The sequence below is a fragment of the Gossypium raimondii genome, chromosome 1 (assembly GCF_025698545.1).
Source record: "Gossypium raimondii isolate GPD5lz chromosome 1, ASM2569854v1, whole genome shotgun sequence".
In the NCBI taxonomy this organism is placed as follows: Eukaryota; Viridiplantae; Streptophyta; class Magnoliopsida; order Malvales; family Malvaceae; genus Gossypium; species Gossypium raimondii.
Window position 1 is genome coordinate 11,101,031 of NC_068565.1, and position 69,131 is coordinate 11,170,161.

General features: G+C 34.0%; 10 protein-coding genes and 2 long non-coding RNA genes across 20 annotated transcripts in view; 8 read left to right on the top strand and 4 right to left on the bottom strand.

Annotated features, from left to right (window-relative positions):
* Positions 1–7,455: 7,455 nt before the first annotated feature.
* On the top strand, positions 7,456–10,032 carry LOC105782193 (uncharacterized). The gene is made up of 2 exons (XM_012606756.2): positions 7,456–9,521; positions 9,608–10,032. Exons 1-2 carry the CDS (start codon positions 7,656–7,658, stop codon positions 9,701–9,703), a joined length of 1,962 nt encoding a protein of 653 aa, XP_012462210.1. The 5' UTR covers positions 7,456–7,655; the 3' UTR covers positions 9,704–10,032.
* Positions 10,033–10,124: 92 nt separating this feature from the next.
* Positions 10,125–12,402, bottom strand: LOC105782199 (uncharacterized). Its single transcript, XR_008196366.1, has 3 exons — positions 12,073–12,402; positions 10,985–11,731; positions 10,125–10,687 (listed from the first exon to the last, which is right to left on the bottom strand). It is a non-coding gene; the product is annotated as an uncharacterized LOC105782199 (long non-coding RNA).
* A 10,832-nt stretch (positions 12,403–23,234) lies between these two features.
* LOC105782213 (E3 ubiquitin-protein ligase At4g11680) lies at positions 23,235–25,498 on the top strand. 5 transcript variants are annotated; one of them, XM_012606841.2, is made up of 5 exons: positions 23,235–23,606; positions 23,677–23,757; positions 23,939–24,460; positions 24,637–25,006; positions 25,095–25,498. In XM_012606841.2, the coding sequence occupies exons 3-5, from the start codon at positions 23,958–23,960 to the stop codon at positions 25,239–25,241; spliced, it is 1,020 nt and encodes a 339-aa protein (XP_012462295.1). In that variant the 5' UTR covers positions 23,235–23,606; positions 23,677–23,757; positions 23,939–23,957; the 3' UTR covers positions 25,242–25,498. The 5 variants fall into 5 exon arrangements, with proteins under 5 accessions (XP_012462295.1, XP_012462304.1, XP_012462286.1 ...); XM_012606850.2 differs by having other exon boundaries at positions 23,235–23,542; XM_012606832.2 differs by having other exon boundaries at positions 23,236–23,409; positions 23,543–23,606; positions 23,677–24,460.
* Positions 25,499–25,775: 277 nt separating this feature from the next.
* On the top strand, positions 25,776–29,439 carry LOC105782206 (farnesyl pyrophosphate synthase). The gene is made up of 12 exons (XM_012606777.2): positions 25,776–26,245; positions 26,915–26,939; positions 27,026–27,141; positions 27,259–27,345; positions 27,511–27,627; positions 27,723–27,811; positions 27,909–27,960; positions 28,249–28,344; positions 28,570–28,614; positions 28,696–28,785; positions 28,879–28,950; positions 29,034–29,439. The coding sequence occupies exons 1-12, from the start codon at positions 26,135–26,137 to the stop codon at positions 29,160–29,162; spliced, it is 1,029 nt and encodes a 342-aa protein (XP_012462231.1). The 5' UTR covers positions 25,776–26,134; the 3' UTR covers positions 29,163–29,439.
* A 1,703-nt stretch (positions 29,440–31,142) lies between these two features.
* On the top strand, positions 31,143–34,022 carry LOC105782245 (calcineurin B-like protein 3). Its single transcript, XM_012606863.2, has 10 exons — positions 31,143–31,291; positions 31,931–31,993; positions 32,082–32,236; positions 32,400–32,482; positions 32,640–32,699; positions 32,805–32,913; positions 33,112–33,164; positions 33,256–33,336; positions 33,435–33,547; positions 33,666–34,022. The coding sequence occupies exons 3-10, from the start codon at positions 32,113–32,115 to the stop codon at positions 33,721–33,723; spliced, it is 681 nt and encodes a 226-aa protein (XP_012462317.1). The 5' UTR covers positions 31,143–31,291; positions 31,931–31,993; positions 32,082–32,112; the 3' UTR covers positions 33,724–34,022.
* A 1,178-nt stretch (positions 34,023–35,200) lies between these two features.
* LOC105782256 (heat shock cognate protein 80) lies at positions 35,201–38,473 on the bottom strand. The gene is made up of 3 exons (XM_012606883.2): positions 38,216–38,473; positions 37,309–37,450; positions 35,201–37,205 (listed from the first exon to the last, which is right to left on the bottom strand). The coding sequence occupies exons 1-3, from the start codon at positions 38,336–38,338 to the stop codon at positions 35,371–35,373; spliced, it is 2,100 nt and encodes a 699-aa protein (XP_012462337.1). The 5' UTR covers positions 38,339–38,473; the 3' UTR covers positions 35,201–35,370.
* A 1,594-nt stretch (positions 38,474–40,067) lies between these two features.
* Positions 40,068–42,241, top strand: LOC105782263 (peptidyl-prolyl cis-trans isomerase FKBP16-1, chloroplastic). 4 transcript variants are annotated; one of them, XM_012606895.2, is made up of 8 exons: positions 40,068–40,207; positions 40,677–40,850; positions 40,977–41,011; positions 41,136–41,229; positions 41,366–41,426; positions 41,598–41,643; positions 41,876–41,946; positions 42,032–42,241. In XM_012606895.2, the coding sequence occupies exons 1-8, from the start codon at positions 40,134–40,136 to the stop codon at positions 42,107–42,109; spliced, it is 633 nt and encodes a 210-aa protein (XP_012462349.1). In that variant the 5' UTR covers positions 40,068–40,133; the 3' UTR covers positions 42,110–42,241. The 4 variants fall into 4 exon arrangements, 3 of the variants coding, with proteins under 3 accessions (XP_012462349.1, XP_052487714.1, XP_012462356.1); XM_052631754.1 differs by having other exon boundaries at positions 40,071–40,207; positions 40,329–40,850; XM_012606902.2 differs by having other exon boundaries at positions 40,081–40,207; positions 40,641–40,850.
* A 712-nt stretch (positions 42,242–42,953) lies between these two features.
* LOC105782288 (protein transport protein SFT2) lies at positions 42,954–45,707 on the top strand. Its single transcript, XM_012606965.2, has 4 exons — positions 42,954–43,319; positions 44,693–44,960; positions 45,048–45,152; positions 45,364–45,707. The coding sequence occupies exons 1-4, from the start codon at positions 43,126–43,128 to the stop codon at positions 45,472–45,474; spliced, it is 678 nt and encodes a 225-aa protein (XP_012462419.1). The 5' UTR covers positions 42,954–43,125; the 3' UTR covers positions 45,475–45,707.
* A 4,310-nt stretch (positions 45,708–50,017) lies between these two features.
* LOC128041379 (uncharacterized) lies at positions 50,018–51,282 on the bottom strand. Its single transcript, XR_008196386.1, has 2 exons — positions 51,134–51,282; positions 50,018–51,037 (listed from the first exon to the last, which is right to left on the bottom strand). It is a non-coding gene; the product is annotated as an uncharacterized LOC128041379 (long non-coding RNA).
* Positions 50,306–53,982, top strand: LOC105782281 (leucine-rich repeat receptor-like serine/threonine-protein kinase RGI4). Of its 2 annotated transcripts, XM_052631767.1 has the most exons (3): positions 50,306–51,371; positions 51,732–53,126; positions 53,227–53,982. In XM_052631767.1, the coding sequence occupies exons 1-3, from the start codon at positions 50,306–50,308 to the stop codon at positions 53,706–53,708; spliced, it is 2,943 nt and encodes a 980-aa protein (XP_052487727.1). In that variant the 3' UTR covers positions 53,709–53,982. The 2 variants fall into 2 exon arrangements, with proteins under 2 accessions (XP_052487727.1, XP_012462380.1); XM_012606926.2 differs by having other exon boundaries at positions 50,306–53,126.
* A 3,836-nt stretch (positions 53,983–57,818) lies between these two features.
* On the top strand, positions 57,819–58,232 carry LOC105786781 (uncharacterized). The gene has a single exon (XM_012613260.1). It carries the CDS (start codon positions 57,819–57,821, stop codon positions 58,230–58,232), a length of 414 nt encoding a protein of 137 aa, XP_012468714.1.
* Positions 58,233–67,950: 9,718 nt separating this feature from the next.
* Positions 67,951–69,131, bottom strand: part of LOC128041382 (kinesin-like protein KIN-14F) — a 6,355-nt gene continuing 5,174 nt past the window's right edge. The window contains exons 14-16 of the mRNA XM_052631776.1: positions 69,046–69,131; positions 68,772–68,948; positions 67,951–68,688 (exon numbers count right to left, since the gene is read on the bottom strand). The exon at positions 69,046–69,131 is cut by the window's right edge and continues 78 nt beyond it. Of these exons, the coding sequence (XP_052487736.1) occupies positions 68,278–68,688; positions 68,772–68,948; positions 69,046–69,131 (674 nt within the window). The 3' untranslated portion in view covers positions 67,951–68,277. The remainder of the gene's footprint in view (positions 68,689–68,771; positions 68,949–69,045) is intronic.

Consider the following 69,131-nt stretch of genomic DNA (forward strand, 5'->3'; position numbering starts at 1 on the left):
TTTTCTAAATTTTGCATTTCAATATGCAAGCCAAGAGAACATGATTCTTTGCCCGTGTAAGATGTGTGTCAACATAAACTGGCATTATCGTGAGGTTGTATACGAGCATCTAATTGTTGATGGGTTTGTTAAGGGTTATAAGCAATGGTTTTTTCATGGAGAATGCCCTAGAAGTACTTCCTCTTCAACGATGGATGTATCTTATCCTGGGACCGCTACCATCACCGATATGGGGATGACATGGAAGGTATGTTGCGGGATGCATTTAATATGCACAATCATGGTGTGCAATCGTTCCCAGGGGATTTTATGGCATATGATGATTGTAACGTCGGTGGAACTGCTTTTACCGAACCGGGAAGTAGTCTACCTCATGAAGAGCCAAATGGAGAAGCGGCAAAGTTCTACGCTCTACTTAATGACATGAACGAAGAACTGTATGAGGGATCAAAATTTTCAAAAATGGCCTTCTGTGTTCGTCTTTTTCAGTTAAAATGTTTGGGAGGGTGGACCGGAAACTCGTTGACAATGCTACTAGAGTTTTTGAGAGAAATGTTTCCGTTTGAAAAAATCCCTCAGTCATGCAAAGATATGAAGAAAATGATAAAAGATTTAGGCCTTGGGTACAACAAAATCCATAGTTGCCCAAATGACTGCATGTTGTATTGGGGCGATCGGAAAAACCAATAGTGCTGTCATGTATGCGGCCAATCCCGTTGGATAAATAGAAACACAGAAGATGGGAACGACGGTGAAAATGATGCACAGTCGAGGAAGAAGCCAGTTAAGATTTTGCGGTATTTTCCGTTGATACCAAGGCTTCAAAGGCTTTTCATGTCGTCGAAGACAGCGGAGTCAATGACGTGGCACCATGATGGACAAACCGATGATGGATTACTAAGGCATCCGACAGATTCTTTAGCTTGGAAAGCATTTGACAATAAATTTCCAAGCTTTGCAAGCGATCCTAGGAGTGTGAGGCTTGGGCTAGCATCTGATGGATTTAATCCTTTCAAGATCATGAGCACTGCCTACAGTACTTGGCCAGTAGTTCTTGTTCCTTACAATCTGCCTCCGTGGATTTGCATGAAGCAATCTTCCCTTATCTTATCTATGATTATCCCTGGAGAGAAAGGGTCCGGGAATGATATCGACATTTATTTACAGCCACTTATTGAAGAGTTAAAACAATTATGGGCTGGTGTCGAGACATACGATGTGCTGAGAAAGGAGAACTTTAATTTACGTTCAGCTTTGATGTGGACCATTAATGACTTTCCCTAGTACTAGTGCACAATTTCAATGGGTTCGTCAGGATACGGATGAAGATTTTTACGAATAATGATGTAGTAAGATTTTACGATTGTTTAATTATATGTAACTTACATTAGTATTAAATCTTGGTCTTATTATATAACTCAACTATTTTATATGTGCTGTTATTGTTGTAATTAGTTATTAAGTTTAATTACATTTTATGTGTATTGCAGATAAAATGCCTAGAAGAAAAATTATAAGGGAAAGCATTGTTCAAAATGATCCAAACTCGATAGAAACAAATAGTACTGAACAACAGACAGCAATTGGATCTTCGAATGTTCCGATTACACACGAGGATCCTACGGAAGTTCAAAGTAACTTACATTAATTCCATGCGTGTTTACTTATAATTGATTTATTTTTCAAATTCTTATATTATAATATACCATTTGTAGCTGAAAATGGTGGGACGCGTAGAGGTCGAGGACGTACGATACTTAGAGAGTTATACGAGTTAGATCCAAATGAAGCGTGTCAAGGTATGCGTAAACAGCTTTTGGTCACTGTTGGATCGAAGCTCGACTTTTAGCGGGATACATGGGCATTTTAGCACGAAATCCGAATATGTTGCCTATCAACTACGAGTCATGGCGTCAAATGCCCGATAGCAACAAAAACCAAGCCCTCGATAATATTAAGGTAACAAAATGTTAATGTCATCTGTAATGCTTGGGAAATAGTTTCATTTATATTTACTTTATTAACTTGTGTTTTTTGTAGGCGAGGTTTGCTTTAGAGGTCTCCAATGCTTATGTAAAGAAGGCATTGGGAAAAAGATGGAGAGACAATAAAAGTACTTTGAAGAAAAATTATTATAAGACAAAAACCACCCTCGATGAGAAATTGCAAAATGTCCCGCCGGGTATGTTGAGGTACCAATGGGAAGATGCGGTTAGATTTTGGCATTCTCAGAAAGGCGAGGTACGACGTACTTCCAAACTATTGTAATTATTTTGGTTTATAGTATTTACTATTTAGGTACTAAAAATTTTATAACGTAGGATCGTGAACGAGTTGGAAAAAGCAACCGGCAGCAACAAAAATTCACTCACACAGCCGGGTCGAGAAGTTTTGCATGTGTAGCTGAGGCGGAGGTATTTTTAATTTTTTAATATTCTCAAATATGTATAACTTTCTATTAAATAATATTTTTACTACTATATTGTAGGAACGGTCGTCCGGTCAAAAAGTTGGACGCCTACAACTTTTTGAAATTACACATAAGAAGAAAGATGAATCTGCTATGACTCCTGAAGCTGGTGAAATTATGGTACGTTTACTTAATACGATTTCACTTGTTTTAGTTATTTATAGTGTTTATTTTCTAATGGTTTAATTCATTGCTTGTAATGCGACTATTGTTATATTGCATTTGTTTTTTTTACTATATATATATATTGCGTTCCTAACTATGTGATTTATTTATTAGGAAAAACTAAAGGAAAAAAAGACGGAGTACGAAGCGATTGCCTCTAGTGATAGTTCTGTTCATCTTGAAGACATTGACAACCGGATTATTACTGAAGTATTTGGTCCTGAAAAGTATGGCCGGGTTTGATTTCAAGGATCTTTATCATTAACCCAATATTTTGGATCCAAATCGCACCAATACATGGCTTGGGAGTCAATCTCAAGCTGAAGTTCAGAGGTTAAAAGACCAGATGGCTCAGATGCAAGCGACCACATTTGAGGTTCAAAGGAAATATGAAGAACTTCAGCAACAACTTAAAGCAGAGGCAGCAATGAGAGAAGCAGAGGCCGCAGCGAGAGAAGCAGAGGCTGCAGCGAGAGAAGCAGCGAGAGAAGCAGCGAGAGAAGCAGCGATAGAAGCAGAGGTTCCAAAGAAATATGAAGAACTACATTACGACTTCAAAAGATGCAAGATCGAGGAAGCGAGCAGAGCAAAAAGTACGACGAACTTCAACAGCAGCTTCAGATTATGATGAAGATGTTTCAGCAGTCGCAACTCCGCCGCCATAGTGTATGTTGCATAAATACTTTTAACGCTTTTGTAAAGAAAAGTATGAATTCAATTTTATTTATATCAATTAATATTATTTTAGTCATTTAATTTGAAATATTATATAAATTTATTGTTTTTTGTTAGTTTAGATTTGGTTGCTTTTGATTTTTTGTTGCAGGAGGGCAGAAAAAAACAGAAAGTTTTATTTTAAAAAAATCCTAAAATTAGTGGCGTTTTTTAAAAAAGCGCCGCTAAAAGTCATATCAAACAGTGGCATTTCTGAAATAAGCGTTGCTAAAAGAATACTACTTTTAGCGGCGTTTTTAAACAAGCGCTATAGAACATTACTTTTAGAGGCGTTTTCTTTCAAAGTGCCGCTAAAGAACATGATCTTTAGCGGCGTTTTTGTCCTAAGCGCCGCTAAAGAACATGATCTTTAGTGGCGTTTATTTCTAAGCGCCGCTAAAGAACATGCTCTTTAGTGGCGTTTATTTCTAAGCGCCGCTAAAGAACATGGTCTTTAGTGGCGTTTATTTTTTAGCGCCGCTAAAGAACATGATCTTTAGTGGCGTTTATTTTTTAGCGCCGTTAAAGAACATGATCTTTAGCGGCGATTCTTTCTAAGCGCCGCTAAAGAACATGATCTTTAGTGGCGTTTTTTTCTGTAAGCGCCGCAAAAGTTTACGACGTTCTCATTAGCGGCATTTTTTGCGGCGCTTCTTCAAGCGCCGGAAATGGATTTAGTGGCGTTTAAAAGCGCCGCTAAAGGCAAAAAAAAAAACGCCGCTAAAAACCTGTTCTGCTGTAGTGCTAGTTAATTAATTAGTGTCTTAATGTCGAAAATTTAAAAATATGATCCTTAAGAAAAACTAAAAAACGTTACTTATTAAGACTCTTATCATTTCAGAGAAAGAAAATGTCACACCCAATGCGTTAGGGCACGACATTCTATTTCCTCAAAAATGATTTAGTCCAAAATACTCTTATAATAAAAATTTAAAAGAAGATCCATTTATTTAAGATTTAAGAAATCGCGGCCCAATACGTTAGGGCACAATTTCTAAAAAACTTGGAATATTTCCTTTGTTATCATTTTTTTAAAAAAATATTTGTCTCGAGAAATCAATACGTCACATCCAATACGTTAGGATACAACATATTAAATTCCCGACAACAAGCTTTTCATTTTATTTTTTGATTAATGAGCAACTCTCGATCGTTAGATTTAACGAAGAAAATCGGAACCTAATACGTTAGGGCTCAATTTCCTTGAAAATCCTAAATACGAGTATTATCTCAATTTTAAAAATTTTTGAATAAAATGATTTTGATGCTTGAATGATATCGAACATAGCCTTTTAAGCGAATAGAATGCGATAAATGATAATATACAACATGGAGCGATAATTAGTAAATAAAACATACACTAATGAATGATAAATAATAAATGAATTGAAAGAAAATACATAAACCTATTTAAGAGAGAATTTAAAGGTAATAGATAAAATAATATGAAATCAATAATATATAGAATAAAAATAATTTATTACAAATTATATATGTATATATAAAATAGTATTGTATAAAAACATTTTCATATAAATCTTTAAGACATATAACTATGTAAAGTGAATTTCAAAATATATTACAAAATGGGGATATCAAAGAATATATACAAATCATGTTGAATTTACCTAAAATATAAAAAAAAGTGTGATAAATCGAAATAATAGTAATATATATTGAATTTCAAAATAATGATACATTATAATTTTTTAAAAGGGTAATATATACATATAATTCAATAAACTTATAGCCATAATACATATAAAACGTAAAATAAAATGGAAAATACTAAGCTTAATCATTAAAATAGTATTAGATTCAAAATTAAATATATTAAAAAAAAGTGGTGTAAAAAATCAAGCACATTGAATTAACAAGGATTTAAATTGAACTCCAAACAGAATTAAAGGAAAAAAAAATGAAGGGCCCAATTAAAAGGCGCGGATAACTCATAGGGCTCGAATGAGAAAATATCTCTATCCTTTGAAATGCGTCACTTTATTAGGGCTAAAAAAAATAAATAAAATTCGCAATGGTATCACCTTCTCTCTTTTTTAAAATCGTAAATAAGTAAGTAAAAAAAACAGTAAGCCACCTTTAAAAAACTGTCAATCGTTCTCCCCATTTTTTATTGATTTTTTCCTCTCCCCACAATGAAGGGAGAGGCCTCTATTTATAGTTGAGCCTCCCCAAATCCAACGGTACAGATCAATTACATCAACGGCTAAGATTAAAGGGTATCTACAAATTAAATCTCTAAGATTACAAAATCATATCTTCTAAGATTGCACATTCTTGAAGATTATGTTTCCATAAGCTTGTAGATGGACCTTCAACCTTTTTAAGTAATGGACCATTCCGATCGGGCCAAATTATATAATTTTGTACTGGACTTAGACTTTATTTTATTATTTTGGGTTTATTATTTTTTTGTGAGCCCGGGCTAAAATTGGGTATTACAATATTTATATTAATATTATACATATTAAAATAATATTTATCTTAAATAGTAATTAAAATTTAGTAGATTATATTTATATTTGATAGAATAAAAGGAAATGATTAAAAATAAAACATAGATAACATAAAAAAGGCATAATGATAAATTTAGCTCTTAACGTTTACATTTTTTGTCAATTTGACCTTTATTATTATTTTAGTTAAATTTGACTCTTAACCTTTTAAAAAGAGTTAAATTGCATTAAAAAAATAGAAATACTAACTAAAACAATAATTTTAACATTGTTAGCTTGGTAATCCAATTACAATCCATGTGCATCGTATGAAGTTAGAAATTTTTTGGGGTTGAATTTTAATTTTATATTTTTACGATGGTAAAAATATAATTTTACTAATTTAATAGCCTATATCTTTATAAATTTTAAATGATTAAATAAATCTTTTTATTATTTTGAGGGTCAAAGTGTAATATTACCATTACTAATTTAAAATTTTATAAATTATAAAGAGGCATAAATAAAAAAATTTTCATTTTAGGAGGGCCAAAGCCCCTACTAGCCCTTCTGGCTTCGCCACTAATGTGCACATTATACTAACATAACACCATATGTCTTATATGTTACTTCAACAAATAATTTAAAATTATAAAAATAAAAATATTTTTGAAAATATTTATGTACTTTTATATATTTCTTTGAAGTTTTAAAATTAGGATCAAATTGAGATTATTTGTAAATTTTGAGGGTTAATTTTTAAAATTATGACTAAATTAATATAATATGTAAATGATGAGAGCTAAAATTTTTATTATACTAATTTTTTAACTGCCGCATCATCTTAACTTTTATGATTTTAATGGGAATAATTAAAATGATTGAACTACGCAACCCCGACGGTTAAATTGCAACCTTTTTATTTTAGATTCCTAAAATGATTTTTTTTTTGTATGGGACGATTATAATATTTATTAATATATTATATAAAAACAATAGTTTATCATATTAAATAAAGGTAGGAGGTAAAATGATGTTGGGTTGAACACCAAATACCACCATGGCTGCATGGCATGGAATCTCAACAACTTGCTGCTTCATGCCTTCAATCTTTTATAATCCAGACGCTCAATTTACAAAAATCCGTGTTGAATTCAAATAAAATTTAAAAAAAAAACGTGTTGAATGTTGATCTACAAAATTAATTTTTATTCTCAAATAATGATTGGTCTAATTCTATAAAAGGTTGTTGTACTATCCATTTTTTATGAATTTAGTCCTTCTACTATAATTTGATAATTTGTTAATTCCATCAAATAATTTGACTTGATTTATTTATTAAGTGGCATATAAAATATTACCATAATGTTATTTATTTACAAGTTATTAAGGAAATAAAAGCCCACTTTTCTGGTTTTAATTATACTTATCTTGCACAAATTATGCAACTTCTGAAATAGGAAATATGACCATTTTTGTTTTAAAGTTCTTCTAACAAAAGGCCATAGAAAAGGAAAGTAAGACTTAAGTTAGAACTTGACACATGCAAATTTGCAAATACAGGTCATGAGAATGGTATACAAAATCCTCTGTGAATTGTAGTTGTGGTACATTAACATGATACATGCAACCCCACAAAGCCCTTTCCCCTGGAAGTCAAGAAGTTACTGACACCATAAAAGGATGCCAGCCAATCTCTCTCTCATGTTCACTATCTATCTGTTGCTTCTGTGTCAGTCCTTCATTGGCTCTCTCTCTCTCTCTCTCTCTCTCTATTTATTTTCTCAAAGGAACTTTCTCTCTCTTCTTCTGCAAAGACTTGATCTTTCTTTGTTCGAAAAACTGTCCTGGACATGGAGTTGGTTCCATATTCAAGTGAACCAAAACCCAAACCAAGCTCCTCAACCCTTCCATGGCAAGACATGTTCCGATCTGCATCAGTAAGGAAGCCTTCTCCAGCACCAGGCAACAGCGACGCGCCTCCCAACCAACATCACGCGCCACCCCAGACTCCAAACTCAACCGACCCAGATCACAAAAACAGCCTCTCGGGTGATCCCCAGGTACGGTTGGCTCTTTACATAGCCATGGCTCATGCTGGCCTTGCCTTCACCATATTCATTTTATATGCGATTTGCAAGCTTTTGCAAGAGTATTTTAGGCCAATTCAGTGGGCTATCTTGTGTTCGATTCCTTTAAGAGGTATACAAGAAACCCTTGTGGGATTTTGGAGCGAACCTTTGAGACTAGGCCTCACTGAAACTGTTCTTGCTGTTCCTGTTGCTGTCTTCAAGGCTTTTATAGGTACCCTTGTTGATATTAAGGATGTCTGTTTGAGGGTGTTCCTTAAAAGACCAAAATCTAATCTTTCAAGGCGCAAGAGAAGTGGGTTTCCAATGCTAGTTAGGTGGTTAGTAGCTTTCGCTGTGTTTGTGATTGCCTATGAGAGAATTGGTGGTGTTGGGTCATTAGGCATAATTGTGTTGGGGTTTGTGATTAGTACTAAAAACATAGATGATTCATTGACTGCTGTTTCATCATTTAGGAGTAACAGTTTCAGGAGAAGTAGGATGAGTGCGTATTTCACTACTAGGATACTTAAAAGATTGGATACTATTGTGGCTATTGGGCTGATAATTGGTTTATTTGTGGGGTTCTTTGCTGGAGCTACATTTTTCTCGTATAAGATCGGTGTTGAGGGAAAAGATGCCGTGGTTTCGGTGAAATCTCATGTGGAAGAGAGTAACTATGCTGAGAGGATGGGTGTTAAAAGATGGATGGAAGAGAATGATGTCCCTGGAATGGTGGATAAGTACACTACTCAGTTCTATGAAACAGTTTCCGAGCAGATCGATAACTTGGCAATGCAGTATAATATGACGGAGTTTGTGACCGGAATTAAGCATTTCGTCATAACTTCAACCACCAGTTCATCAGTACGATCGACAGCTTTGATGACCCCCTCTCCTTATACGGAAAAGTTTTTGAGTTTGAGGAAGAGGGTTAGCAATCGCGAGTGGGGGCAAATTTACACCGAAGTCGATGCGATTTTCAGAGAATTGATAATCACTCGGGAGGATTTGGTGCAAAAGGCTAAAGGGTTTGCTGTTAAAGGGGCAGATGTTTCGCAACGGGTGCTAGCAAGCAGTGCTTCTGTTTTAGGTGGAGGCGCGAAGATCATGTTCACCATCGGCAATTCCATCCTCTACGGAGCTGCTGAGGTGTTCAATTTTGTATCTCAGTTGATGGTGTTCTTTTGGGTTCTATATTACCTTATCACATCAGAATCTGGTGGAGTAACAGAACAAGTAATGTCTATGATTCCAATATCAAAACCGGCTAGGATTAGATGCGTGGAAGTTCTTGATGAAGCTATTTCTGGCGTGCTTTTGGCAACAGCTGAGATTGCATTCTTTCAAGGATGTCTTACATGGCTTATGTTTAGACTGTTTGAAATACACTTTGTGTATATGTCAACAGTGCTTGCTTTCATCAGCCCCTTGTTGCCCATCTTTCCACCTTGGTTTGCAACAATTCCTGCAGCTATAGAGCTAGTGCTTGAAAGTAGATACATAGTAGCTGTGGTCTTCTCCATTAGTCACATTGTACTTATGGATTATGGTGCTACTGAAATCCAGGAGAGCATACCTGGTTACAGTGCCTACCTTACAGGGCTTAGCATCATTGGTGGAATGACATTGTTCCCTTCTGCAGTTGAGGTAACTTTTAACAACTGATTCCTTTAAATCTTTAAAAATCTTCATCAAACAGTACTCAAATGGGTGGCTCCTTTCTTCTTCCACAGGGAGCAATTATGGGACCATTGATTACGACGGTTGTGATCGCTTTGAAAGATCTCTATGTGGAATTTGTTCTGGAAGAACCTAAGAAAAAAGACTAGAAGAACACACCATACCCTTCAACGGGTTTGCTTCCATGGTGGAGAGAGCTAATGTATATTAGTACCACTGGTTTCCAACAACTTCAAACCACAATTCTTTGCTACTTGAACAGTGCTTCAATCTACAAGCTATGTTTATTACATTTTTTTATATCCCTTTGAAATCAGTGGCAATGGTTATGTATCCTCGTGTTTGCTCAGAAAGAAAGCAATATCGTATATTCTTTGATTCAGTATTTAAACATGTAATAACTGGTGAAGCCAATGTTTGAGTTCTGTATTTAAACAAGTAAGAACTGGTGAAAGGCAATATTTGAGTTGAGAGAAAATGTGTAGAGGTGGTGGACTTGTTTCTTTATTTTTATCTGTTACAGGCAGCACCAAATAATACATCCCAAGGAGAAAGATTACAAGGGAAAAGTCAATGAAAAAACTCTGCTTGTATTTCATTAAGTCTCAACCAAATCAAGAATGCATACATCATTGCCATTTGAATGACCATTTAGTATTTTTACAACAGCAGCCATAGCCGTAGGAGATAAATACATCATGTTTTCTAGAAAAAAAATACAGCATCTTCAAATCCACTTCATTCCCTAATTGCTATGGCATTAAAGTGATGAATTACTTAATGTATTTGAGCAGGAATATCCTGTGAAAGTCATTCCTTATGGTATCATTAATGAAGCACTTTTGAGGCTTGGTTTCAACTCGAACCTGGTTCTTGAAGACGACATCATCATCCCACCTAAACCATGTATAGATATATAACAAAATTAGGAAAGTAATTTCTCGCTCATTTCGAATACCAGGCTTTACTTGGATGACACTAGCGGGATGTGCTGATTTTCAAGCCTACAGCGTAATATAGCAACAACACAACATTTATCATTGGGTCATATTTTGTTTAACTGACGGAGTTTCTCCTCTGCTTTCTCTTTCTTTATTCGTTCAAGCTCAGCCAATAGAGCTTCTTCATCATCACTACGACAAATAATTCAAGAAAAATTATGAAATGGTAATAAAAAATAACAAGTAGAACACAGCAGAATCCTATAGTTACCAACAATAGCAGGAATTATGCTTTAATAGATTCCAGAAATTATGCAATCATAACTCATTAAAATTTTGCATTTTAGTCTTGTATTGACTTCACCAAACAATTATATGCCATATTTTAGACCGCGTCATCTAAACCATCCAAAAGCTTAAAAGAATCCAGTCATCAAAGTAATCAATTGTGGTAGCAGAAAAAACAGATATACAGGAAAGGAGTAGAACCTTGCTTCATCACTGTTGACCTCCACATCAGAATCATCGGCATCAATACTGCGTGGAACAATTCGATCTTCAGTCTCCCTCTTTGCCCCTACGAGTGACTTATCCAGTTAGTAAAATGCTTTTGTAGCCCAATAATTTGATAATATGAGTAGGTTGAGAGTTCAGCTTCCAAAAGAAGATGGTTTCCTTATGATAATCTCTATCGTCTGCTATATACTTGTGTAAGCTAAACGCACAAGTGTTTCAATAAATGCTCTTAAAGTATTCTATTACTGTGAAGAATTAGAACTGGATGATTATAAATGAAGGAAAGACTTCTATTTATACTTGAGCTCACCATGATCCAACGGTCTAGTTTAAAATAGATCACCGGTTAAGATTAAAGACAATGTACAACTTGAGATTCTTACGGGGTTTATAAGATCCTCTAAATACAAATTACTGAAGTTTTACATATTTACTAGGCTAAATAGATGGAGCTTCAGTCTCTCTAAATAATGTGTCAGTTCTGTTGGGCTAAATGACCAAAGTTGAACAAGATGAATCATCAAATCATGGGCTCCTTTGCGCAACCCGTCACCTTTGGAAACCATTGTAATAGAAAAAAATTCATGCAATATACAAAGAACAGTTAGTAGCATGCTTGGATTTGTCCTTTGATGAGAAATGTCTCCGTTCACGCTCCTCAAGCTCAGCACGGAGGTTTCTCTTCTGCAACGATCATCTTGTCTGTCCTGCCCCTCTTTTCTGCATTTTACACATGCAAAAACAAATAGATAAACAATGAACTTGGGTGCAATACAAGTATACCATAGGACCTTAACGCATCTCTAAATGCCAAGAAGCATGGATTTTAAATATGGAAATTCTCTAAAGCCAAGGCTTTGTAAACACGGGAGAAGAACACAAGAACAACAATACATATTCACAGCATCATTATCCGCTTCAATCATTACCTTTCTATCTACAGAAATTAGATACTCTAATTAAACAAAAAACCACCAACATGATGTTTGAAGTTAGAACAGCCCATGAAACACGCACATATAGATATGATGAAGTATAAAGAAGTCTTAAAAGAGACTGACCTATGCTTTAGAGTATTAGAGTAGTATGAGCAGCAAGGTCCATGGACGAGTACTTCTGAGATGGGCCAAAAATCAGAGTATCACCTTATTCGTTTCCACCTTTGGCAGGTTGCCATGTGGGTCTAGCAGCGGTTGTCATATGTCTTCTTCAGATATATATGAAAGCAAAAACTTAGGGTTTTAAATACAGCAGAGTGACGCATAGATTCAGAGCAGATAACTCAAGTATAAATCAATCATAAACTTAATCTTAGGGTTTAAAAAATTAGCTTAATTGAATTGCTAGTCCGTCCGAAACTTGAAGGAAAAAGAGCTTTGGGTCAGAAGAGAAAGACGAGGCTCAAAGTTTTTATATACTCTAGTTTTAATATGGTTTATATTTTATACGTTATTATTAATTAATTTCGAAATATACATTTTACTTATTGAAACACAAATTTCTATTTTAAATATTTATGTATAAAGGTGATATGGGTGATATTTGGTTCTGAGCCTCAATAGAATTTTAGGCTCATTTTTTAAGTTCGGGTATGATTCGGATGGGCCTAATATTTTACTCAATTCGGCCCGAATAAAAATACTAAAGTCCGAGTTTAACCCAGCTCATCTGTATTAATTGTTTTACATTAGTATTTTTATATAAAAATAAATTTATCAAAAATAATACATCAAATACACTAAAAATATTAAAATAAATATTTCCTAACAAATTGAAAATAAATTAAAAAATTATTTATACTTAAATAACATTAATATAGGTGCAACTTAACAAGCAAATACCTCTAAAATAGTAACAAAATTAATAATAAAATAAGATTTATATAATATCTAAACAATAACAACAAAATAGTAGCAATATAATAGTGAAGCAACTTCAAAACAGTGAAAACAACAACAAAAAAACAATAGGTTTTTTGTTAAAATTCGGGTCGGGACCAAAAAAACTTACACAAGGCTTGACTCGTTTAAAAAACGGGCCTCATTTTTTTGCCAAATCTATTTTTTGGACTCATATTTTTGTCCAAATCTTCCTACTTTTTAGGTGGGCCTCCGACCTGACCCATGATGAGGCCTACTTACACATGTGATATAGCTTATAGTACAAGTTAAATTTGTACAATTTAAATTTATTTAATACTAGTTTTCAAAGCTACATGCTTTCGAAGTGTTATTATTTGTTAAAATTTTATGGGTTAAATCAGAAAATGGTATCCAAATTATATTATGTTTCTTAAGTTGGTACTTAAATTCTTTTTAATCACAAATGGTACTTAAATTATATTATGTTACTCAAAGTGGTACCTAAATCATATTTCGTTACCCAAATTACCTCAAATATTAATAAAAATCTTAACTAATTATTTTGTGACACATAGCACATTCAAATTAATATAAAATATAAAATAAATTTAATTAAATTAAAATTTTCAGATTTCTTTTATGCTCTCTGCCTTCCTACAGTTCTTTCCTTCCTTTTAGTGCATTTTTAATTGTTAGATAAGTTTTCGGTACAATCATCTTATCGTAATTTTTCTTCTTAACTTTTTTTAGTAATTGTATTTCATGCTTTATCAGTTTTTTATTATAAATATTCACCCAACATTAATTATTTTATGCAAAATAAATAGAAAAGAATGGAAAAAAGTTATTTTAAAGAAAATAATGCATAGGTTTTGAATAAGGATGAGAAATGAATCAAAATCAAGGTTTAAAAGGAGATAAGTTCGTCAGAATCTAGGTTTTGTCGCTGAAAATAAGATTTGGATGAGTTTTTCGACGAGTTTTTGAATTTTCAGTCACCCGAGTTTTTCGGTGAAGAAAAAATTGAATATGTTTATGTAACACCTCAATCTCCGAAGGTTGACTGAAGTGTTACCTAGACAAAAAACAAACATATGATTAGTTCGATTTTAACTCAATTGTGATGCATAACAAAAACGCAATTTAATACTTTAGTATACGCCATAGGATAAAAGTAAACAAGTTTAAACTTTTAATTGAAATCAATTCGTTGAAATACAATACTGGCAGAAATAATACCTTTAAAGACAATTTGGCATACACAAGTAAAAATTACTTTATAGAGATTATCTAAGCCCTCAAAAGGTAACATTCTTATAAAACTGTAACCAAATAAGATAAATACTTTATTACAAATTCAATTTTAGAACAAATTTACACGCCACCCCCAAAACATATGCATGTTACAACACAGAAACAAATGAAGCTTACTACAGAGATTGCTTCTACTTGCTGAGTCCCTTTAACAAGTCTACGATGACAGTCCACCTGGAAGGAGTGGAAAGATAAATGGGTAAGTCCAAAAGAACTTAGTGAGTTCTAGCAAAGAAAATTCAACACTTAAATAAGAATGGACTACACTACAAGATCATAACACAGTCTAATACATTGAACTCTACACGCCAAGACACACTGGAGAACACTCTCATTTCATTAGCGAACGCTTAACCATGGCGGATAACCTTTCAGGCGAACTTTTCTATTAGGCGCATACATTCTTTCATAATATTGGGGGTATACTTATGTCTTTCCCTTCAAAGAGAACTATAACTTTAATAGAGTTGATATTTCTTCTCAAACACAATCTTTCTCATACTTACCTTTATATCATAAACATCCCTTCAGGTGAATTCTTACATACTTTCAAGACTTAATAGGGCATATTCCATATACACATATTCAATTATTACAATTGCGCTACGTTACCAATACAACAACAAGGATCAAAACATATTTCTTAACAATTAACCCTTTCTTTTCTATCAATCAGTACACGTATCAAACATCACATACGAAATCAATTTAACTTACTCTATTCATAACCTTCCTCGGGTTGAACCTCGAATCCCACATATCAGAACAAATCTTACATATCATATCATTTCAAACACTTATGTATTCCTGTGGGTTTAGAGCTCTTTGCCATGGTTAACAATTAGCATGTCCTACCATAGGTAACACCCATATCGTTAGGCTAGTTAGCAACTAACTTGCCCTATCACCTAGCACTTATGCCAACTGGTTAGTAACTAACATACCTTACTAGTGGCTGCTAAACTAGTTAACAATTATCATGTTCTACCGGTGTCCCCTCATACATTCTCATCTGGTTAGCAACTAGCATGCCCTACCAGTGATTACTTTTATCTGTCATTCTGGTTTGCAACTAACATACTGTAACATCTTGTTTTCAGTGGTGTTGGAAACAGTGGTTACGGAACCACAATTCTGACGAATGAATAAATATTTTAATGTTTATTTAATGTATGTAGGATTATGCTAAGGCGTATTAAATTTTTGTTATAAAATTTTAAAGTTTAAATGGTTATTAGGTAAAAAGGACTAAACCGTAAAAGACGCAAAAGATGGTTTCTATTAATTACATGGATTAAATGGACTTAGAAATATAAATTAATAGGTTTTGATGATAATTATGCCATTTATAAATGTGGTGGACAATGATGGACATGATTTAGTTATTTTATAAGTTTATTAGCTAAAGGTAAAATTGTAATTATTTAAATAGACCTAAAATAAATCACTAAAATGATATCATCTTCTTCATTTTTGCTTGTTTCAACCGAAAATACCAGTGAAGAATGGGTTTGAAGTTTTGGCTAGGCTTGTTTCATTGCATGATCAAGATACGTAACAACCAGACTTAAATCGAGACAAAACTAAGGTGTTGGATTAGTTTTCGATTCTGTCCAAATAATCATAGTATTAAGGTAAGTTTGTATGAATTATAATCTTATTAATGATAGTTTGATTTGATTATCTGTTACATTATGCTAAATAAAAATTGACTCAAAAATATATCGATGTTTTGAATAATTGATAATTAAATAATCCCGTTTGAACCTTAAGAATTCTTAGGATACAAATGACATGTCATTAGGGTTATACAGTTTTGGGTGCTGGTATTGAATGTCCTATCGATGGCTGACCTGCATTTATTGTGAATTCTCCACAGCTCGTATTAGCAGTATTGTATAGCTAACATTCTGACCCACAACTCGTGTGAGCAGGCCCATTTTACAGCTTGTGTGAGTATTAATGAAAAGAAAAAGTTATGGTTACATGAAAAGACACACTATGTGTGAGCATTCCCGAGTATCTGATGTAATTCTAAATGGTTAAATGGGTAAGTAAAGGTTAATGGAAAAGTATGTATACATATTGATGATTGTTTGTAATCTTATGAAAAGGTAAATTTGATGAATGCAACTAGAATGAAAAGGGAAGTAACTAAATATGTGATGGGTGGTATGTATATGGAAATTTATTCATGATATGTTCCATGATGGGGTTGAAAGTATATGAATTATGTATGAACTTACTAACTTGTGAGTTTGGTGATGAAAATATGAGTTATTTAATCTTATGAGCATGGTAATGATGTTATGCATAGTTTACATTCGAGTTTGAAAATGTAAGTTATTGTTTAAGTTTATACTAGCTTACAAGCACTACTTGCTTACATCGTTGTTCTTTCTCTGTTTTGTAGATCATTGAAAGCTCGACAGGTTAGAATCTTATCGGAGTTTTATCACACTATCTAGCAATCATTTTGGTAGTTGTTGGTTATTTTGGGTATGATTATAAATGGCATGTATAGGACTTTATATAATGAAAGTTTTTGAATATGCTAATGATTAACTTGGCATGAATATGCCTTTTATGTATATATTTTGTTTGTTTGAACTTATAATGCTTTGGCAAGATTATATCTTTTGGTCACTTTTAAGTACTTTGTAATATATAGCTTGAGGTAGGTTTATATATGGTTGATATGATTGATTGATGTGTGTATCCGAGAATGTATGTATAGAGTTTAATGCCATTTTACATATGTTGTGTTTTGGTTACTTTTGTAAATGACTATATGTATATATAGTAGTTGGCTTGTAAGTGTTAAAAACTTTTACACCTATGTTATATGATTGAAAGGTGGAATTATAGCTTTGTGCATGATTGATCTTGTTTTAGTATGAAATGAGGTGCCTTTGAATGAGATATTGGTTAAAAAATTTATGTTGATTAAAATGGTATGTTTATGAGTGTTTTGAATGTGCTTAAGTCCTTTGATTGTGTGTACAAATGGAGTAGCTTGTTGGGTAAGGTTTGGTTTTGAAATGCTTTATTTAGGGGCTAATGATGGAGCACACGGCCTGGGACACGGGCTGTCACACGACCGTGTGTCTTAAATTTTTGGGTGCAGGTTGGTTTACACGGATACAGAGAATTACATGGCCTGGTTACACAGTTGTGTGACCTTATATTACATGGGCACAATAAGTTACACGGTCTGCACGCACGGGCATGTGGAGTAGCCACACAGCCATGTCTGGAGTCACACGGTCTAGGCTATGTCACATGGCCTAGCCACATGACCTTGTGACCCTTGTTTTCACAATTTTTCATATTTTTCTCAAAATTTTCTAATTTATTCAAATCGATCCCCAATTGCTTTTAAATCATTTTTAGGGCCCCGATAGCTTGATTTAAGGCCCAAATGTGTATGTTTGCTATGATTGGAATGAAATATTGGAATTTATAATTAAGTTGAATTATTTGTTCTATTTTAAATTTAAAGGTTTTACTTTGTACAGTAATATTTCGTAACCTTAATCCGGCGATGGAGACGGGTTAAGGTAAGGGTGTTACACATACCCTACCAGTGGTTCATCGAATCTGGATACCGAGTTCATACCCCCAAGGTAGTCATATCAGTTTTATGCCACGAATATGCACACACACATAGATGATTATATACAGTAGATTCTCAAAGTTCCAAGACTTTGGTCTCATCTGAACTCTATCTATAACCACCACACTTTAATGTTATACTCAAGACAGAACATAACACAGAGAAGAATAACACAGTCTGGATACTCAGAGATAAATTTAATGAAGTTTTACTACACTACCTTAGCTACTACACGCACAACCCTTTATTACTAATTAGTCACTAGTTGTTTGCTCTTCCACAAAGAATTCTTATTAAACAAGACATCAGAATATAACAAAGTAAAAGAAAAGAGAAGAAGAACCCCTACTACCAAAGTTTTTACCGATATTTATATCTCACAACTTTCTCTCTTAGGGCTAACACATGGCTAACATGCAAATTTAATTCATATTCTAACATGGCCAACATAATCATTATAGGTCTAATACATATATAAATAACCATAAACCTTTGGTTAATTTCTAACTGGATCCCAATAAAAACACAACTAAAACTGAACAAAAATCACACGTGTACATAGAAACAACATTCAGATCAATAATTCCCACAATCCGTTATTAGCGCACACAAACGGAAAGACTTAATACACAAACTTACCAAAAGAAACATTGATCGGCTGGTTCCTCATAACGACCATGCCAAAATATAAATACCACAACTTAATCTTCGCCCAAAAAGTGAATCATAACAGACTTACTTATAAATCAAACAGCCCACCACTCATGGCGCACAACCAATACAAATATCACATTGGCAGATAGGATTCAAATCAATCTTACCTCAACCTAATCCTAGCTAACCACCTGTCTTTACAACCAAAAACTAAGATTACGCTGAACGAGGTATTACAAATTACAAATTATTTATTAAGAAAAGCTTAAGGGAAAAATATTAAACTTTTTTGGATTTTTTAGTTAAAATTTGTTATATGTTACAAAATGATTAGTTAAGAATTTTTTTTAACAGCTTGGATAATTTGGGTAATGAAGTATGATTTCGGGATTTCATAATGAGAGCTTTCTAACAAAGCTATGACCCCACTGCATAACTGTGTGGTTGGACTTCCAGCTTCTTATTATGTTCTAGCATGAATGAGAACAATTTTTAACCTCCAAGCACCTTCATCGACGTCGATAATTCGGTATATAACTCAAGTATAGGTGGTTCAGTAGCATTATGCGTCTAGACCATTACACCGATCGCTATTGGGCCTATGACATTAAATATTTCATCTTTTACGGAGTTCTCTGACGCTAAATATCTATACTTCAACGACGATATTCTGTTGCTCGAATTGCACATTTTCCACCTAATCCTTGATCGGAGCTCCGACAATTGAATGTTCGGATTGAAAGCCAATTACGTTGTGTAGGCTGATGAAAAAATGAGCTCGATGTTGGTGTCACGAATTTCATCGTCGTAATAAACAATAGCATTAACTCATCCACTCATTTTCAACCAAATATCCTGTTTCACATGTTTAAAACCAAAACATTATGTAGAAAAGTAGAGTACTAATTATCCATTAACAATAACAACGAAACTTACTTGATATAATTACGTGTTTTAGGTTGATTTATGAAATTCAATTCTTTCATGTAAGCAACATTATCTTTACACAAATCTCTTTCTAGCAGTCTGTTCGAAATTTCAGATTGGAACGTCTCTAGCAAAATAGCCACTTACTTTATAACAAATACTATACCGGATATCAAACATAACTTGACATCGGTAGAACAGTTTGGACATTACAATTCTTAGATTTTTTTTAAAATGCGTGTTGTTAGAAGCTTTTAAGAATGAAAACAATAGACGTAACTCCGGATGTCTGAAAATAATACTCGAAATTCTCGGGATATCTAAAAAATGAGGACCAGAGTTTTCGAGTTCTGGAAACTTTTAAGGGGGTTAAAATTGGGAGGGAAACTGGCCACGTGCTTTCAGTGTATCTTTTTGCCATAACACTAAAAACACGCCCTAAGTAACGCGTTTTTCCTCTCCCATTTTCAACCCCTCTGAAAAGTTTTTAGAACTCGAGAATATCGGTCCTAAGTTTTTAAATCTCTCGAGAATCTCAGGATATTTCAAATTAATCGATGCACAATTTTGTTTTCTTCTTCACATGTTGCCCCCTGATTGCCCATATAAATGGAGGTTTTGCTCCCCCTACTCCATCAACTCTCTCAGTCACCTCCTCTTACCCTTAAAAATTTCTCTACACCATTGTTTATATTTGGCTTTCAAGTGTTTAACTTCTTTGATGGAGAGATTTATTTCTGTTTGAGGGAGACAATGTGCTAGTTTTAAGGTGCGTTTAAGTTCACGATGATGCGGTAGCGCTTCGAAACCCACATATTTCATCTATTGTGTCGGGACAGAACCTTTGCATTAGAAGCCCATCGCGTTGCAACTCAGGCTTCGAGTTTATGGTGCTTATACGATCACGGATTGTAGTCTAACAATGAGTCCTAGTTGACAAACATTAATGAGTGGTCACGATTTAGAGTATGAGTCGGAAGCCCACTTAATGGTGGTTATACGGTTACGGGTTCAAGTTCCACCTTACCAAAAGTGGATGCTTTGTAGAACCAAGACATAAGATTTAGATCATAATCATATGGATAAACTCATGGGCTTTCCAATATAATCCACTTATTCTTTTTCTCCATCACCACCAAAGGTAGTATTACCAACCTCCCTCTTATCTGTAATCGGTGACGAAGTTGGGGGCAAGTGCACCATGAGGGGGTGAGCGACTGTAGCTTTGGACAAAAGTTGGAGGTCGTTTTGAGTCGACAACAATTTTTGTGATTAAATCACTCATAAATAACTACAACTGCTATCGCCCTGACTCGACCTCCAACTATTGTTGCCTCCCCGGCGACTCGACCTCCAGCTTCTCTCCACAGCCACTGTTGCTCCCCTTTGACAATGATCTTATATCCAACTTTGTTACTGTTTTAGAAAATAGGGAGATTACGGATCCTGCTTTTGGTGGAGATGGAGAAAAAAATAAGTTGATTATACTAGAAAGCCTTTGAGTTTTTCCCTTTGATTATCATCTCAAACTTTTGTATCAGGTTTAGAAACCATCCTCTTCCGATGAGGTGGAACTTGAACTCGTGATTGCATAATCACTATTAGGTGGGATCCCAAGTTATACTCCAAACCATGACCCCACATTAACATTCGTCAATTAGGAGCCCTTGTTATACTACAACCTGTGATCGTATAAGCACCGCAAACTTCGAGCCTGTGTTGGAATGTGATGGGCTTCTAAGGCAATGGTTCCATCTTGACATGATAGTAGAAATGTATAGGTCTCCCAGCACTATTGCATCACCATCAACTGAAATTATACCTTTGAGTTTTCACAATGTCTACCTCAAACTCAAACACAAATAAACCGACCTCCCATTATTTCAAACCCTAAAACCTACAACCAAAAAATAAACCTTAAACCTTTAAAACCCCCTAAAATCTATTTACCACACTAAAAAAACCCCTAAAATCCTTAAAAAAAACTCTAAACCCGACTAACAAGTTTTCACCTTCTCTCTCCAAAATCGATCTATTCCGGTAAATATTTTAGAAATTAACCTATTCACTTAAATATTTTTTAAAACCACTTTTTTTTTTGTTGCTGTTGCTAATTTAGCCTAAATAAGGCATCCCATTTTCTTTATTTTCCATTTATTTTTTATAAATAAAAAAAATGTGGGAAGATGAATGACCGTCCACTCCACCTCTCAAAAAGCATAGAGACTATGAAGTTGTTAATTCTTGTAAATGAAATAGAGTATGAGCTAAGGGTTTGCTTTTTCTTATAATACATTTAAGAATAAGAAAGGTAATAAGGTGCTGCTCCAAAAACATGCCAACAAGGTGGTCAAAGTCAAAGCTGATTACATGGTCATTAGTCTCTTTCGGGGTGGCCTCACCAGTGTTAGTATTATCAATTAACAAAAAGGAAGATGATACTTTTATTTTATTTTAATTAATTAATTAACTAATATGATGAAATGAGTAGGAAGATGAAACAAGGCACCTTTTGCTTAGGCCAAATCCATATGTTTCCAGTTTAACATTTGATCCTATCTTATATCTTAAAACGTCAGGTTTTAGACAATTTTGACCATAAATAAATCAACAAATACATCCATTTGACGTGAATGGATGCTTCCAAATTATCTAGATAAGTTTGAAGGAAACACACAATTGAGATGACCATCCATACACAATTTTCATGTGGGTCAATTTCTGGCATTTATTCTTTCTTATTATTTAGGTCAAATAAATAACATGTTAACAAATAAAGGAAGCAATATCTTTAGAAAAATAAAAATTCACAGTGTTTTGAGGATGGAGAAAAATAATATAAGAAGAGTTTTTCTAGGGAATTATAAATATTAATCACAAAAATAAACTAGATTTACTACAATCAAGTTCCCCATCTATCTGAAATTGCTCAATGATTTTTGTAAGAATTTCCTTGAACATTTTAGTACCATACAATAAATTTCACATTACACCAGCCAAAGTAGCTTCTCTTGAAACCTTCTCTATGATCACCCACCAATCTCTTCTATAAAGCTCCTGGATTTTTTATAACCAAGTCCCTATTAGATTTTCCATGAGCCTTGTCCGAAATTGCCGTAGGAGCTTGAGCACAATCCATTTCAACAATAATATTATCCCATTTCGCATCCCAAGCCAGAGGAAGACAATCATAAATTGCTTAAATTTCAGTCTGCTCGACACTGCACCTGCCAATGTTCCTCCAAGCCATCTACCCGCATCATCTCTTGCCACTATTACTGTCGAAGCAAGCCTCGAATTTGGGGATCATGCCCCATCCGTATTTAGTTTTATGTACACCAATAGTAAAGGTTTTCATTCTCGACGTTGTCTCTGTCTCATGATAATTAAAAGATCTAAAATACAAAAGAATATAAGAAGTAAATTTTAAAATTTATAAACTTCAATGTTGGATTCATTAACTAAGGGTGTTGATCGATACTCAGTCCTCTAATTTGAATTTCATGTCTCATACCAAATTAAGGAAAGTATAGTAGTGGAGTTCTAACTTCTAATGCTAAACAATTAGCATAAAACTAAAAATAGATTAAAGATTGATGAAGTCATGTTGGTCTTTTAACATAACAATACTGTAATGTAATGGAAATGGAACTAGGTTGGATTTGGTGGCCAACTGCCCACCACCACCACCACTGTACCCGCCACAATTCAAAACATTTTACATCAATATATTAATCAATTAATTATGAAACAAAATCTCTTTTTGCCACTTTCATAATTAAAACCTTTGTGATTTTAATTCATATATATATATGTGTGTGACATGGAGAGAATTTGATTGTTTTTATCCTAATTCTTCGCAAGGGAAAAAAAAAGATAAAAAAGAAAAATAATAGCAGTTGAAGAGGCAGCAGTTGTTGTCTCAGCTTTGCTTACTAGAGACACAAAAACCTGAGGGAAGTTAGGCCAACGGTTAGCTTCTCTCAAAGTTTCCCTCTTTCCATTCACTTGGAATCAAAGCAAAGGTTTTTTTCAGTTGATTCTTGGTCACCATCTCAAACCCAACTTCACCTTCCCCTCTCTTTCTCAATCCTTCTCCATATTTCATTCAAATCCCTATATACTTAAATACCCACCTCGGTTTCCCTGCTTTTTCAGGTTTGTTTCCTTTTTGGGAGTTAATAATTCCTGGTGAACGCGTGGTTCTTTATTGGTTTCTGAGGTATTATATTTAGTTGGTGTCCCCCCCCCCCCCCATATTTGTGCTTTGTTTGAAGTACATGTTTTGACAGTATTTAGAAGTTGGTGAGCTGTGACTAGCAAGTTGGGTATGGCTGCCTCCAGAGCTATTCCTGCAGATATATAAGCTTATGGTATTTGTTTCTCAACTACCTCATGTTTGTTAATTTGCTCATGGAAGTCCAGCTGATATAATCCCCAGCGATATATTTGTGATTCATCAGTTTCATGAGATTTGTGTTGAACAACAAAGTTTTTCGTTTTTTTTTTTTTTGCAATTGTTATTTGGGGCTGAAGTAGGAACTTGTTCATTAGTTTTGGAGTAGTTGTAATCATGAATACTCGTCACTCGTTTCAACCGGATTCATTGTGTAATTCGAGCACTGCGGTTCCGTTTTCGTCGAATCCTACTGGAGAAGAAGATAGAGTGGCTGCAGGTTCCCGGAACAGGTCTCCTCGTGCCGCGTCTTCTTCGATTTTGATAAGGATGGTGATGAGGATGTCTAGAGCAAGGTGGTTTACCTTCTTGAGGAGAGTTTTTCACTACCAGAATGGATCGAGGTCCGACCTCGGGTCCAATCCTTTCAATTCCAGCACTTGGATGATGCTGGAGTTCTTGATTTTGGTAATTCAGATTAGCATCATCACATTCACTTTAGCCATTGCAAAGAAGGAGAAGCCTGTTTGGCCTATGAGGATATGGATTGTTGGCTATGATATTGGTTGTGCCCTTAGTTTGTTACTTCTTTACGGGCGCTACCATCATCTTCACATCACTCAAGGAGACGGTTTTGGCCTTGCCGACGTCGAACAACAGAGGACAAATGAAGAATCGAGGTAAGCTTCTTGACACTCGATTCAACCTCTGCTGTCATGCATGGCATCATTCATAACGGAATTTTCATGTTCTCATCATGCCATATCATGTTAGTGTCAGAACTTGGAAGATATATGCTGAAACCCCATAATTATGTAAGGAAACATAATGACTAGGAACTTGCTTGTATGTTCAGGAGCACACATTTGATGAACAAGTGCCGGACATCACTAGAACTGTTCTTTGCAATATGGTTTGTGATGGGGAATGTATGGGTGTTCGATTCTCGATTCGGATCCTTCCACCGAGCTCCAAATCTTCACGTGCTTTGCATCTCTTTGCTAGCTTGGAATGCTCTGTGCTACTCTTTCCCATTTCTGTTGTTCCTACTTCTATGTTGTTGTGTGCCACTTATTAGCAGCCTCTTAGGTTACAACATGAACATGGGTTCCACTGATAGAGGAGCATCTGATGATCAGATCTCCAGGCTACCTAGTTGGAGATACAAAGAAATCAGCACCAACTCGGAGCTAGATCACAATTCGGACCACACAAACGAAGATCCAGTAAGTCACATATAGTTGAACAAACATTTGCACATATACCATAATTAGTGTAGGAGACTAAAGATGTTCATCTTGTGTTGTGTGACAGGAGTGCTGTATTTGCCTAGCCAAGTACAAAGACAAAGAAGAGGTGAGGCAGTTGCCATGTTCCCACATGTTTCACCTCAAGTGTGTGGATCAATGGCTCAGGATTATATCTTGCTGTCCACTTTGCAAACAAGAACTGGAGAGATAGAAACAAAGAAAGCAAATACCAGAGCTGAAAAAGCTCTTCTCTTCTTCATTATATTTTTCCCTTCCGTTCACTATGGTGTGATTTATTTTATTTGTATACGGTATATTCACAAAGGTTACTTGAGTGAGTTTATTGTTTTGTACAGTGGATGCTCACCAGTAACCAACTTTTTTTCCTTTTTGGCTGAAATTTTTATACTGTTTCTGGGAATATGTATAGCAGTAAGAATCAAGAATGAAGATTTTAATTTTGGTTAATACCCCAAACTTTCTACATAACTTTTTCAATTCATGCTGTAAAATAATGAGTATAATAAATTGCTAATCAATCTGCTTCCCAATTCTCATTTTTTCAGTCTCAAGTGAAAACTTGTTGCTGTACATGTTAAAGATTGTTCCACCAATAAAACCAGCACCAGTTGGCAACTAATGATTAAGCAGAGTGCCAAGAACAAAACTTTAAAGTTAATTTGTTGACATAATGAATCTAAATTCAGATTTGGAGTGCTGAGAAATTTTGGGTTTGGGCCAGAAATTAAGGAGGATTTGGGGAGACTTGGTTGTTCCTAGATTAAATAAAAGAAATGGGTCCACAATTGCGGCAGAATCTGAGACTTAACATTTGTTCTGACAGAAACGAGAATGAGTGTGAAGTGGAAGGTAAAATACCTAGTACCTACTTAGAAAATGCAGCCACTGCCATTTTTTCTTTCCACACCAACCGTATTTCCATGCCTTATTCAAGTTATTTTCCACTTCCTTTTCTTTTATTATAACACCACCACCATCATATATATATATATATATAAATCTTTCAATTCACTTTAGTGTAGTTTATGCTGTCTCTCTTTGTGGTTTCTTCATATGAAATAACGAAGAGGGAAAAACCCAGACATGAGTGACATAAAACCCAAGTTTCTGGAGGTCTACTCTGCACTTAAATCAGAGCTTCTTGATGACCCGGCTTTTGAGTTTACTGATAATTCTCGCCAATGGGTTGAGCGTGTAATTCCCTCTCTCTCTCTCTCTCTCTCTCTTGTTTATTTCTTTGTCGTGAATTGTTTTATATTGGGCTCTTCTTGTTCTATAGTCTAAAGGCTGAACACTTTCTGGGGTTAATTGTTTCGATCTCTTGGTTTCAAAGATTAGGTGCTAAAGCTTTCTTCTTTTATTTATTTATTTATTTGCATAAACTTTGAATTTGGTGTTCCGTAGGTAGCAGGAGCAGCAGTAATTCTGCATATAAGTGTCAAGTGTGTGTGTGTGTATAAGATTTTGGAAAGTTTATCAAGTTGTTTGATCGGAGCTATTGGTGAATCATTTGTTAGTCCCGGAAGGTTGAGATGTTTATATGGACACAAAAAGAAAAAAAGAAAAGGTTTTGATTTGAAAATACATGATTATTTCAACTGTGAATTCATAAGCTGATTGTTGAAAATTTACCAGGGCCTGCTAGATTTTATTTATTTATTTATTGTAACTATTAAACTTTGATTTTAAATAAAACTTGTAATGAACCAGCAATTGGAAGTGTATCTGCCCCATTAGTTAATTTGATCTTATAAGCTTTAAATAATTTCTGTTTCAGGACTTGTTGTCATCCCTCTCCTTTCTTTGAGTAGTATCTTATGAATAATTGAAAATCCTGATAGCCTGTTTCTCCTTTTGCTGCAGATGCTAGATTACAATGTTCCTGGAGGTATGAAGTCTGTCACAGTTCAGAATAAAAACCGATAAGCGACCTGTATCTTTATTAAGGGTGTTCAATGATTTTATTGTTGGCAGGAAAGCTGAACAGAGGGTTGTCTGTCATTGATAGCTACAAGTTGTTGAAAGAAGGGAAAGAGCTGAGTGATGATGAATTTTTTCTTGCATGTGCCCTTGGTTGGTGCATTGAATGGGTATGCCTTAAGGATACATAACCTTTACTGTTATTTTTCCTCATTCTCATCAATAGTTGCAGCAGTTGTTTCACTTTTGTTCTACTGGAATTGACTTTTTTTCTTAACATTGAACAGCTTCAAGCATACTTTCTTGTTCTCGATGATATCATGGATGGCTCTCATACACGCAGAGGTCATCCATGTTGGTTCAGGCTTCCTCAGGTAACTTAACAAAGAATGACCTTCCCTTCCTAACATTACAACACAATCTTGTTTGTTCCTTAGTGCTTTCTGGGGATAAATCAGTTTGCAAACCAGTTGAGTCTGTCCATGGAGTTGTCTTTCTCAGCACTGTGGAAATTCTAACGTCTGAAAGTTTCATTGTAGGTTGGGATGATTGCTATCAGTGATGGCTTAATTCTGCGAAACCAAATCTTCAGAATTCTCAAGAAGCACTTTAGAGGAAAGCCTTATTATGTAGATTTGCTAGATTTATTCAATGAGGTGAGTTTGTTGTTGCACTGACTGCAGACTGCCGATATTCACTCGCATTTGATATAATCAGGTGGTGCTGGTGTATCTGAACTATTTTTATTTAGGTGGAATTTCAAACAGCCTCGGGTCAAATGATAGACTTAATTACCACACTTCAAGGAGAGAAAGACCTATCAAAGTACTCATTGTCAATGTAAGACAGTATTTGAAATTGTTGCATTAAATGTAACTTAAGCGCGGGGGTATTCTTTTTAGCACTTCTAACATATCAAATGGCATGTTTCATGCAGTCACCGCAAGATTGTTCAGTATAAGACGGCTTATTACTCATTTTACCTCCCAGTGAGTATTCTATGTTACAAGTCAATTTTTTTCCCCAAAGATTTGCAACCCCACTGTGACAAACCAAATTGTAATGCCATCAATGATCATTCAATCTTGCTTCTAGTGTACATCTTGATCATTCATTTTTTTAAGCATTTAACCTCGTACCTATTGTCATTACATTGGATCAAACACTGTTTCCATATTTTTCGACAAGTAATAACTGCTACTGACTAAAAAGTACAGTTTTCTATCAGGACATGTTTAATCTGCTTTGATTGCTTCTTTTTTCTCCACATGAACCAGGTTGCATGTGCATTGCTTATGGCAGGGGAGAATCTTGACAATCATACTGATGTGAAGAATGTCCTTGTTGAAATGGGGACCTATTTTCAAGTACAGGTGACTACTAATTTTGAGACTAGATTTCCTGTTTGTTAATTTGACAGCTTGAGATATGAGGAACTTGTGATACCTAAAAACTAAAACTCAGTACATTTATAGTCGCTTTAGAAAGGAACTTCCTAAAACCAATTTCTTTTGTTGGTGGAGTATCTCTGTCAACTATTAGGTAAGCAAACATCTATTATTTTTAGGTATTCGCCTAACGAATTTTTCATTTTACAGGATGATTTTCTAGATTGTTTTGGTGATCCCGAGGTAATTGGCAAGGTGAGTATCAAGGCTGTGCTAATATGGATATCTGTGTCTGGTAATGCAATTGGTTTGACTACTGTTTTTCTTCTCCATTAGGTCGGAACTGATATCGAAGACTTCAAGTGCTCTTGGTTGGTAGTAAAAGCTCTGGAACGTGCTAATGAGGAGCAAAAGAAGTTGTTATATGTCAGCAGGAAATACACCTCTGATAATATCATATATATTATATACAACAGTTATAGTCCTGACTTGCTTTAACGATATGTGTTTGATCTTTAGGAGAACTATGGAAAAGATGATCGAGTATGTGTTGCCAAAGTGAAAGAGCTATATCAAACTCTGGATATTCAGGTTTGTCCTGGTGCAATCTACTTTTGCATTCATTAGCTGCGATATTTGTTTGGTTGACAGATAGGTGGTACTCCTACTTGTAGGGTGCGTTTGAGGAGTACGAGAGCAAGAGTTACGAGAAGATAATGAAACAAATCGAGGGTCATCCAAGCAAAGCAGTACAAGCGGTGTTGAAATCTTTTCTGGCAAAGATATACAAGAGGCAAAAATAGAAACTTAAACAAAGCAGAGAGAATAAACACAGGAGACTATGTAGTTCTAATATATTTAGTATTGATATTATACTATTAGAGGGGAATAAATAGCTAATGATGTAGTCACATGATGAATCTCTAGAGAGTAGTAGTGAAAAATAGAGGGTTAGATGGTAGTTAAACAATGAATAATAGATATTACAACCATGAAGCATTTGTATCTTGCAGGTGATACTTAGTAAAACTTTGTGTTGTGTGCTATGAAATTGATATCCCATGTGTCATTTTATGTACATATGCTATACCGCTTGGATTAAATAGATTTAGATGACAAATTCTAGGGAGTGGTGGTGTGTGGAGTAATTACCAAAATTTATAATTAAATCGAGGAAGGCAAAATATAGAAAAAAGTGGTTAGAAAAAGAAATTATTGATAGGGAGTAAACCACATGTGGCTACGGAAAACCAATACCAGTTTTTAGAAAAAAAGGGAAAAAGAATTAACTATTTTTTATTCTATTTCTCCATTGTAATCATTACTTCATTTTGTTTTTGTGTTGGATCATCAATTTGATGATACACTGTAATTCAATTCCGACTCCCCATTTCTAACAAAAACAAAGCTTGAAGAAGCTGCAGTGGACGACACATCTTCCTAATTTTCTTTCTTATCATCAAAGGTTATCAAGGCTTTTCTTTTTTATGTTTTCATCTCTTTACTTCAAAGTGTTTTGATGTAGGCATATTTAGGGAGATCTGCATGTTTCCCACCTAACATATAAATTTCGTATTTTACTTGTTAAATCGAGTATTTTTTTCTTGTTTTTATGAACTTGAATTTATATAATCATGCACAAAAGTCAGATCTATGTGTAAAAATATGGGTTCAAATACGTGACGATGGCAAAACTTTATGAAACTTGTATATAGGCAAAGAAAAGAATGTGCATGAGATGCATTGTTGTTAATTCATTGACATGTATGTATATGTGCATGAGATGCATTGTTGTTAATTCATTGACATGTATGTATATATGTATTTGTTATGGATGAAAACAAAAGGGAAAGGCATGGGCGAAAAAGATGAGGAAGCAAACCCTCCAAAAGTGGAGCTAAAGAAGCAGCAGCTAAACCTGACAGAGATGAACTTGGAGGAAATAAAGAGGCATCCAACGGTGCATCACGTGTCACCAAGGGCAGGCAAAGCAGCAATGACAGCAGGGGTAAGGTCCAGCTGCCTCTGCTCCCCCACCACCCACGCCGGCTCCTTCAGGTGCCGTTACCATAGAGTTTCAAACATGCCAAGGCCTAGTTCCGTGGGTTCCAACCTTAACATGCTCCATGACCACTAACCCCCACCGATCTTCACCACTTCCACTGCTTCCTTTAACTTGTGTTGCAATTTGTATATGTAATCTCTCCTCAAATGTACCCCCTTAAAAGCCTGTTTATATTACATGGAATCAAATTACTGTTATACTATATATTTTTTCAATTAAATAAACATGAACTTTGTTCACACTGACACTAATTTCTTATGCTTTATTTTATTCCCCGAAGAAAATTCTATATTATACAGAATCTGAATAAATAAAAATTAAGTAACAGAATAAGATAGAGTAAAATTGAATATCCACTAAAATTTTCTTTTGATATATTTAAAAAACAAAACCCAATTTTTTTTTAATTTTACAAGTTATATTAAAAATTATGATGCATTTTAATTAATATTTTAAAAAATAAGGTGTAATGTGATTTTCTTGGTGATTTTTTAACCACTATGTCAGATAACAACTATTTTAGATAAACAAATAATATAATTATTATAATAATCTAACCCCATATTTTTTAGGAATAAAATTAATTTTATAAACATAACCCTTCTTGTCAAACCAACCCGTAACGTCTCCTATCAAAGTATCAGCGTCACGTGACACGTTCCATCGAAATTCACTAATTTTTTTTATTTATGATGTCATATTTTTAATTAATTAATTCAAAAAATTATTGTTTTTTCATGTCTGCATATAAATTATTGAAATCTCCACTTCCGTTCCACCCCCCGTTATCACCACCTTCACTTTAAACTCACCGCCGGTTTCATAGCTTTTATATACTACCCCTAAGCACTCTCTTCTTAACAAAAGGTAATAACATTTTTGTTTTCATATATTCGTTTGTTCCCCGATAATAATTGAAAAGAAACCTTTTTGAATCTATGTGAGATTAAAGTAGGTAGTTTTAATTATTTCCTACGCTTCAATAGATCTATTAAGTTGGCAATTCGGTTTGTTTGTATATTCTTTTAAATGAATTTTGTATTTTTGTGGAATTGATTAGATTGGATCCTGATCAGGTTCAATTTGTGATGGAGTTGATGATTTTGTGTTTGAATTGGGCCTTTTGATGTGTTTGATTTTATGGGTATTTGATTTTGAACCACTTCTCTTTATTAGATTATCTGTTTTATACTGCAACGCTGGAATGGATGTTAGCAAATATTGGTGATTTGTGGTCACCCTTAATTTTGTAGAATGGATGTTAGCAAAAATATTGCTGTATGCGTTGCCTGATTGTATTGTGTTGATCTCCGTGTATGAGAAATAGACACGGAGGAGTTAATTCTTTATGTGTTCCTCCATGCACAAAAGATAAGAGAGGGGAAACAATTATGGAATGCTTTTAAAACTGTTAGGACAAAAGAAAATTCAAATAGGTTAAAAGGTTAAGGTTATGGTTTGATTTTATAAGACAGATACTGATTTGACTGAGTTTGAGGTCTCCAGCTTTATCAGATTCCGACTCCAATATTTGGTATTCAGTCAGCAGAATCAGGAAATGGTTAAAAGGTTAGTCCTGTTGTTTGCCTTTAGAGTGACCGAGTGTATGGAAAGAATGACATGAATGGGATTTCTGGTCTCTTTTGCTGTTGCCTAGGTATGGAGTGTATTGATGTGAAGAGAATACCATGTTGCAGTGCATAGACGGATTGAAGCATTTATTTGCTTCAGTGCTGCAATGCTGTGATATTGATTTGTACAAGCAATCAAGAGGTCTTGTTGATCCTGAACTTCTTGCAAGAGAGACCGTTTGTATGTTATCATTTTTTCTTTTCTTTTTAAATCTTTTTTTATATTGCTTATGTGATAAAATCAATGCTTTTGCTTGATTTAACATTTGTTCAGACTTTGCCTGTGTTATTTTAGTTTTTGAGTCCTTCTACTGAAATTTTTCATTTTGCTCATCTTCATGCAGTTAGTGTTAGTGAAATAGAAGCACTTTATGAGCTTTTCAAGAAGATAAGCAGTGCTGTTATAGATGATGGGCTGATCAACAAGGTCTTTTTTTTTTCATAGTTCTCATTTTGTTATATAATTGATATCTTTTGTTATGTTTGTCAAGTTTTTCGGCTTGATGATCACTTCTCATCTTGAGTTGGTTCTTTCCATCTCATCTTTGTAGTATTTAAGTTTTATTTATATTACTATTTGACAGGAGGAGTTCCAATTGGCGTTATTCAAAACAAACAAAAAGGAGAGTTTGTTTGCTGATCGGGTATTTTTATCTAATGTTAATTAATATTGTCCCCATCCTTGATAGAATAATGCTTGTTAGCATATTGCCTGAGTTGCTGTCAATATATTTCTGATTTCACTGCAGGTATTTGACTTGTTTGATACAAAGCATAATGGAATTCTAGGTTTCGAAGAATTTGCTCGTGCTCTCTCTGTCTTCCATCCAAATGCGCCCATTGACGATAAGATTGATTGTATGTGTTAGATATTTAAGTTATCTCTTGCTGTAAGTCATAATCATGTTAACATAGTAGTTGGATGTAAATGACCGGTATGGAAATGGAATTATGGACTTTTGTGCATAGATGATGTGTCTAAACTATCTTTTTAGTTTCAATTATCTATCTGTGTATACTTTGTCCATCATAATTCGCTTTAATACCCTTTTGCAGTCTCTTTTCAACTATACGATCTCAAGCAGCAAGGTTTTATTGAGAGGCAGGAGGTAAGTATTACTCTTTTTTATTTTGATCTTGTGTATTCTACATTTGTTCTGTTGTAAGCTCATATTATAATTATATATATATTGTATATAGGTGAAGCAAATGGTAGTGGCTACCCTAGCTGAATCTGGCATGAACCTTTCAGATGATGTTATAGAAAGTATAATTGACAAGGTGATCACTAAATCTGATTTAGTTGAAGTCATATCTCTTGTAATTTTCATTATCTCGTTTCTAGTTTTTACATGTTAAGTTTTGGAGCTTTTCAACAGACCTTTGAGGAAGCTGATACAAAACATGACGGGAGGATCGACAAGGAAGAGTGGAGAAGCCTTGTTTTGCGACATCCATCCCTTCTGAAAAATATGACCCTGCAATACCTTAAGTGAGTTCTACACACTCTCACTATCATGGAACACAATTGGCTGCTGAATAACCATAAAATACTTGCTGCTAGCTTATGTGCTCACTTTGAACTGTTATTGTTTGTTTTACATGAGCAGGGACATCACCACAACGTTCCCAAGCTTTGTTTTCCACTCTCAAGTTGATGATACCTGAGATCAGCAATTCGATTCAAGCTTCCATAGACCGGCTTGTTTCATTCTAGACAGTATGGTGGTTTCAAATATGAATGCCCCAAGAGTGAGTGTATGTGATATTCTGGTTTATTGGTTAAAAACAATTCCTAGTGTGGGTCTAAATTCAACAGTTGAACAATCGTCATCTTCTTTTTCTTCTTCTTGTCAGTGTTATTGGATAATTGGTACTTCCAGACGTGCTGAAATATTTAGGTTGTATTTTTCACTATGGTATTGCAATGTAAAAAGTGATGCTCCCTTTGGTTTTTTATTTTTAAATCAGAGCTTAGAATATGATAAATAAACAAATCAGTGGGAATTCACCGTTGTGTTTTAATTGCAAAAATGGTGGTGGTGCTTTCAGTGTATCCATAACAAAATGAGGCTATGACAAGGAAAATACCCATGGTAACACAGGATAAAAGCATGCAAAATTAATTTCACTGCAGCAAGCAGGCTCTTTAACAAGGTTTATTAACTTTGGTTGAATCTCAATATGTGAAGAATGTTTAGTTTTCATGTGATTCTAGTTTTTCTTCAAGTTAACATGTTCTAATTTCTATGAAATTCCACTCTCGAATATAATATTTTATTTTTATTTATCAAATTTAAATTCTAAAGAAATAAAAATAAAAATATTTTCAAAAACTAAACAAAAACCTTGTCGTCATTTATCATCTTAAATGATGACTCTAGTTGCGTGTTTTTTGGTACATCTAGTTGTGGATGATTAGTACACTTTGTTGAACTAAGTAGTAACATCATCATTAGAACTGAATATTGAGGAATGCAATTTTTTAAATAAAATTTTTTCTAACTAATAAAATATATCAAGTTAGACTTCTTTTAAGTGCACTATATTTTATTTTGATCAACATTTACAATTATATTTTTGAGTTAATTCTATAATTTTGTATTTTTACTTTTATTCATTGAATTTTGTTACAAAAGTTTTGAGTTTTGATTGAATTTTGCAATTTTAATTTAAGATGATTTGAAGACAAAATCAAATTAAAAATTACTTTTAATAGTTTTTTTAAAACTAAAAACAATAATATAGCACAAAAATGAATAAAACAGTTATTTTATAAAATAATATTTTTTAAAAAATTCAAGTATTTCTTCACTAATTTAGAATTCTAAATTGATTAGTTATTTTAAAAATATTTTATAAAATATTTGAAAAATAATTTCTAGTTAGGTTTGTTAATCATTAAAGATCAAATACCTAGCAAAATTTAATCACATATAAACAAGTGGTAAATTTACCCCACACGACAAATTTACACCTTCACCCTTTAAAATACATTGTGTTCAAGAAACAAAAACTTAATTGGATAAAGTTGCTGTTGTCTTTTCATTTAGAATCCTTGTAATGTCCATTGGCATAGAATCGTCAAATGTGGGATCTTTGATCTCCGCGCATATAGGTTTTGTGTTGAACAGAAAGTTCAGTATTAGCAAAATACTAAAAGAACCATATAATATATTCCAAAAACAAACTACATTTTAAGAGTTTGACAAAATAACCAAAACCTCTGTAGGTTGCAAAACCATAAAAGCTAAGGGAACGTTCAAAATAGAGATCATACTAGTAAATGTTGGCATCAAAATAATGGTTAAGATTTTAGTCAACTTCCTCCATCTTGCTGCCCTCGCCATCTGCATCCTCCAATGGGGGCATGTCAGCATCAGCATCTGCATCACCAGCATCCTCATCGATGCTCAACCCAAGTTTCAACATCCTGTGAATTCTGTTGCCGAAGGTGTTTGGATCATCAAGGCTGAAGCCAGAGGTGAGGAGAGCAGTCTCAAAGAGGAGCAGAACAAGGTCCTTCACAGACTTGTCATTCTTGTCAGCATCAGCTCTCTTTCTCAGCTCTTCCATGATGGGATTCTCGGGGTTGATCTCCATCGTCTTCTTGCTTGACATGTATCCTGCCATACTGTTATCCCTCAAAGCTTGGGCCTTCATGATTCTCTCCATGTTGGCAGTCCAACCATACTCACCAGTGACCAAACAGCAAGGAGAATCAACCACACGGTCAGATACTATAACCTTTTCAACCTTGTCGCCTAATACATCCTTGATAACCTTGCAGAGACCCTCGAACTTTTCCTTCAAAGCTTCCTTCTTTTTCTTCTCATCTTCGCTCTCGTCAAGTTTCAAACCTTCTTTGGTTGCAGACACAAGCTTTTTGCCCTCAAATTCCTTGAGCTGACCAACTGCATACTCATCGATAGCATCAACCATGAAGAGAACCTCATAACCCTTCTTCTTTAACTTCTCAAGGAAGGGAGAGTTCTCAACAGCCTTTTTGCTCTCACCAGTGATGTAATAGATGTCATCCTGACCCTCCTTCATTCTGGTCACATAGTCCTTCAAGCTGGTCATCTCATCACCACTCTTGGTAGAGTGATACCGGAGCAATTCAGCAATCTTGTTTCTGTTTTGAGAGTCCTCATGGATACCAAGCTTGAGGTTCTTCGAGAAAGCCTCATAGAACTTGTTGTAATCTTCTTTGTTCTCAGCAATTTCAAAGAAGAGCTCGATGCACTTCTTCACCAAGTTCTTGCGTATAACCTTCAAAATCTTGTTTTGCTGCAACATTTCTCTCGAGATGTTGAGAGGAAGGTCCTCTGAGTCAACAATACCCTTCACAAAGCCAAGGAATTCAGGGATCAGCTCTTCACAGTTGTCCATGATAAAGACACGTCTGACATAAAGCTTGATGTTGTTTGGCTTTTTCCTTGTGTCAAAGAGGTCAAAAGGAGCCCTCTTAGGAACAAAGAGGATAGCCTTGAACTCAAGCTGCCCCTCAACTGAAAAGTGCTTGACAGCCAAATGCTCTTCCCAATCATTTGTAAGACTCTTGTAGAAAGCAGCATATTCCTCCTTGGTAATTTCCTCTGGCTTCCTCATCCAAATGGGCTTCTGCTTGTTAACCAATGACCACTCATGTGACACCTCCTTAATCTTCTTCTTTTTCTTCTCTTCCTTCTCCTTCTCCTCATCAACATCCTCAACTTTGCCTTCTTCATCCTTCTTTTCCTCCTCATCCTCATCATCAGAAATCTCTTTCTCAATTGTCTTCTCAATCCAAAGAGAAATAGGATAGCTAATGAATTCAGAGTGTTTCTTAATCAAATCCTTGAGTCGTCGTTCCTCAAGATACTCAAGCTGATCCTCTTTCAAGAAAAGAGTGATCTTAGTACCTCTACCAATGCTCTCTCCAGTGGTATCCCTAGTGACAGTGAACGACCCCCCAGCTTGAGACTCCCACACAAACTGCTCATCGTCATTGTGCTTTGTGGTAACAACAACTTTCTCAGCAACCAAATAAGCTGAGTAGAAACCAACACCAAATTGTCCGATCATACTAACATCTGCACCAGCAGCCAATGCCTCCATGAACTCCTTGGTACCAGACCTTGCGATGGTACCCAAATTGTTCACCAAATCTGCAATACCAGACGAGCATTCACATTAACCACCTCTTTTTACTTGAAAGACAACAATACACCAATAAATATACAAGTAATCAATAAATTACAAATCACTTACCAGCCTTGGTCATGCCAACACCACTATCAATGATTGATAGGGTGTTATTAGTCTTGTCTGGCACAATATGAATGAACAACTCTGGCTGAGCATCAAGCTTGCTCTTGTCTGTCAAAGACTCAAATCTGATCTTGTCTAAGGCCTACAAGCACATTTACAATATTAAAACAATTAAAAACCAATACGAAGTCAAATCCCATTCATTACCATCATGTCATACAAACTAAATAAGACTCAAATATGATACTAACATCAAGTAGAACTCATTGAGTTCCATAAAACAGAGATCTTCATTACAAAACATAAATAAGAAATTATTTCGCTCATTTCCATTTGTTATACATTCTCATTTCAATCTCTTATAGTCATACAAACCCAAATGCCATACTAACAGCAAGTAGGATTCATCGAGTTTCATAAAACAGAGGTTTTTTATTCCAATCACAAAACATGATAAAATAAGAAATCATTTCCGTCATACAAACCAGAAAGACTCAAATTTCATTGAGTTTCATAAAACAAAGATTTTAATTCCAACCACGCAACATAGAAAATAAGATTATTAAGTTATTTGACTCTCTTCATGACTAATAAGAAGTTACTTCACTCTCTTGCAGGCCATAAAAGACTGCAATGTCATACTAACAGCAAGCAGTATTCATTTCATAAAACAGAGATTTATATTCCAAAAACAGAACATGACAAATAAGAATATAGCTAAAAGCAAAAAAAAAAACTTTAATTAACAAAAATAACACACAAATATTAAACAAGCATAAAAAAGAGCTCACAATTTCTGTATTTAAATTAATGAACAAGATCTTTCACATAAAAAAAAGAATCATAAACTAGTTAAATCATACATAAAAAATGCAGAAAGAAGTACTCAAAAAAACCAGAAGCTTACATCGGAAGAATTGCTGATGAGTTCACGAAGAAAGATCTCCTTGTTACTGTAGAAAGTGTTGATAATCAAGCTGAGAAGCTGATTGATCTCAGCTTGAAAGGCAAACGTTTCAGTCTCCGCCATTGATGATAAATCTAAAATGACGATACCAAACACAACCTAAAGAAATATCAGAAGCAGAAGCGAATGGTTAGGTTAAAGTTGGGGGATTTTTGAAATCCCCTGTAACGAGACTTTATAGGAAGAAGAGTTCGTTCTAGATCCTTCTGTTTTGCTATTTTTATCAAATAATTTTGGAGGGATGTCGTTTGGGTTTTACTTTTTCTATTCTCTCTCTCTCTCTCACTATGTAGGTTTAAATATGTGAAAATTTTCTCTAATATTTTAAAATTTAAAATTTAATTTTGAGATATTGGGGTTTTATTTTTATTTAAAAATTTTAATTTTTTTTTTTAAAGTTAACAATATTAAAGATAAAATAATTTTTTAATGCTTATATTTTTTGTCAATTTAATCTTTATCTTATAAAGGTATTTAAAAATTATTTTTAAATTATAAAAATTCTAAAATTCAATGTAATTTTAATAATATAAAAATATGAAAAGCTCGATAAGGCTTACAAGCCGTTCGAAATAAGTATTATTAAGCTAGAATTGGGCTTGACCGATAGCTTAAGTTGCCCGAGCTTGAGCTCAGCTCGATAATTTCCGAATCAAATTCAATTTTTTTACTCGAACTCAAGTAGCTTCCAAACAATAGTGTTTCATTTACATCCCTAGTTCAACTAGTCCGGACCAGTTCATGGGTCAATCGATTTTTTACCTCTCATTTAACCGCTAACCTAATCAATTCCCCATTTGACTGGCAAGTTCAATCGGATTTTGATAATATTTAATATTGAAATTTTTGTTTATATTTTTCAAATCATTTTTATTTTTATTTTTTGAATTTTAAAGAATTTATTTTTATTTTTATTTTTTAAAATATAAATTTAATTTAAAATATAAATATAAATATTTATGTTTTTATTTAAAATATATAAAAATAATTATTAAATTTTATATACTTTTTAAATGTGAGGACTGAATCAAAAAAGACCGTAAATGTTGAGGACTAAAAATATTTTAGTTTTGATATTGTTAACTTTAACGAGATCAATATTTTTAAATAAAAAGAGTATAATGACTCAATATCTCAAAAAAATAGAAACTAAAATTTGAATTTCAAAAGAGTAAAAAAATATTTAAATATTTTCTTCGCAATTTAACTTGAAGAAAAAAATTCTTGACAATGGTTTGCTTTTGTGTTAAATTTTAATAAAATATGATCTAATTTTGCCTTTAATCCCTTTACCTAGTGACTTAAAACTTAATTCCACTTAATTTCAATTTAAAGTTGAGCTTCTATTATATTTGAATGTGTTATAAATTCAACTTTAATTTTTAAATCATGATAAATTATTAAATATTTAAATTTAACAAAAATCTATTAATAGTTTATTAATTGAGTTTTAGTTTTCAAATTAAATAAAGTAGAAAATAAAATAAAAGTAGAGGAAGTAAATTTTAAAAGCTTGAAGAGTAGAGGGACTGGAGGGAGAATTAAACCATAAAAGATTCTTTGCATTTAGAAAATTGATACAAATTAAGTGAACCAAAAAATTGGGCACTTTTACTGGGTCAGACAGACTCATACTAACTTAAAAAAGAAATAGAAAAATATAGGAAAAAAGAGTGAACACATTTTGACGTGGCAAAAGGCCATTGGCTGTGGAATTAAAAAGGTTGTTGAGACAGTTCACAGGCAATTGCAAGCCCTTTTAAGTCTTTTTCCTTATTAACTATGGTGGCGTGGCATATGGAGTTGCCTCATCCGGTATTACATCCTTTGAAAAACAGCATTCATTTGTTTACGAGACATGCACCTGCAATTACAAGTTCTTCCATTTCAGACCTTACAACAGTTGCCCTGTTCTTTTAACTTCCCACCAAGGTACTGTTTTTTTCTTTTCAGTTCTTTACTTCTCTATCTTATATTTTCTGGTAGAGAAAGCATTCTTGTTTTCTCTTCACGATTCTAAATCTTAGTCAATTTTACCTACTTTGAAAATCAGATCAATGGTGGTGGATTCTAATCAGAAATCAAAGACTTGCAAAACTACCCTTTACGTTTCTCATCAGAAATCCTTCAAATATGATAGCATAGTGTGGCATTTTGTTAGTCAATTGTATCAAATTTTAATAGAAAGGACTAGTTTGCTCATTAATCTAATATACAGGGGATAATTTGCATAGTTTTTGAGTTAATCTGACTACTTTTACCTTTACATTGTGTATGCTTATTTCATTTAATGGAGGTATGTTTGTTATATGCATTTGTGTTCCTTCAGTAGCATTTCCCATCATGGTCATATTACTTTTGCTAGAATGCTAAGCACCTGAGCCTGTAATATTATGGACAGACAGCACAAGGATGTTACGATTAAGGGCTCGCATAGCCGGCACCCTTCTGTATCAGTAAAAAGTTTGCCTAGGAGGGTGTTTTTGCAGCTTATGGGGTTCAGTCCCATATCATTGTGTATTTATCCTCTTTTTGCTGCCCCGATGCAAGATATGAATGAACCTGAAGTGATTCGGTAAATTGTTGTATGTGTTGGTTATTATCTTTCTAGCCATTCCATTATTTTTATTCTGCAATTTGGTGATTTTCATCGGTTCTCACCGAAGATTGTTACTTTGGAGTTGAACTTTGAGGTGTTCAGGACATTGAAGCTTTCCGGTGGGGTGAGAATTCAAGGTATGATGGAACACCAAATCTTTCACGAAAGTGTAGTTCTTATCAGATAAACAAGAATTATGAGTGAAATGCTCAAGTTTTTCTAATAAAGTTCATACTTAATTACCTAGCTTTTTCTTTCTAGAAATTATTGAAGGGGAGGGACGGGAAGCTCGTGACGGAGACTATGTACAAGTAAACTATGTCTGCCGACGATCAAATGGATATTTTGTTCACAGGTTGAAAACTTGAAATCACAAAAATCCTGAACTTAACTAATGTGGAGTTTCTTTTATCAATTCACGACTTCAATAGTTGAAACACATAATGTTTGGTCCAATCTGACCTGCCTCTGTTCTGTGGGAAACTTAACAGCACTGTGGATCAATTCAGTGGAGAAAGCTCTCCTGTCACCCTTCCTTTGGATGAGAACCAGGTGTGTTCCTGTTTCCGTTAATGTCGATACCATAGCATCATCACTATGTTGTTGCCAACTACATTCTTTCACTTGAGCAAGATAATTTCCAATCATTCTGCAAATACTCATCAAAAGTAGAACCTACGAGACCGCCATTTTAATTTACATCCAGGATTCTTCATCTGACAGATTATAAAGGGCTTGAAGGATGTTTTGACAGGCATGAAGGTTGGAGGTACCTGGATTCTTGATCATTATAATTGCCTACTGCCACTACAATAATACAAGGAAAAAACGGACAGAAAAGCCATAATCTTGTCTTGTGCATACATGCATTGATAATTGGGCATGGATTTCGGCAACTTGGTTGAGGCGAATATTGTTGCTAGTCTTTGTACTTAACAACACTTGAGCCAAATTTCCTGACCACCATTTGCACTTGTTTGTTCTGTACTTTCTCTTTTCAGGAAAGAGAAGAGCATTGATACCTCCTTCCGTGGGATACATCAATGAAAACTTGAAATCGATTCCTGATGAGGTTTCAACCGTGATTCTTTTGTTTAGTAAAGCATTAATTTTAGGCAAACCGGTTTTGTTACATTTGTTGTTGTGTTTGATTGCAGTTTGGTCCTCGGCGTAGCCTCTTATCTCATGCCAAAGAACCTTTGATCTTTGAGGTCCAGCTTCTGAAGATATTATAAAGGTTGTTGTGTGAGAAACTATTTTTTTTCTTCTCTAAATAGCCAGTAGTAGAAGAAATGACGTAAACGAGACATTGTAAGCCATACATTACTGCATCACTTATAATATCAGATTCAAAATTTTCTCAGCAACTGCAGCCGCGGGAGCTTATTTTTAATCTTTGAGATGATAATATTTTCTTATTGTACAGTACTAGCAGAAGTGGTAGAGTAAACTGAAAAACAAAAGCACTTACATTATTATTATTTACTTTTTTGAACAATCTCATTATGGGTTCTGAGTCCATCCCTAACTCATAAATAGAAGGATAATATGCTTCAGCACATTCGAATCCATGTCCTCCTGTATTGGCATGAATGTTCATGCCTTAACTCAATTGGCATAGGATTACTTACATTATTTTCAATACATTGAAAAGTGATAAATGATGAATCCACCTTTTCCTTTCTGAAAATGTTAATATTAAAAAACTTCTATCATAATCTTATTTTATTTTATTTATTTTAAAACTATATTATCCTTTCAAGAACTCCACATTTATTTTTGTAAGTCTATTCCATTTATGAACTACTTTTATTTATTTATGATATTTTATATTTTATATTTAATAGAAAAAGTTATTTCTATTTTTTAATGTGCAAAGTGACCTTGAATTTGTTAAAATAACATAAAATGTTTTAAAATGAAGATAAAAATGTATAGATTTTATAAATTAATTTTATTTACTTAATTTTTCAACCGTTAATACCGTTGTAATAAGCGGTAATTTATAAATAAAATAAAATAAAATCTTTGACATTAAAACGACACCGTTAACTTGTCAAACCAGAAATAAGGAACCAAAAGCACCGAGTTTCCTTCCTTACTAAGCTCTGTCTCGTGGGACGGTTTATTCTCATACAGCAACCTCACAGTTCCCAGCCCTTAACTCATCCAAAAAGGAACCCAACTGAAAGGCTGAATCTTTAGAGCTTTTTTCTTTTCAAGAAACAAAAACCAAAAATTAAAAAAAAAAATGCGAGCTTGGTTCTCAGGCGGCAGTAGTGGGAATGAGGAGGAGCGGGGAAAAGAAGGGTCATCTCTTTTATCAGATTGGAACTCATATGCTGCTTCAAAAGAAGCAGAAGAGGGAACTACAACTGTGTTTGGGTTTGATCTTGAGTCTGCTGCGAGGTCCGCCAATGATACTGTCACTGGTACCTTCAATGTGTAAGTTTTCATCATCCCCCCCTTTTCTTTTTATCTGTAAATATGAGCCATCAAATTTTATGTGTTCTTAGGTTTAGTTTGGTTGAATTAAATATGGGGCTTCTTCTTTTTTTGACATCGCAAATCGATCATTGTGTTTATTTGTTTTTGTGGCCTAGGAGAATGGGATTTGGATCATTGGTGTTTTATTTTGTGGGATGTAGTTAAAAAAAAAAACCTGTTAGTGAAACTGACTGTTATGTCATGGTTATTTTTACTTTTTCGCCAATTTGATTTTAGGATCATGGATCTAAGTATTATTCAAAATATGGGAAGTTTGACTTTGCATTATCTTGGTGGAGTTTATGTTGTTGGTGAATTGGAGTGGGATACATGATCATTCATTTTGATTTGTATGCATCTGGCCAATTTAATTAAGTTTGAAGATCTTTGTTTGATTTTGTCAACAGTCATCACTTTGCCTAAAAGGAAGTGAACTCGTATAGCATATGTGCAAGCCTTGGCTTGGATTTCCTCTGTTCTGATGAGTGTTATCCTGTCAAAAATGGCATTGTGGCTTTTGTTGGTTTTAGAATAAAAGGAGGATGGATGGGTGGACAAGAAATAATACAGTATTATTAGGTCTTTCAGTTGATAAAAACCTTGAGATCGAGTTTTATTTTCCATTATGTTATAGGACCAAGTGTTTATCAGAGCATGTATCTACTTAATGTTAATTGGGTTGGTTTGAGCAACAAGTAGATAGTAAGATTAATATAGATCTAGTATATATTGCCAGTTTATGAGTTGAAAACGATGTGACTAACAATAGAAGCAGTTCTTTTGTGAGTTAACTGAGTTCAATCATTAAATCAACTGTTGTATCTTGGTTATTCGTGTATGCTGTTTAGGGCTGTCCTTCGCAGTGCTGTGGTCTGGTGTTCAAATGGTGAACTTAATGCGTCTCTACCAAAGCGAAGACCTGTTTGACTATTGGTCATTGATATGTTTGCTACCTGGAGTAAAATAGTGAACTATTTGGTGCCTTGTTTTGCTTGTAGTTGAGGATAATTCAATTGCTGGTACTTGTAGATTCCTTGTCTTTCTATTTATCTCCAGAATGTAATATTCCTCCTTATTACCCCCACTGCAACACAATCACTGAAATTAGTATCCAAATGTAAATGCTAGCAACCTGCTGCTTTTACCATAAGTTGGCATATTTCCAATTTTGTATTAACTGTAGTTGTGAAAGAGCAATTACTTTTTCATATTTAATTAAAAGCTCATTTCCTGTTAAATTAAAATAAAAATGGATTGGTACATAGCATAGCTCATAAGTTCATATTCCTCTGTTAATGCAATTTTTTTTGGTTTGGTTCCTGGTGTTCCAGTGTTTCAAAAGGGGTGAGAGATCTCCCTGGGAATCTCCAATCTGCCACAAGTAGTGTCCCTTCAGGAAAAGCATTCATCTACTTTGGTTTATTTCTGGCAGCTGGGGTCTTTTTTGTTTTTATTGCTTTTACCATGTTTCTTCCAGTCATGGTGCTCATGCCCCAAAAATTTGCAATTTGCTTTACCCTTGGATGTGGCTTTATCATTGGATCATTCTTTGCTCTCAGAGGCCCAAAGAATCAGTTGGCCCACATGTCATCGAAAGAGGTACATATATGCTATATTTGGATATTTTGTTTCTAAATCTTTTACCATTTTGGTTTTTAATTTTGGATTTTCACACCATATCTGCAGAGGCTTCCTTTTACAATAGGATTTATTGGAAGTATGGTGGGCACCATGTATGTTTCCATGGTGCTTCATAGCTACATTCTTTCTGTGCTTTTTTCTGTTGTTCAGGTATACTGGTTCTTTTACTTGTGTCATTTTCGCTATTCTAAGGATCCCGTAGTAGTCTGTTATTCTTATCATGTCTTTTTTTTTTTTTTACCTTAAGCTTGTTAGGTTAGGTTTGTCAAATGATCAGCTGATATATAATTAATTAACTTAGCGGGCAGTTCAATCTTCTGGTTTGATATCAATTTCTTTTCTGTTTCCATGAAAATTCTAGGTCCTTGCACTTGCATACTATGCTGTTTCTTACTTCCCTGGTGGGTCTGCTGGGCTCAAATTTCTCACCTCTGCTCTTACCTCTTCAGTGTTGAGATGTTTTGGGAGGTGACCTGGTTTACTTTGACTTTGTTTTTTCCTTGTATACATCTCTGATAGTTGCGACTTTAATGGTCTTAGGTACATAGCTTTATTGCTTCCATGTTCACATTATTGTTGTTACCGGTATTTTCCTGAAAGAAAAAGTTCGAAGAGTGTACCTTTAGATGTGTCTAATTTTTTTGGAACGAGTTAACACCAAATTTCAATCTAATAACAACACGACTCATTGTTTTGATTCCTGTCTATTTTGGTCTGCAATATGTTTAGGCTTTTCTACTCATGTATATATATATATTTATACCAATTTGGTATCCCTGAGCCAAGTCTAAGTGACTAGAGTTGTGGTTGTTTTATATAACCATAGATAGTTCATTTTTCTTTCAAAGTTGAAGAGCTAAAGCTAAAAGTATTGAAGGGTGAAAGATGAGGCTATAGTATTATATGCACTAGTTGATTGATAGGGTACTGTGTTTTTATGTTGGCTGATGGAAGCAAATTGGCAATGTCCTATGATCCATGACCATGTGTGCTTCCATCCTTTTGTGAGCATGGATCTGGATACAAGTCTGAAGTAGATCTGGCATTAAATGTGTGTTGGCTGTATCTGATTCTAGTATCTTGGGATTTTCAAGCTTCTCAAATATCACAGCTGAAACCGACTAGGGGGAGATGGGATGGATGTGTAAGTAGCTTCTATGTCACATTCTGGAAAATAAATAAATATTATCAGTTCATATGATGGGATATTATCTAGCAATCATTAGGGGTATGTTTTTTAATTTGGAAAATTGGGAGAAAAGAACAATGAGCTACTATTCTCCATCATTCCTTTCCATGTATAACTCATTTCATTTCATTACCTTTTGTGTTTATGTTTTCAACCTTAACCCATCATTCAAGAGAGTGAAATTTACCAGATAAGAAAGGGCTGTGTAAATGGGATTTTGATTTGTTTGCCATAAGATTTTCTGTTCTCTGGCTTGCTTGGATAGTTTTAAACATGAAGAAGTGACTGGAAAGTGAAGTAGTGATGTCTCGCACAAGAAGCAATATCAGCATCAATTTCCCCTTCTTTTTTTTCTTGACTAAGTAATATTTTAACAGAAACTCCTTACTCCTGGTCTGAAATTGAAATGTTCAACAAATTATTAAGTTTTTAGATAAGGAAATGAGATGCAAATAGGGTATTTGAACTAGTAAGCAAAATCTAAAAAAGGATTATATGAGCACCACGTCTTTATATATCATGTTCGTTTAAATCATATCATAAACTATGTATAGTAAAGAACAAAGATTTAACCATCAGCAGTCAGCACAGAATTTTTGACCGGAGCTTAAAAGCTTTCTCTCACTTAAACCCATAATTGTCAAGCTCGTAACATCATAAAGAAATAAATAAAGGATATGTAGGGAACCCAAATCCTGAAATTAGGGAAAGATTAGGGCGGCAATACTGTGATTAGGGGACAATGATGCGACCTTCTAAATGCATGACACGTAGCTTTTTGTTTTCTAACTAGTATAATATAACCACTAACGTAAGGCTATGGATCGCCTTCTCCATTAACCAAAAATTAAAGCAAGGAACAAAAGAAATTGTCACATAAATCACAAAAGACAATGGGGAAAGCCAACAAAGTGTTCATATTGCTGAACTTTAATGCATATATTGAGCAAAAGTAAAAGCAAAAATAAATTAATAAAAACTATAGACTACAAAACTATAAAGAATACGAGTGGTAAGAAGCTCGTTATCCTTTAAATAAGGTTTTAGATTTAGTCTTGAATGTAGAGAAAATAATATTGGGAGAGTTTATTTCTCATTTAAGATTCGACCTAACTCGATTCTGGATTTAATTGGAGTTCAATGTGACTATCGAATATCAGAAAATCTTCAATAATATATATAAACAAATAAACTGACACTAATTGATGACACTAGGAATAAATTTGGTATAACAAAGTTTTCAACATTGAATATTTACTAGAAATGATAAGAGAAAAACAAAAAAAGAGAGAGAATTAAACTTAAAAATTCATTACAGCCGGCTAGAAAAGCCTAGAAGGCTTGGGGAACACTAGCAATTGAAATAGTGGATGGTATATTGGCATTTGTTTGAGTTTTGAGTAAAAGATTGTTGTATTATTTGGGTAGTCCCTGCAAGAGGAGAGGAGGTGCTAATGCTATGTACAAAATGTAAAAAGGAATGGAGTCGACTCCATCATGCATTTGTTCAGGGTCCACTGCTGAAAACATCCCAATTACAAATATAAATATAAATAAGAGAGGTAGGTAAGCTTAGCTAGGCCTTGATAATGTGGAGTGGACATCATGTGCATAGATTGTTGTGCTCTAGTATAGAGGTGGGGGGAGGGGGTTATTGTGTTAACTTCATTTCATTGTGTTCCATAACTATTGAAACATTTCCCCGTCTCCACCATTTATAATCTTACATGACTTTCAAGCATGTACCTCCACCTCTTTACTATCATTTCCATCTATATATATATGTATAAAGAATGCATTTGCCCATCTTCATCTTCATGTATTACATGTCTCCTCTCATGTGCTAGTCTCATGCCAACAACGCCAAGCAAAAAACTAATTAAGATATGCACCACGAACCAAAGTTGTTTGATATGGTACAATGTGGATTAAACAAATTAAACTCAAAAACAAAAATATATAACTTCTATCTAATCTCTCTATATATTTTAAACCAGAGAACAAAAAAAAAAAAAAAAGTATAATAGAGGTCTGTTGTTGTTCAGCTAATCTTATACAGTTGCCATTAGGAAAACCAGCAATCTAAGATCACATCATGTGACCGTTTGTTGCCTACTAGCTTAATTTGATTCCATTTGCTCATCTTTGTGATGCTTAAACAACTTCAATAATTAATAAATACATGAGACATAAAGTTCATGTGATGAGAGATAGATCCATTTGTAATCATCTTCTTGATTTGTTTTTGTTTTAATTTAAAAAGGAAATTAAAAAAATAAAGAGTAATTAATTAAGATGACAAGTATAGCCCTAAAATTGCAATCAAGATCCACTACTTTCAAGCTTTTTACATTTATAGGTATATGTTAAATGTGGATCAACTGATTCAGAACTTGAAAAAGTTACCTAACATTGTTGCAGAAGATGAAAAAAGAAAGGAGAGATGATGCCCCCCCATTCATGTTATAACACAAACATAATATAATATTACAAACATAACCTTTTTATTTCCTTACACCAAAAGGTTTTCCAAGTTGAGTTTCACTAAGAAAAAGTGAACAACAAAAGGTAGAAATTGGACAAAGAGGGACCATTTAGATTGTTATATGGTTTTTATTTCATCTCTGTTTAAACTGAGTGCCCTTTGTCTCTTCTTTTAACGCTTTGTTTCCCTTTAGTTTTATTCTTTTCATTGTTTTCTGGCTTTCATACATCTTTTCCTTTCCACTTTTTTTGGGGGGTCTCCTTGGATTAACATGTCATGTATCTATCAACTCTTGGCTAGAGATTGTGAAAAAACAAGTTTCAAATATTTAAGTATTGGACATTGGTGTTATATATATTACAAGTGAACCTTATAGGGTCCACTATCTAGTGGTGAATATCTGACAATCTTACAAGAAATGTGCATTGGTACTTTGGGTTTGCTGGTATATACTAGTGGGTAAGAATTTATGGTCAAATTAAAGGGTAGGTATCGTCAATAGATGGAGGTGGAGCAGAGCAAAAATAGCACTGTTTTATGATTCTGCATATTTAGCAATTTCACTATATATGAATAAAAATTTCACCCCATTTTCTCAAGAAACTCAAGCCCATAATTGTTATTGATTTAGTATTGTTTATCTTGAAAGATTTTAATTATTGAGTATTGTTTTTGTTTTTTAATCAGTGGGCCAAATTTGATTATGATGATAGTGAATAAAATAACAATTAAGAATTGTCAAGCTGGTATGTGGTTGTCCCTTCAATTCAAGGCCAAGCTCCATTTCATATATATATATATATATATATATTCTTTATAGCAAAGACTATCCGACAATTTGTCCAGTTTTGGTGTTTAAACAAATATAAATTTATTGCTTGATTCCCTTACTTCCATGTGATGTTCACTATTGTAATGTGCTATAAACGAACCAAAATGCCTTTTTACACTTACTAAACATCCCCCACTTAGCTTAACTCTGCAGGAAAAAAAAGTAATAAAAGATATCAGAATTTTAACACAAATCAAAATAGTTGGCATTTAAGATGGCCATATGCTCCAAACATTACTGCAAGGGGGAAAAAGGGTTTGTATCAAACAAAATTATGTGTGCTTATGCTGGTTAAATCAGAGAAAAGCAACTGAAAACTATACAGGAAACAAACACATGGCTTGGTAGTCAACTGTGACCACATAAATTTGATGGACCACCTTGCTTGGATTGGCACATAAATTCCATGGTTTATTGACATACTAGAGGTGCTTTGGGGTTCTTTCTGATAGTTAATTGTAGTAAAAAATTAAGGCTTAAAAACAAAGTATGTTAAAAGGTACAGAATGGGAAGAATATCAGAATAACCTTTCCTTTTAATTGACAGATTAACATAAAGACTGAAAGAAAGAAATAAAATCAATTAACATAAAGACTGAAAGAAAGAAATAAAAGAATAAGAAATCCATCTGCAATGCATCACCATCTCTTGTTTAAAAACTACATCTAGACCTATTATAATATTAGAAAAAGAAAGTGCACTTGGATCCAGATCTTCTGCATTTGTTCTATAAACAAAACATGGGGTTCAACCCTCTTCAATCCCAAAACAGATCACCTGTTCTCTTCTCTAAGCAATGCCTGCAACACCAAGGAATCTCCTGCTTTCCTCCAATATCTTCTCCTTCACCTTACTTCTCTCAATAAACACACTTTTGTTCTATCGTTGCTACTCGATTGATGAGCAGGGGCAGGCTCTTTTAACATGGAAGAACAGCTTAAACAGCAGCGGAGATGCACTCAAATCGTGGAGTTCATTAGATGCTACTCCATGCAGATGGTTTGGGATTCATTGCAACTCACAAGGCGAGGTAGTTGAGATAAGGTTGAAAGCAATAGAGTTGCAAGGCTCATTGCCTTCTAATTTGCAGTCTCTAAAATCCTTGAAGACCCTTGTGCTTTCATCAACCAATCTCACAGGAACAATTCCTAAGGAGCTCGGTGATCAGTATGAGATAAGTTATGTTGACCTCAGTGGCAATTCTCTCACAGGTGAAATCCCCCTGGAAATTTGCAGACTGAGCAAATTGGAAACATTGTCTCTCAACTCAAACTTCCTTGAAGGTGAAGTTCCGTCGGGAATAGGAAATCTTTCCAGCCTTGTTTACCTGACACTCTATGACAATCAACTCAGCGGTGAAATTCCAAAGAGCATTGGAGACTTGAGAAAGCTACAAGTTTTTCGAGCAGGTGGAAATAAAAATCTTAAAGGGGAGCTGCCCTGGGAGATAGGGAACTGCACCAGCTTGGTTATGTTAGGCCTCGCTGAAACTAGCATTTCTGGCAGTCTTCCCTCATCATTAGGAATGCTGAAAAGAATTCAAACCATAGCCATTTATACATCTTTGATATCAGGTCCTATACCAGAAGAGATTGGTAATTGCAGTGAGCTGCAAAATCTTTACCTGTATCAAAATTCTATATCCGGTCCAATCCCGAGTCAAGTCGGTCAGCTGAGCAAGCTTCAGGGTCTGCTATTGTGGCAGAATAACTTAGTTGGTAGTATCCCTGATGAACTTGGAAGCTGCACGGAGCTAACTATGGTGGATTTGTCTGATAATCATCTGACAGGTAGCATACCAAGAAGCATTGGAAAACTTTTGAAGCTTCAAGAGCTTCAATTGAGTGTTAATCAGTTATCAGGTACAATTCCTTCTGAAATTTCAAATTGCATTGAGCTAACTCATCTGGAAATTGACAACAACGCCATCTCCGGTGAGATTCCTGTTCTCATTGGCAACCTTAAGAGCTTGACTCTATTCTTTGCCTGGCAAAATAAGCTGACTGGAAATATTCCAGATAGTCTTTCTCAGTGCCAGGATCTTGAGGCAATTGATCTATCCTACAATAGCCTATTTGGTTCAATCCCAAAAGAGATTTTTGTTTTGAGAAATCTCACCAAATTACTGCTACTTTCCAATGATTTATCTGGTTTTATTCCGCCAGATATAGGAAACTGCACCAATCTGTACAGGTTACGTTTGAATGACAATAAACTTGCAGGAACAATTCCATCAGAGATAGGGAAGTTGAAGGGCTTGAATTTCGTTGACTTAAGCAACAATCGCCTTGTTGGAGGAATTCCTCCATCAATAAATGGAATTCAAAACCTTGAATTTCTTGACCTCCATTCAAATGGGATTACAGGTTCTTTGCCAGATTCTCTGCCTACTAGCCTACAATACATGGATATTTCAGACAACAGGCTTATAGGTCCTTTGACTCATGGTATTGGGTCCTTAACTCAATTGACCAAGCTTAATTTGGGAAGGAATCAACTTTCTGGAAGGATTCCATCTGAGATATTGGCCTGCAGTAAGCTCCAATTGTTGAACCTGGGTGACAATGGTTTCTTTGGTGAAATTCCAAAGGAACTAGGCCAGATTCCAGCACTTGAAATTTCTCTTAATCTTAGCTGCAACCAGTTTTCCGGTGAAATTCCCTCTGAGTTCTCTGGTCTTACTAAGCTAGCAGTACTTGACCTCTCTCACAACAAATTCTCTGGTAAGTTAGATAACCTCGCAAGCCTACAAAACCTTGTCTCTCTCAATGTCTCCTTCAATGACTTCTCTGGTGAACTTCCAAATTCCCCATTTTTCCGAAAGCTCCCATTGAGTGACCTTGAGTCAAACAAAGACCTCTATATTTCAAATGGTGTTGTAACTTCAGCTGATATTGAACATTCAAGGCATGTTAGGCCAGCTGTGAAGCTAGCTATGTCTATCCTTATAAGTGGCAGTGCAGTTCTTGTACTACTGGCTATCTACATGTTAGTTCGTGCCCGGTTTGCTAACAATGGCCTCATGGAGGATGATAATTGGGAAGTGACCCTGTACCAGAAGCTCGACTTATCAATTGATGATATCGTCCACAATTTAACTTCAGCTAATGTGATTGGCACTGGGAGCTCTGGGGTCGTATACAGGGTAATAATTCCAAATGGTGAAACCTTAGCAGTTAAGAAGATGTGGTCATCAGAAGAGTCTGGTGCATTCACTTCTGAGATTGAGACGCTTGGCTCAATCAGGCACAGAAACATTGTTCGGCTTCTTGGTTGGGGTTCAAACAGGAATCTGAAACTGCTGTTTTACAATTATCTTCCAAATGGAAGCTTGAGTTCACTCCTTCATGGTGCTGGCAAAGGAGGGGCAGAATGGGAAGCTAGATATGATGTTGTGCTGGGTGTGGCACATGCCCTTGCATACTTGCACCATGACTGTGTGCCTGCAATCTTGCATGGGGATGTGAAAGCTATGAATGTCTTATTAGGTGCTGGCTATGAGCCTTTCCTTGCTGACTTTGGGTTAGCTCGTGTTATTAAAAGCAATGAAGATGATAAATTTTCCAAATTAAGTCCAAGACCACACCTAGCAGGTTCTTATGGATACATGGCTCCAGGTATTATTTCCTTTGTCCTAATCAGGGTTCAATCAACTTGTTATTCTTAATTCATTCATATAAATCGTTAATGGTTCTAATCTTTCATGGCTACTCTCAGAACATGCAACAATGCAACGCATCACAGAGAAAAGTGATGTATACAGTTTTGGAGTAGTCCTCTTAGAGGTGCTAACTGGAAGGCATCCATTGGACCCAACATTGCCGGGGGGTGCACACTTGGTTCAGTGGGTTCGGGACCATTTAGCAAACAAGCGGAACCCATCTGACATCCTGGATCCAAAGCTTAGAGGGAGGGCTGACCCTGCTATGCATGAAATGCTACAAACACTGGCTGTATCATGCCTGTGTGTCAGTGCCCGGGCTGACGGTCGTCCAACGATGAAAGATGTTGTAGCAATGCTCAAAGAAATTCATCATGTTGAGACCTCAAGGGACATATCAAAGGGAACCTCAACAGCCCCTCAGCCTCAATCACCACAACCTCCTACTAGAACAGTAGTTTCTCGAGGATCTTCTAATTGTTCCTTTGCTTTTTCGGATGATTCAATCCAATCATCAGGCGGAGGTTTCAATTTGTAGCTACTTATGTGGTGCATAATTTGTTCATAGTCAGTCCATAGAAGAAACTTTGGGAAGTGTTAAATGGTTTGGGTTGTAATTTATGCTATACTTAATAATTACTTAGATTTCACTTAAGTGTAAAGTAAAAAGAGAGAAGAGGAATATGTTGGGAGTAGAGATGAGAATTGAGAGAATGAGTGCAAGCAGGTAGAAGCCGAAACAATGATTGTTAGCACTGGATTTATGTAATTAGAAGTTATTGCAAAGAATAAGATTCTCTGTTTCTCGACCAGCTTAAGAGAAGAGGTCACATGGTCCCATGTTCCATGTGCATGTGCATGTGCTGTCTGACAAAGACTTTACTTACAGTATTCAGCGATGTTAAAAGTCTTCCCCAAGCTAAACTAACCTGGGTTTGGGTATTGAAGACTGTCCTAATCATCAGCACATGCAGTGGAAATACCATTACATTTAAATATTCTCAAGCTTTCTAAAAGAGTTAATCCATTATTTGGACTCAACTTGATCATTGTTATTACATCCATTTCTGCGTTTATAGGTGTTTCGTTATTAGTTTCACTTGGTTTCCTTGCCCAAAACATGGCTCGGGGAGAAAGATTGATGCACAACATAAACTCTGTCCACGTGATGGTAGTTGGTTCCTTCGTCATACTGTCGAAATCGTATGCTTTTTTGTGCAGGTCGGAACTTATTTGAATAGTACCAAAACCAATGTTTTAGAATTGGACGGGTGCTCGAACTGAACAAGTTATTGGTTCATCTCGTCCAATTCAATTAGTTCAATCGATTTGATAAAAATAATAACAAATCATAAATTATTTTAGAAAAAACGATTCAACTAATTCTTACTGATTCAAAATCCTTCTCTAAACCGATATTCGATTTAACCATTTGATTAATTGATCCGATACCGTTCAAACAATACTAACCTCATCATCGTGATCAGACTAAGAGTTTAAGGAAACTATATATGAACTGTTTATTCTCTAAATGGACAATTTTATATAATACCCAATCTAAATAAAAGCCCAATTATGTTTTTCAGATTTTAAGCTAAAGCCCATAATTAAATAATACAATACAGGGTTAAAATGAAAGATAAAAAAAAACCCAGCGAGGAAAAAAGGTGTGAATCTTTTACTCGAAGTACAAAAATAGAAAAAAAAAGACTTCAAAAAGTAATAATAAATAAAATAAACACAAAAGAAATGTTGGGAAAAAGAATGAAAAATCCTAAAGTAATAGAGGAAGACTGAATATTAAGGTTTTGATCTTTCAATTAAAAGATTACGTGAATTTTTTTTTCAAAATTTTAATGCAATTATTTTGATCAATTGTAAAGATATTAAAAAAATTTCGAATCTTGAACCTTGAATCAAAAAGTTAGGTTTAGAGTTCAATATTTCGGATTTGGAGTTCAAGGTTCGGGATTTAAGTTTGAGTTCGGGGTTCAAGGTAAAAAAATTTATTAAAATTATGTATCAATAACATGAAAAAATTTACTGAAATGTCATTAAATAATTGAAAATTGATACAAGATGACGTGGCACCCCTATTTCATATAATCCTTTCTCGAGCCCTATGTGGTTAAAAGTATTGCCAAATCTAATTTTTAGTGGATTAAGCAATATTGAAATCCGAATTTTATGAAAGAAATATTTTATTTTAGTAAATTTTGTTCAAGATATCTGGGGTAATTATAAAATTTTATTACAATTATCTATACTAAACTAAGATTCAAAATATATGAATGAGAAGCGGTTACGTCTAACTTCTAAATCTTTAAAAGGATCAAGATATACTTTCTAACAAGATTAATGGGAGCAAATTTTGATTTTCCTATAAAAGAGAATCAATGTGTTGTCTAGAAAACATCAGCAAATATGAATTATATAAATGACTTGTAGAGATATTTTATTTATAGTAATTTTTTTTCTAGATGTTTAATAAGTACACTGGGATAATTTCAAAATTTTAGTGCAAATTATTTATAGTCAACTATTCAAGATTTATATAGATGAAAAGTCACTAGATTTTCAAATGCAACAATCAAGTTATCAAGTTTCGAGTTCAAAAGGTTACTTTGTGATTACAACTCTTCATGGGTCAAGTCAGGTCTGTCTGAAAAGTGAGAGGATTTGAGTAAAAATATAAACTCGAAAAATGGACTTGGGCACAAAATAAGGTCCGTTTAAAAAATGGGTCGGGCTTCGGGTAAAGCTTTTTTGTTCCGAGCCCGGCCCAGTCCGACCTGAATATGCAAAAAAAAAAAAAAACTATTGCTTTTTTACTATTTTGTTGCTCTTTTCTTTTAACTATTTTGTTGCTACTTTCTTATTGTTTTTTTTATTATGTTGCTACCATTTTGCTGTTATTGTTTGGATATTGTATAACTTTTTTTTATTGTTAATTTTGTTACTATTTTAGAGACATTTGCTTATTAAGTTGCACCTATCTTAATGTTATTTAAGTATAAATATATATTTTTAAATTATTTTCAATTTGTTAGGAAACATTTATTTTAATGTTTTTAGTATGTTTTATGTATTATATATATTTTTTAAATTATATAAAAATTTAATATGGCTGGGCCGGGTTCGGGTTTTAGCATTTTTATTCGAGCCAGGCTTGAGCAAAATTTTAAGCCCATTTTTCGGGTCAAGTCGAGCCCAAACCTAGCAAATGGGCCTAAAATTTTAGTTTGACCCGACCCAACCCGACCCATGGACACCTCTACTTGTGATGCATCATTGTTTATTTGGTAGACTTTTGGTATTATTGACTTACAAGAAGGGGATATCATCATTACTAGTACTAATCCTACGACTAGTTAACAAGTCATCGACTCTTTCTCTCAGAAGTTCTCAATCTATTAAAAGAGTTACAAACTCCACCCTCTTGCTCTTCAAAGATCTCTCTGACAATCTTGGGGTAACTTCTCACTATTAACACCAAGTTTTGCATGGTAAAATGAAGCACCTTAAAAGTTTATTTGCATTCACATAGAGGCCAAAACTTTGGGTGTTGCTCAAATCTCTATCACTAGTCAACTTGCAAATATACTTACAAAAACTCTTCCCAAGGTAGCCTTCTCCTACCATGTAGATTATTGATTATCATTTGATATAAGAAAAAGCTCGTTGTAGCTTAATTTTGAAGTGCCAATCTCTATTGGCTGAATTTCTCAAGACCAAAAAAGAGAAATCCATATGGTGAAACCATTGTTCATGAATTAATGTATTGCAATAAGATTCCCTTCCCTACAACACTGACTTGTATGAAATGCTTCATTTACTAATAAATAGCTTGGGAGAATCCAACTTTTACTTTTACTTTTACAATGAAAAAAATTCTTAGTTCAAAGTACAAAGGTAAGCTTAGTTTGGCACGGTTGAATAAGTGATTTTTAATATTTGACTGTTGCAACATTTACTTAATTTGTTTCCTTATTTTTCTAAGTTGGTTGTGATATGGTTTAGTGGCAGATATTTTTTTTTCTATTTATAGTATAGTTTGTTGCTTTGTACAACCTATATAAAGGGTTGACTTCAGTTGAATAAATGTATCAGTCTTTCAAGAGTATTTCAACATATTTGTGTCCACTTGTTTGTTTTAATTCCTCTTAAAAATTTTCCCACTTCCTCTACAATTTTAAACCCTATTTTTGTGTTTTTGTGATACTTTGAGTTATCTTTCCCAACATTTTTGGTATTAGAGCAATGTTCAATTGTTATTGGGCGAATATCTCTTGACGATAAACAACAATTTTTTAGTGTTACTTAATCAGCGATTCTTGTTTTCAATGGCAAAAGTTATGAATTATGAATCATTGAGATGAATATGCTCTTTAGGTCTAAAGATTTATGGGACTTAGTTGAGAATAAATATTATGATGATGATTAAAAGGCCAAGTTGAGGGAAAACCGAAAATAGGACTCCAAAGTATTTTTCTTTATTCAGCAGATTATTCATGAGTCAATTTTTTTTTAAATGCAGCATCAACTACTACAAAAAAAAGCTTGGACAACATTGCAAATGGCATGCCAAGGCTCTTCTAAAGTAATCATAGTGAAGCTTCAGTCTCTTAGTCAAGATTTTGAGACATAAATGACAATTGAGGAATCAGTGCAAAAATATCTTTCAAGAGCAACCATAGTCGTTAATCAACTGAGATCTTATGGAGAAAAAGATTTTGATCAAACTATTGTTGAAAAAGTGTTGAGGAGTTTGACTCCAAGGATTAATCATGTTGTTGCAACTATTATGGAGTCAAAAGACATGGCATCTTACTCCTTTGATGAACCCATGAAGTCCTTACAATCTTATGAGGCAAGATTGAATCGGGCAAATGAGAAGAGTGACAAAAAGGCCTTTCAAGTGATGGGGGATTCTTTTGAGCAACAAAGGAAGTCAACATATAGAAGATGTTATCGTGGCACGAGGAATTACCATGGTAGAGGTAGTCGAGGCAGAGGAAGAGCTGTTGGATATGATGAACAAAGGCAGATGGCTAAGAAATAGAAAACTGCATGAATAATGTTCAATGTTACTATTGCAAGTATGGGCTTGTAAAGGCAGATTATTAGCAAGGGATAAGCAAGCAAATTATGCAGAAGATGATGGAGAGATTAAGTTATTTATGGCTTGTCAAGATGACAATATAGCTTCGGCTAACATTTGGTTTCTGGATAGCAGTTGTTCAAATCATATCACCGGGATAAAGTCTTTGTTCAAAGAGATAGATGAGTCGTACAAGGTGAAGGTGAGATTTGGTGATGACAAGAAAATACAAGTTGAGGGAAATGGCACAATTGCAATAAATAATGGTTACGGTAACATAAAGTTCTTTTATAATGTCTATTTTATTCGTACTTTATCTTAAAATTTGTTTAGTATTGGGCAGCTTATGGATAGTGGGTACTCTATTATGTTTAATAATGGGTTATGTGTGATTAGAGATAAGAAGTCGAACAAGATTATTGTTAATGTTCGCATGGCACTAAACAAGCTTTTTCCTTTTGAAGTTTTCTAGTGTTGAAAACCATGTTCTTATTGTCAAAGAGAATAATAAGTCTAAACTATGCCATTTACAATATGTGCATTTGAATGTGAAAAGTTTAAAATTGTTGAGTCAAAAGGAAATTGTTTTTGGATTGCCAAAAAATGAGTCTTTAAATTTGTGTGAAGGCTGCATATTGGGAAACAATGCAAAAAGTCATTTCCTGTAGGCAACTCTATAAGGGCATCTGAGTGTCTTGGGCTTGTAAATGTTGATATTTGTGGTCTTATGAGAATTGAATCATTAGGTGGAAGTCATTATTTTTATTGTTTACAGATGATTATAGACGCATGAGTTGGGTGTAGTTCTTTCACTCCAAAACAGAAATAATCGAGATTTTTAAAAAGTTCAAGGTGGTTGTTGAGAAGCAAAGTGGAAAAAGTATAAAGGCATTGTGCACTGATTAGGGGGAGAATTTTTTTTAAATGAATTTAATCATTTTTGTGATGTGCAGGGTGTGCACAGAGAATTGACAACACCTTATACACCGCAATAAAACAGAGTGGCTAGACATAAGAATCGAACAATTGTTGAAATGGCAAGAAGCTTGCTGAAATCTAAAAGGTTGCCAGATAAGTTTTGGGTAGAAAGTGTTGTTGTTGTTGTTGTTTACTTGTTGAATTTATCTCCAACAAAGGCGGTCCTCAACCAAACGTCATATGAAGTGTGAAATGTGTAACACCCTAAACCCGACCCAATCACCAAGCCCAAGCTATGGGATATATAAATTCTCAATAAAGTAAAATAGTCCTTGTATGTTCAATTTTGATTTGATAAATTTTGCTAATTGGATGGTTAATTAAAGTACAAGTGGTTTGACACTAAAGTCAATGGTTTTGGAAAATGATGTATCGACACCTCATTTCCACAAACTGAACCCATTTACGGAGTTGTTATATAGGTGTATTTAATTTTGGTCAGGAAATTTTAGTACTTGGATGATGAATTAAGGTGCAAGAATTAAATCGTAAAAACCATAAGAGTTAATTATTATTGATTAACTAGCTAAATGGATTAAAAGTTAATAATGCAAGTGTTAATATGGAACATTTACCACCTTTTAATGATAATGGCGGTTGGTTTGAATTTCCTAAGTAAAAAAAATGTTATATTATAATTTAAAAAACTAAGTTTTATGTTATATTAAAATTAAACAAATTGTGTCATCCATTTTTCATTCTTTCTTTCCCCAACTGAAAACTAAAAAGAAACCTAAAGAAGCCATAGTCATTCTTCAAGTTCATTCGGCCTTGGTGCATGGTAATTAAGCTCATTTTTTATATCGTTATAGCTTAATCTAGCTAACCCATGTATTAAATCGTAAAACTGTCAAAGAATTTAAAAGTTACCATTGTTTTATTTGAAGCTTTTTGAATATTAAATGGTTGAGTTTGAAGCTTTGATGGAAAATAGGACTATTTTGTAAAGTGAGTTTGGTTAGTTTTGAGTTTAGGGATTAAAATGATAATATGTTTAAATTGACATGAAATTCTTATAAATTTAGATGCTTGAAGGCTGTATAAGGATGGTTTTAAAGTTGGATTAAAAGTTTGAGGGTTTAAATATGAAAATATACTTGTTTCGATTTTAGAGATTGAATTGAATAAAAGCAAAACTTTAGGAAATTTTAAAAAATGAATAAAAGATATCATATATATGAAATGAGATGATTAAAAGTGTTTGGAACTGATAATTGGAATAAATTACTATATAGATCAACAACCGATAAATAATTGAAGAAAAAGAAAATTACAAATTAGTCCCTGACACTCCTGCTTTTGTTGTTTGCCCCTGGTAAGTTCATACGATATAATTAATTATATTTATGTAATGTGTGTGGTTGGATTGTAAAATTATAATATTTGAATCCATTTTACAATTGTTTACAAATTGGTACAAAAAGGTGAGAAAAGGGCTACATTGAGAAAATGCGGTAAATACGGATATATATATAGTATTGAATTAATGTAAAATTTATTATACGAGCATATGATTTATTCATGGTTATGTTAGATTGTTAAAAGACATATGTATATATATTTTTTATATCAAGAGGGCTAAATTCATAGTATGTTATTATATATTGGAATAGTACAAAACGTGAGAAATGGAATGAAATGAATTAAATGTTTTGATATGTGTATTGAGCCCGGATGAACATAGGATTGGATACAATTGGCATGCCAATAAAGTTATATGCGCGCTGTAAAGGTTTTATATGAGATGAGATGTTGACAAATGATATGTATATATTCACTTATGGTATTGGAATATGGTATTTGTTGCGAATTACTGATTTATATTCATAGTGATCTATGTGTGTCTTTGGAGGGATGTTTAGCCTACGGGGTTGACACTGAGTTCCCAAGCGTGTTCTTGGATGGTTTAACTCGTTTGAGCAATTAGACGTGTTTTGGGTGGTACCCGCATATCCGTATTTGTTCTTTAAAGTTCATCAGGCTAAATTGTTGTTGCAAATGGATAATGATGATTGATAAATGGTTAAAGTTAAAAAAAATCAAATTTTTGATATTGTATAAATGGATAATGTCATATGACCAAAATGATTATATGTGTTGTGGATTGAAATATTATTTGATGATTGAATAATGTAATTGTAGTAGACAAGAATTGATAATGCTGATTAAATGACATTGAATGGAACCAAATGGTTTTATAATAGAAATGACGACTGAATGGTGATATATATAATATAATGAGGAATAAATGTTCTAATGAATTAGTATTGAACTGTATAGCAAGAAATGAAATGAAGTATAATATGATTGAACATGATATACTCACCTTGTATCTGTGAAATGTGATGACAGAAAGATTGTTTAATTTGCTAGTTTGATATGTTAATTATGTTATAAAGTGAGTTTACTGTTTTAGTTTGTATGAACTTACTAAGCATATAAAATGCTTACTTGGTTACGTTTCTGTTTTGTAGTTGTCCTTTGCGGAATGTGGCGATCAGATCACCTCAGAGCTCACACTATCAAACCTTCGATTTGGTAGATTTAACGTTCTAAACTCGATTATGTGGCATGTCTCTAAGTTTAAGTGTGATTATATGTTTATTTTGGATGTTGAAGAAATGATCTATGTCTTTAATGTTTATATTTGTTGGCAAGTTGATATGTTAACTTATGGATTGAAATGGAAGTTTCGAATGTGATTGTTAAATGCGGGAAATGTGATGGTACATAGGAAATATTGATATGCTTGAAGGTGAAGTTTGTTGGATGACATGATACAATAGTTTGATGCCTATTTGCAATGATATAGGAATGATATGTAACACGGTTTTGGTATTAATCTCATAGGTTGTTGGTTTGGCATTATAGTCAATATTAAGTGAAAGAAAATTTGGTATTTGATGACATATAAGACATATGCATGGTTAGTTCTAATTTGGTATGAAATGGATTATAAAATTGGTATTGATTCATGTTTGTGATGGTGCCTTGAGACATATTGGTTAGAAATAGGAAAATGATATGTTTGACATGTTTTTGGTGCATTTTGAATAGGTTTAAAAATGTGTTAAGTGCATACCTATGGTATATGTAAAATTTTGGGGTTATATTTTGTATAATAAAGTACCTATTGGCACACACGGGATAACACACAACCGTTTGTCACACACAAGCACATGACACAATCGTGTGCTCTTACTAAATGGGAGGTGATTAATGTAACACAGTTAGAGTTTGTTACATCGGTTGGCCACACATCCGTATGGTACTGTAGATATGGTTAATGTATTTTCACACGGTCTCAGTCTCTTACACGGCCTAGCCACATAGCCATGTGAATGTTAGTAAGATTTTGCATTTAGGTCCACACGGCCTAGATACACGGTTGTGTGACTACAACTTACACGGTCTCAATTTTTAACACGATTCCCGCACACGACCGTGTTATAACATCTCGTTTTTCAGTGGTGTCAAAAATAGTGGTTTTGGGACCATAATTCCAACTAGTATGTCAATTTTTTATTAATTAATTATTATTTATAGGGTTATTACAAGGTCGTATTAAGATTTGGGTAAGAAATGTTAATGTTTAGTTGGTTAATTAAATAAAAAGGATCAAATCGTAAAAGCTATAAAAGTTAGTATCTATTAGTTAAATGTGTTGAATGGCTATGGAAATGTAATTAATGTACTTAAAAAGATAAGTATACCATATAGGTATATAGTGGACGGTTATGGACATTAGTTTGTTATTTGTTAAGTAAAATTTTATTAAAGGTCAAAGGGTAATTAGATAAATAAAACTAAAACAAATTAAACTAAAATGAAGTTATCATCTTCCTAAAGCCACTACCAAATTTTAAAGGGAAAAACACCATTAAAGAAGCTTGGTTTCGGCTTGGTCAAATTCACTTACCTGGTATGTAAATTTTTACCAGTTTCTGGTGGTTTATGTTTTTATGATTGTTTTAGCTTAATCTAGCTAACCCGAGGGCTAATCTGTAAAAATATTAAATATTTTAGATTATGACATTGATGATTTTAAAGTATTTTTGAATTTTATGATAGATTATTAAGCTTGGTTGTTAAATAGGACTATTTTGTAAAGTGATTTTTAGTGATTTTGATGTTAAAAGATTTAATTGTTAAAGTTGTAAAATCTCATGAAAATATTGTGAAATAGAGAAATGTATGGGCTTTTCATAGATTATAGGAAATTCAAGTAGCTTGGTTTAAGCTTAATTGTGTTCAATTTGATGGTTTCGGGTTTAGGGACTAAATTGCATAAAGTGTAAAGTTTAGGGTAAATTTATAAAATATGATTAAAAGAACCTAAATGCATAAATTTGATTTTTATGTGGTTTGAATTGACTTAATTAAACTAAACTATATTTTATGATCAAGAATCTCAATGATTAGAGGACGTACGAGGAAAAGAAAAATTGTCGATTAGTCCCTAATAGTTGAATCACTTAACAAGTAAGTTCATACTACCTTCCATGGTTACAATTTGTTATTAAATGTTGTTAATTATATATATTTTCTTTTGAAATGGAAATCGAACTTTATGGTAATAAATTAAATTTTTGATATACTTTCGATGGAACGAGTAAAACTATCATATACAAGGTTTCTGAATGATTCCCATTTTGGACTGAACTTCAACATTTTTTGCAGACTCAGATATACATGTGACACTGATTTAGCCTAAACTGGTAATCTATTTTCGTTTTAAAGGTTTAGCCTGAACCAGTAACCTTACATGTATATATAGCCGTGTCCAAGCTATTTTTCTGTGTTGTCATTGGTTTAGCTCGGACGGGTAACCTGACACATATATTTTTGTATCTGATTAGCTCATACGAGCATAATTTGTTTCCGGACTTGTGTATCGGATTCTTTTACAAAGTTCCATCGGAAAAACAAAGAATGTGCAGTGTTAAACTATTTCATTAAAATGGATAAAATACGAATTCTGAATATCTGTATATTGTTGTTTATTGACTTGGAAGTGTTGAATCATGTTGTGTTAAGGTTAACACTTTGAATGGCTATATGAAATTAACTATTAATTGAGTATGGTAAGTTATTTAATTGAATTATATGAGCTTGCTAAGCATTTTATATACTTTTTTATGTTATTATTCTCTATAGATTTTTGGATACTTGGAGCGTGTCGAATGGATCAACGGAGCTCACACCTATCGTCTTCTATTTCGTTAAGTTTTGAAGTTTTGAACTATGGTTACTTGTGGAATGTATATAGGGTGTTTGTTTTGCTAAGGTTGGACATGTTTTGATATCTTGGTTGTAATATCCATATGCCAATTGATGTATATATTGTATGTTTGGCCTTTTGGTAGTGTGTGATAAATGTCATGTTGAATGGTATTTTGGTTGATATAATGTATCAAGTCATGGATGTGAATGTTGTTAGTTCATTTAAAATAGATGAAATGAATGGACTTGGATAGTTGTTAAATTTTTTGTTGTAATGTGGTATCATTGATGGCACATTGGTTAGACACATAGGTTGAGTGTTTTTTTACATGTTTTGGTTTGTTTAATTGTGTTTTGAATAAGTGAATAAGGTTGGAAATGGTTTGGCTTGATATATAAGAAATGAATATTGTTTTGCCTTGTTTTGGAAGCCATTTTAGGTGCACATGGCCTAGGACACGAGCTGTCACACAACCGTGTGCCACACACGGTCATACCACACAGCCATGTGGATTATTTAATTTTGGTGCAGGTTTGTCCATGTGACCTTATTTTCAAATTGTACACGATTTAGCCACACGACCATGTTCCTAAGCCACACGACTTAGGCTCTATTACACAGCTTGGTCACACGGGCATGTGACCCCTATTTTCAAAATTTTTAAAATTTTCTTCATGTTTTCTATTTTGTTTCGAATTAGTCTCTGATTGTTTCCAAACTATTTTTAAGGTCCTATAAGCTCGATATAAGGCCTATAAATGTATATATATGTTATGTTTAATGTGTGGATTGAATATTGATATTTAAATTAATAATTGAATAGTTTTATGATGTCTTTTGTTTCGATATGTGTTGAAATATTCTGTAACCCTTCTCCGATAACGGAGACGGATTAAGGGTGTTACACTTGTGACCTGCCCTTCTTCGTTTTAAAAGTTTTAATTTGGTCCTTATTCAATTCCAGACTTGATTTAGAGCTTTCGTTAGCTCAATTAAAATTGGGATTAGTTCGTAAATCATGTTTTGTATGGATTATGAAATGAGTAATTTATTTTAAGTCTAAATTGCTTGTGATGTTCTCTATTTTCAGTGATAGCATTCCTGTAAACTCAGATGCGGTGACCGGATCAGGTATGGGGTATTACACCTCCAAACTCGTATAACCAGTTTACATGGTCTTTCACATGCCATCCATATCCATATATCGAAAATATTCATCTATAGTATTATCAACTCATATTTCCAATTAATTTTGAAAATCCTTTTAACCAATTTACATTTATATTCCCTATTAACATGACTCAGACTCAAACGGATACACGAATTCCAACCAATGCACTAATTTGACACCCAATGCCTCATTGGAACGTCCAAAATATATAGATTGTGCCTAACGCTCATCAGTATAACCGAAGTAAAAGTTGTGCGCAATACTCATCAAAATGTTCGAAGGAAAATGCACCCAACGCTCATCAACATATAGTCGAAGTAACACGTACTCAATCTATCCTATGACATGCTAACTATATCTAACTCTACCCAAATAGTTAATAGGGTACCAATGTTCAATTACATTATACAATCCAATATATTTATATCATCATCTCATTTACATTTCAATTTATCAACAAAACACAATTATCACATATCATATAGTATATTTCAATCCATTTTCACTTCATATTTCATATCTCAACTAAATCATGCAACTTTCTATTTTATTCGATTCAACCTACTGTCTCGATATTCAATATTAATCATAGCAATTCAATTCAAATGACCATTATCAATTCACCTCAATACCACATTATGCCAAATATCATGAATATGCATTAGTTAAACTGATCTCAAATCATAAAAATACAAACCGAAATATCTCGTCACTCATCGTCGGTTCTCACTTTTCCTTTCCCTCTCGATATCCCAATGTCATCTTTAGCTACGAATGATAAATCAACAAATAAGCAATATTAAATTTCATCCAATTCAAATTCAAATACGAAGCCAAACATATTTTTTATTTTATTCAATTTAGTCCCTAAACTCGGGATTTGCATAACTTTCGATATATAGCTTCGAATTAAAATCCGATTTCACATTTACTCATTAGAGACCTATACTTTATATTCCTAACATAATTTTGTAACAAGTTTTAACTTTATTCAATTCGGTCCCTAATGTAACAGAGTTAACAACTAAGCTTATTAAGCTTTACAATTTAGTCCTTTTCATAATTTAAGCTTAATTTTTATCAATTTCAAGCCTAATTCTTTAATTTCTCAACAATGACAAATTATCAAAATTTCAACAATTGAACAAATTGATACATGAGCTAGCTAAATCAAGCTCCCATGATCATAAATCTATAAAAATCAAAGAAAAAGGGACTTACTTGAAATTGATGGCTGAATGTTTAAGGGTTTTTAAGCTTTCTTCTTCCTTTAAAAAATGGTGAATAGTAGAAACGGAGAAGATGATGCTATAATTAAACTTAGTTAATTTGTTTAATCTTAATTAAATTATACATTAATCTTCAATTAACAAAATCTAATGAAATCCACCATCATAATCATCCACTATTACCTATTTAAAATTGGTTTATTAACCATTTTAGTCCCTTGAATAATTACTATCTAGGTCCTCCAAGTCTTTTTCTATTTAAAACTCTATAACGATTGGACTTTTACAATTTACCTAACCAAATTTCAATATATTTTTATATTAATTTCGTAAATATTCGAAAAGAAAGTTTATGTCTATCAACCAAGGGTTTTGTTGTTAATGGGAAAGAACAAGTCTACAAATTAAAGAAGCTTTATGTAGCGTAAAGCGAGCTTGGAGGGCGTGGTACAACAAAATCAACTCATACTTTCTTTTTAATGGCTTGGAGAAATGTAAGAATGAACCTACTTTGTGCTTTAAAAAGCGAGGTAAAAATGACCTCATCGTTTGCCTTTACATTGATAACATGGCATACATGGGTTCTTCTTCTTTTCTTATTAATGAGTTTAAGTTGTGCATGAAAAGAAAGTTTGGAATGTCAGACTTGGATTTGTTGCATTATTGTCTTGAGTTAGAAGTGAAGCAAGTTGTAGATGGAATAATCAAGTTGCAGTATTGTAATACAAATGAGCAAGTAGCTGACATTTTTACGAAGTCTTTGCCAGGGACAAACATGTTTCTTTCAGAGATCAGCTTGATGTATGCAATTTTGAATAAGGGGGAGTGTTGAATAAGTGATTTAACATATTTGACTGTTGCAACATTTACTTAGTTTGTAGTTTGTTGCTTTATTTTTCTAAGTTCGTTGAGATGTGATTTAGTGGAAGATTTTTCTTAGTATGACATATTGCTTTGTAAAACCTATATAAAGAGCTTATTTCACTTGAATAAATGTATCCATCTTTAAGAGTATTTCAACATATTTGTGCCCATCACCTGTTTGTTTTAATTCCTCTTACAAATTTTCCCACTCCCTTTGCAATTTTAAACACTATTTTTAAGTTTTTGTCATACTTTGAATTCTCTTCCTCAACAGGTACAACATTTTACAATTCCCGAAGAAGTTGTATCACCATGGTATGAACAGGTAAGTGGGGAGCCAACAAATGGTTTCTCATTTTGTGGTACCAAAAACACTCTTAGGGGCTCCATAATTTTGATTTTGACCCATATACATATTTAAAAGCGATATCTGTGATAGTATGGTACATTAGATATCAGGAACCTGTCTGGCTGTTGATGCAAAGGTTTAGACTCACTCCTGCTTTTCTAATGCTTCCTTTTTCAATACCAAGAACCCGATTAAAAGAAACTGCTCTTCTTCAAGTTCTGACTGACTTTCCCTAGAGACGAGGCTGTTGAATGCATCAGAGAATTCAATTTACTTTCATCACTCTTATGGTCTGCATGGACCCCAGAGTTGTTATCTGTTGATGTGATCTCTGGCACTGGGGTGAGAGATCTAGTGCCATGTGCTTTAACCGGAACCACTACTTTTGACATCGGTTGGTTCTCAACTACATCAAACTTGACCTTATTTCTCGTCGAGGCTCCTTTATCACCGGACAAATATCTCTTTACAGGAGGGGTAGGTGACTGAGGCTTTCCAAGACGTGAAGCTCTCTCTTCAGGCACCTTTAGTGATATGTCCTTCCCTATGAGTGCAGACGAAAACTTTGATCGCCTTAGCTTAGCTGAAGAAACAGTCCTGGCCTGGAAATCACATACAAACACAGGATATAGCATTAGCTTCTAAGTTTGCTTTGGCTTTTATACAGTTTCTTGTTTCTGGTTACCTCAGAGCCTTTAGTATCATCATTAGGGCGTTGATATGTCTCAGGCTTAAAGTTGGAAGAGATTCCAAATCTAAGCACTTTTGCCTTTTGAGATGGTGTAATGCTTCCAGCATTTCCAACCTTGAATTGTTCTACTTCAGCTTCTTTCTTCTCCAATGCCAGCTTAAGATTTGTTATCTAAGATAGATACAAGAAATACTTAACAAGGATATGTTGCATTTAGAAACAAGCAAAAGGGATGCCATCCATTAAAAAGAAATGAAAGGAACTTAACCTCTTCTTTCAATTCTAGTATGTCATCAGTTTCTTTGTTAGATCGAGCTGCTCCGAGTTCTATCGAGGCTACTCTTTCAGCAAACT

Coding starts and splice junctions, on each gene's coding strand:
- LOC105782193 (XM_012606756.2), top strand. CDS start 7,656: ATGGAGTTGGTTCCATATTCAAGTGAACCAAAACCCAAACCAAGCTCC. Junction 9,522..9,607: donor TGTTCCCTTCTGCAGTTGAG/GTAACTTTTAAC, acceptor CTTCTTCCACAG/GGAGCAATTATGGGACCATT.
- LOC105782213 (XM_012606841.2), top strand. CDS start 23,958: ATGAATACTCGTCACTCGTTTCAACCGGATTCATTGTGTAATTCGAGC. Junction 24,461..24,636: donor AGGACAAATGAAGAATCGAG/GTAAGCTTCTTG, acceptor TTGTATGTTCAG/GAGCACACATTTGATGAACA. Junction 25,007..25,094: donor ACCACACAAACGAAGATCCA/GTAAGTCACATA, acceptor GTTGTGTGACAG/GAGTGCTGTATTTGCCTAGC.
- LOC105782206 (XM_012606777.2), top strand. CDS start 26,135: ATGAGTGACATAAAACCCAAGTTTCTGGAGGTCTACTCTGCACTTAAA. Junction 27,142..27,258: donor TTGGTTGGTGCATTGAATGG/GTATGCCTTAAG, acceptor AACATTGAACAG/CTTCAAGCATACTTTCTTGT. Junction 28,615..28,695: donor ATCCCGAGGTAATTGGCAAG/GTGAGTATCAAG, acceptor CTTCTCCATTAG/GTCGGAACTGATATCGAAGA.
- LOC105782245 (XM_012606863.2), top strand. CDS start 32,113: ATGTTGCAGTGCATAGACGGATTGAAGCATTTATTTGCTTCAGTGCTG. Junction 32,700..32,804: donor AGAGTTTGTTTGCTGATCGG/GTATTTTTATCT, acceptor ATTTCACTGCAG/GTATTTGACTTGTTTGATAC. Junction 32,914..33,111: donor CATTGACGATAAGATTGATT/GTATGTGTTAGA, acceptor ACCCTTTTGCAG/TCTCTTTTCAACTATACGAT.
- LOC105782256 (XM_012606883.2), bottom strand. CDS start 38,338: ATGGCGGAGACTGAAACGTTTGCCTTTCAAGCTGAGATCAATCAGCTT. Junction 37,451..38,215: donor TCATCAGCAATTCTTCCGAT/GTAAGCTTCTGG, acceptor ATGTGCTTGTAG/GCCTTAGACAAGATCAGATT. Junction 37,206..37,308: donor TGTTGGCATGACCAAGGCTG/GTAAGTGATTTG, acceptor CTGGTATTGCAG/ATTTGGTGAACAATTTGGGT.
- LOC105782263 (XM_012606895.2), top strand. CDS start 40,134: ATGCACCTGCAATTACAAGTTCTTCCATTTCAGACCTTACAACAGTTG. Junction 40,208..40,676: donor TCTTTTAACTTCCCACCAAG/GTACTGTTTTTT, acceptor TATTATGGACAG/ACAGCACAAGGATGTTACGA. Junction 41,427..41,597: donor TTCCTTTGGATGAGAACCAG/GTGTGTTCCTGT, acceptor TTCATCTGACAG/ATTATAAAGGGCTTGAAGGA.
- LOC105782288 (XM_012606965.2), top strand. CDS start 43,126: ATGCGAGCTTGGTTCTCAGGCGGCAGTAGTGGGAATGAGGAGGAGCGG. Junction 43,320..44,692: donor GTCACTGGTACCTTCAATGT/GTAAGTTTTCAT, acceptor CTGGTGTTCCAG/TGTTTCAAAAGGGGTGAGAG. Junction 44,961..45,047: donor CCCACATGTCATCGAAAGAG/GTACATATATGC, acceptor CCATATCTGCAG/AGGCTTCCTTTTACAATAGG.
- LOC105782281 (XM_012606926.2), top strand. CDS start 50,306: ATGCCTGCAACACCAAGGAATCTCCTGCTTTCCTCCAATATCTTCTCC. Junction 53,127..53,226: donor TTATGGATACATGGCTCCAG/GTATTATTTCCT, acceptor GGCTACTCTCAG/AACATGCAACAATGCAACGC.
- LOC105786781 (XM_012613260.1), top strand. CDS start 57,819: ATGACAATTGAGGAATCAGTGCAAAAATATCTTTCAAGAGCAACCATA.